Consider the following 72,089-nt stretch of genomic DNA (forward strand, 5'->3'; position numbering starts at 1 on the left):
ATTGCTCAGTATGGTAGATTTCGATGTTATTTTGGGTATGGACTGGTTGTTGCCCAATCACGCTATCCTTGATTGTCACGCCAAGATGGTAACGTTGGCTATGCCAAGTCTACCGTGGCTAGAGTGGAGAGGTACCTTGGATCATGTTCCTAGCAGGGTTGTTTCATTTCTTAAGGCTCAACGAATGGTTGAGAAGGTGTGTTGGTATTGTAGAGATTGTAAAATGAATTAGTTGATAAGATTTGTGGTTGGGAGTGAATTGTTGGGCATGCATGTGCTAAGGGAAGTTGTGGATGACCTAGAGGCGATTGTGAGATCAATCATTTGTGTGGAAGGTAATTGTTAGGTGAAGAGATTCCATTAAAGGAGGTTGTAGAAAAATATGTACATTAGATGTTTGATAAAATGTCTGAATGACTTAAAGTATAGAAATGTTGCTAATATTGGCGCAATTGTGTTGCATTGTTGTAGACTGAAATTTGTTTAGTGTGGTGGACCATCGTAGTATTATGAGGGAGTGAATTTCAGATTTGGGCAGTTCGGAGGTGGCTTCACTCGCGAAGATCATTTAAAGTATCGGTTTAGTTTCGTCGAGGTAAGTATCTTTCCTAACCTTGAGTGAAAAAATTACCCCTTAAGCATTGAGTTGTATGTGCCATTTGTGTAGTATGAAAGTCGTGTACGCGAGGTGACGAGTACGTACATGGATTATATATGCAATTATTATTGGTTGAAATTTGTAGACGCCCTTATGTATTAAATTGAAAAATTGTTGGAACTTAGTAAATCCTTGAATTGTCATGCCATATTCCTTGTTTTTCAAGTTTATATTTTATATGATAATTTGGTGTTATTGTCACTTGCATTTTTATGTGAATTGCGTGTGTAGTTGATTTGATAATTTTCTTGGAATTAAATTCATTATGAAATTCTTATCTGCAAATAATTATTAAATAAGCTTAAAAAGAGGCGTTAATATATTTATCAAAATTTTGGATTAAAGAAGGCGTTGTCCTATGTTGAGTTACTTTTCCATCTATATTGTTGTTTTGAGATTTTATATACGTTGTGCGGATCCTTGTGCTATTTGTTGAGAAATTTATTGATTTTGCTATATCTTTGGAATTGGTTGTGGTCATTGGGTAAATTGTGATATGAATTGTTGTATTATGTTGTCTCTTAAACACTCTCCTTGATGTTATTTATGCTTCCTACCTTGATTGTTAATGATATATATGTGCTTGGTAAGGAAGAGTGTAAAGCATGAAGGGTGATGCCATGCCATTTGATTTATATTATCATGTGAGGGAGAGTGTAAAGCACGAAGGGTGATGCCGTGCCATTGAGAGTGTAAATCACGAAGGGTGATGTCGTGTCATTGAGAGTGTAAAGCACGAAGGGTGATGCCGTGCCATTGAGAGTGTAAAAGCACGAAAGGTGATGTCGTGCCATTTCATTTATATTATCAGGTGAGGATAAGAGTAAAAGCACGAAGAGTGATGCCACGTCATTATTTTTATATTATTATATGTTCATGGCACGAAGGGTGTTTCCGTGCAGGCGAGGATAAGAGACATACATTATATTGTGATATCTTTTCGTTGTGTATTTATTCAGGCCTTTATCTTGAGATGTTATTGTGCACCTAGGTTTACTATGTGACTTGTAGTCGTTGTTGTTTACTGTGTGCCTTCCACTTTATTTCTTTTATTGTTATTTACTTTTTTCCCACCTAGTTGGTATTATTATATGTATGTACAGTGAGAAAGAGATAAATGCACAAAGGGTGTTGCTATGCCAATTGATTTGATCTACATATATACATTGGGTGAGAATGAGACAAGTGCATGAAGGTATTACCGTGACATTTGATGTGATATAGATAGAATATATTTCTCACACCAAGAAGGTTAAATGAGGTGTCACGTGGTGATATTTATTTGAAAGAATTATATTTGAAAGAGATTTATTTGAAAAAATTATATTTGAAAGAGATTTATTTGAAAGAATTATATTTGAAAGAGATTTTTTTGAAAGAATTATATTTGAAAGAGATTTATTTGAAAGAATTATATTTAAAAGATATTTATTTTAAGGAATTATATTTGAAAGAGATTTATTGGAAAGTATTATATCTTGAAGATTATTATTTGAAAAGCATATAGGCAAAAGATTTATATTTGAAGGACTTGATTAATTGGTTGTACTTGTATTCGTTATTTGTTGAGCAATATTAATGGTGTTCTTATTGCGCTGTTGTGTATATCACTGGTTGATTAGTGTTGACATCATTGTTATTTGTTTTCTATTATTTTTGTATACTATATTGCAAAGGTTATTAGACTAGTGAGTGTCTTGACTGTACCTCGTCATTACTCCACTGAGGTTAGTCTTGATACTTATTGGGTACCGACTGTGGTGTACTCATATTATACTTCTGTACATTTTTGTGCAAAGCCAGGTATTGGAGATATCAGACTCGGGCAAAATTAGAGTGTGATCGCAAGGATTCAAAGTAGAGTTGTTTGGTCGTCGCAGTCCCTTGGAGTCTTTCCATTTTATGGTACTGTTAATTATTAATCAAACAATATTGAGTATTCGATCCTTGAGATCATTTCATGTATTCAGTTAGAGTTCGTGACTCAGTATTACCAGTCTTGGGAGGTTGTTTGTTGAATATTTCCGCTGTTAGTGTTGACACTTGTATTGAATAAAAAAATTGCTTGAATTGTTATTTAAATTGGCTTACTTAGCCTTAGAGACTAAGTTCCATCACGACGCCTGTGGTGGGATTTTAGGCCGTGACAAGTAGATCGTCATCAGCTACTGAGATCCGGAGTTTTCTTGGCTTTGCGGGGTATTATCGCCGATTTGTAGAGGGTTTCTCTTCTATTGCTTCACCTATGACCAAATTGGCCCAGAAGGGTACTTCGTTCAGGTGGACCGAGAAATGTGAGGAGAGCTTTCAAAAGCTCAAGACAACTTTGACTACAACCCCAGTATTAGTATTACCTACAGGTTTAGGGTCTTATACTATGTATTGTGATGCGTCGCGTATTGGTCTCGGCGCAGTGTTGATGCAAGACGGTAGGGTGATTGCCTATGTGTCTAGACAGTTAAAGGTACATGAGAAGAATTATCCGGTCCACAACCTTGAGTTAGCAGTTATTGTTCATGCCTTAAAGATTTGGCGGCATTATTTATACGGTGTCCATTGTGAGGTCTACACCGATCATAGGAGTCTACAACATCTGTTTAAACAGAAGGATTTTAACTTGCGGCAGTGGAGGTGGTTGGAGTTGCTTAAGGATTATGATATCACCATTCTCTATCATCCCGGAAAGGCTAATGTGGTGGCCGATGCCTTGAGTCGTAAGGCGGAGAGTTTGGGTAGCTTAGCATACTTACTGGTAGCAGATAGGCCTTTAGCCTTAGATGTTCACGACTTGGCCAACCAGTTTGTTAGATTGGATGTTTCCGAGCCGAGCTGAGTTTTAGCTTGTGTGGTTTCTCAGTCTTCTCTTTATGATCGTATCAGAGAACGTCAGTAAGATGACTCCCATATACTTGTCCTTAAGGACACAGTTCAACACGGTGATTCCAAGAAAGTCACTATTGGAGATGACAATGTATTACGGATGCAGGGTAGGCTATGTGTGCCTAATGTGAATAGTTTGCATGAGTTGATTCTCCAGGAGGCTCACAGTTCGCGGTACTCCATTCATCCAGGTGTCGCGAAGATGTATAAGGATTTGAGGCAGCACTATTGGTGGAGGCGAATGAAGAAATATATAGTTGGGTTTGTAGCTCGGTGTTTAAATTGTCAACAGGTGAAGTATGAGCATCAGAGACCGGGCGGATTACTTCGGAGACTTAAAATTCTGGAATGGAAGTGGAGCGTATCACCATGGACTTCGTAGTTGGGCTTCCATGGACTTTGAGGAAGTTTGATGCCATTTGGGTGATTGTAGATCAGTTAACCAAGTCTGCGCATTTATTCCAGTTGGTACTACTTATTCTTCATAGCAGTTGGTTGAAATTTATATCTGCGACATTGTTCGCCTACATGGTGTGCCAGTGTCCATCATTTCGGATCGGGGCACGCAGTTTACATCACAATTTTGGAGAGCAGCGCAGCGAGAATTAAGTACACAAGTTCAGTTGAGTACAATATTTTACCCTTAGACGGACGGACAGTCCGAGTGCACTATTCAGATATTAGAAGATATGCTACACGCTTGTGTCACTGATTTTGGGGGGTTCTTGGAATCAGTTTCTGCCACTTGCAAAATTTACTTACAATAACAGCTACCAATCGAGCATTCAGATGGCTCCGTATGAGGCTTTATATGGGAGACAGTGTCGGTCTCTAGTGGGTTGGTTCAAGCCGGGCGAGACTAGGCTATTGGGTACAGACCTGGTTCAGGATGCTTTGGAAAAGGTTAAATTTATACAGGATCGACTTCGTACAGCCCAATCTAGACAGAAGAGTTATGCGGATCGGAAGGTTCGTGATGTTGCATTCATGGTTGGTGAGCAGGTCTTGCTCCGGGTTTCACCCATGAAGGGTGTTATGAGATTTAGGAAGAAGGGCAAGTTGAGTCCTAGGTATATTGGAACTTTTGAAATACTTAAGAAGACCGGAGAAGTGGCTTATAAACTTGCATTGCCGCCTAATCTATCGGGTGTTCATCCAGTGTTTCATGTATCTATGCTCCAGAAGTATGTCAGGGATCTGTCTCATATTTTGGATTTCAGCACAATGCAATTGGATGGTAAATTGACTTATGATGTGGAGCCGGTAGCCATTTTAGACCGGCAAGTTCGAAAGTTGAGATCAAAGAACATAGCTTCAGTGAAAGTATAGTGGAGAGGCTAGCCAGTCGGAGAATCTACTTGGGATATTGAGCGGGAGATATGGAGCAAATATCCACACATATTTGAGGCTCCAGGTATGATTCTAAACCCGTTCGAGGACGAATGTTTGTTTAAGAGGGGGAGAATGTAACGACCCGGACGGTCATTTTGAGTATTACAACCTCGTTCCCCTATATACTGCTCAATTTGTGCTTTATAGTTGTTATGAGACTTGTCGAGATTATTTGGTTTGGGTGCGGTGAGGTTTTAAAATGAATTGAGACACTTAGTGTAACGACCCAACTGTCGTTTTGAGAATCTATACTTCGCTCGGTATTTTGAGAGCTCGAGAATCTCCGCATGATGTATTATGACTTGTGTAAATCGTCGGTGTTGGTTTTCAAGTTATCCGAAATTGATTTGGAAGGATGAACTTCAAGATTCAAGCTCTAAGTTGGAAGAATTAACTGAGGTTGGATTTTTGGGTAAACGATCTCGGAATCGGGATTTGAAGGTTCTAGCAGGTTCGTATGATGATTTCGGACTTGGACGTATGTTCATATCGGGTTTTGGATAACCCGGGAGCATTTCGGCGCCTATTGTGGAAGTTAGCATTTTGGAAGAATTTCATCATATTTGGGTTGAAGTGCATTTCAATGTTATCAATATCTGTTTGGGATTTCAAGTCTGGTAGTAGCTCTGTGTGGTGATTCTGATATTGGGAGCGCGTCCGAAAATGGATTTAGAGGTCCGTAGGTCATTTTGGAGTCGTTTGGCAAAAGTTAGAAAATTGAAGGTTTTTGAGAAGTTTGACCGGAAGTGGACTTTTTGATATCGGGGTCAGAATCCGATTCCGGAATTCAAAGCAGGTCCGTAATGTCAAATGTGACTTGTGTGCAAAATTGAGGTCAATCGGACGTGATTTGATAGGTTTCGGCATCAGTTGTGGAAGTTTGAAGTTTCAAGTTCATTGAATTCGAATTGATGTGTGATTCGTCGTTCCGATATTATTTTATGTGTTTTGAGGCCTCGAGTAGGTCCGTTTTATATTATGGGACTTGTTGGTATGTTGGACGGGGTCCCGAGGGCCTCGGGTGTGTTCCGGGTGAGTTACGTGTCATTTTCCTCCTATTTTGAACTGCCGAATCTGTCATCTGGTTTTCCTTCATCGCATTCGCGTCCTTGCACTAGCGTTCGCGTAGTGTTATTTTGGAGGGTGGAATATTTCCTCTTCGCGTTCGCAGCTACCCTCTCGCGTTCGCGAAGTTCTGCCACCTCCTTCTTCGCGTTCGCGTGTCTCTTACGCGTTCGCGTAAGTCCTGTCCCTTGTTCATCGCGTTCGCGTCCTGTTTCTCGCGTTCGTGAAGGGTATTCTGGGCAGCTTTTGTTTTCTTCTTCGCGAACGCGATAGTTCTTCCGCGTTCGCGATGCATAAAAGACCTGGGCAGTGTTCTTTTAAAAATCACGATTTTGACTTCATTTTAACATTTCCAAGCTCAGATTAAGGTGATTCTTGGAAAAAATTTCATCTTGTGGACTAGGGTAAGTGTTCTCTACTCATTTTTGATCTTATATCACGAATCTACCCTCGTTTTTGGTAATTGGATTATGAATTTTATAGAGAAAATTGGAGGTTTTGGCCTAAAGTTCATAATATGAATTTTTGAGTTTTGAACATCGAATTGGAGTCGAATTTGAGTGAAACTAGTATGGTTGGACTCGTACTTGAATGCGTGGCCGTATTTTATGAAATTTATCGGGTTCCGAGGTGCGGGCCCGGGGGTCGATTTTTAGACTTTGTTAAAGATTGAGGCTTTACAATCCGGAATAGTCTCTTACGAGTTTTATTTGTGCTTTAAAGTTATTTTGATTAGATTTGAGCCGCCCGGAGATCATATCACCCGAGGAGTTCATTTTTGAGTATCGGTTTGCCTTCTTTGAGGTAAATGTTTTGCCTAACTTTGTTGAGAAAATTTTTCCTACTATTTGACATTGTTTGCTACATGCGGGGGTGATACATATATGAGGTGACGAGCATATATGCATATGCCAGGGTAACCATGCTCGGGGGTAAATTATGTTATAAATTGCGCCTTGTAGAATCACGTGATCTTCTTGCCTCATGCCTTACTTGGCTCCTAGATACTAAGAATATAGTATTAAATATTAGAAACTAAGACTTAGCTTATTATAACTTGATCAAATTTGATGGAAATTCTGAGAATACATTGGTGTGTTTAATTCGGTCTTCAATATGCATAATCATTAATACATTGCTACGACCGATATTCTTGAGATACTAGATTCTATACTTGTGTTGCAGATCATTTGTGAAATCTATTGGAATACTTGAATAATAAGGTTCTTGTGGGTTTATTGAACTATTGTTGGCTTGGAAAGTTGTGATTGGGATTCATTTGAAATATTCGTCTAAACACTCTCTTTGACGTTATTTATGCTTCCTGCCTTGTTTGTCATTGATATACATATGCTTGGTAAGGAAGAGTGTAAAGCACGAAGGGTGATGTCGTGCCTTTGTTTATACATTATCATGTAAGGGAGAGTGTAAAGCACGAAGGGTGATGTCGTGTTATATTATTTGAGAGTTAAAGCACGAAGGGTGATGCCCTACCATATTATTGAGAGTAAAAGCACGAAGGGTGATGTCGTGATGCCGTGCCATATTATTGTGAGTAAAAGCACGAAGGGTGATGACGTGCCATGTTATGTGAGTAAAAGCACGAAGGGTGATGCCGTGCTATTGTATTTATATTATTATGCTTTCATGTTATGGTGAGTTCATGGCACGAAGGGTGTTTCCGTGCAAGTGAGGACGAGAGACATGCATTATGTTGTGATATTTCTTTCTTGCAGATACATTCATGTCTTTACCTGGAATTGTTATTGTCGTGTTCATGGTTCTTATGTGATATGTCGTTATTGTTCTGTCTTTATCCTCTATCACCTTTGTTGTCGTACTATCATTCCTTCTATTTGTTTAAACTTGCTAATATCATGCCTATTTCCTGCTGTTATGATTTCATCCATGTCATCTGTTTTGTTGCACTTAAGTGTAGGTCTTCTTCCATACTAGTCGTTCATGTCCCTACTTGCTAACTTATAAAGATCATGTGACCGCTTTCTTATTTGTCATATTTGTCTTCGTGCCTTCACCTTGCTAGTTAGTCGAAGTTACATTCCTTTTTCCTAATCATTGTCATTATCTCTATGCTTTCTGTTCAGTCTGTTACGGATGTTCTGATGTACATTCTCATCCTCCATAGCTATTTGCGTATTTTCCACTCTGTCATTTCTATTATCGGTATTTCTGTCATTTGGTTGGTACTGTTTTACGCATAATTGGTGAGGATGAGATAAATGCACGAAGGGTGTTGTCGTGCCGTTGGATTTGATGTATTGAGTATATTTCTCACATTATAAAATCTTTGATGTAATTGTGGTGATTTATTGGGTTTCGCTCTCTGGAAAGGATTAGGTGAGATATTGATACCTGTTGAATTGTATTTTCTTTTAGTACTCCATTATTGCTTTGTATAATCGTTTCGTGTGCTCTACTCTGTTGTACTGTAGTATAGTTCTATTGTTAGTTTACATTACAGGTTTTATCAATGAGCATCTTTTAACCAAAGCCTCGTCACTACTTCGACGAGGTTAGACAAGATACTTACTCAATACATGGGGTCAGTTATACTGATACTACACTTCTATACATTGCGTGCAGATGTTGGCTATTGTTATTGCTGTGCTCGATGGTTGCCGGGATTGAAGATGTACCTGTGTTCCTGTTGTAGCTGCCTCTTATTCATGGTAGCCTTAGATTTATAAAAACTTTGTTTATGTACTTTTCAAACAAAAGATGTATTTACTTCATATCAGCTTATAAATTCTATTCTTAGAAGCTCATGATTTGTACTACGAGTCCTTGGGGATGTATAAGACTCAGATAATTCCTTTGTTTAATTATTTTATTAAGTTAATTGAAAATGAAAAATCATTAATTGGCTTACCTAGCGGGTTAGGTTAGGTGCCATCACGACTAGTGAATTTCGGGTCATGACACTTAGTCTCCAAAATGAGAACTTAAGTTGAAAAGGTTGACCAGATGTTGGCTTATGTGTAAAAGACCCTGGAATGAAATTTTTATGGTTTCAATAGCTCCGTATGATGATTTTGGACTTAGAAGCGTACCCGAAAAATTATTTAGAAGTCCGTAGTTAAATTAAGCTTGAAATGGCTAAAATAAAAATTTAAGTTTGGAAGTTTAACCGGGGATTTGACTTTTTGATATCGGGGCCGGAATCCGATTCTAAAAATTTAAATACCTCGGTGATGTCATTTATGACTTGTGTGCAAAATTTGAGGTCAATCGGACTTGATTTGATAGGTTTAGGCATCGAATGTAGAAGTTAAAAATTCTTAAGTTCATTAAGCTTGAATTGAGGTGTGATTTGTAATTTTAGTATTGTTTTGATGTGATTTGAGGCTTCGACTAAGTTCGTATGATATTTTATGACTAGTTGGTGTATTTGATTGAGGTCCCGGGGGCCTCGGATGAGTTTCGGATGGTTAACGGATCAAATTTGGACTTAGAACAATTGAAACTTGTTGCTGCCTACTGATGCAATCGCACATGCAAAATTTGGCTCGCAGGTGCGAGCTCGCAGAAGCGGATGAAGCGTCGCAGAAGCGCGACCGCAGAAGCGACGCAATGGTCGCAGATGCGGCCTGGGCTAAGGAGGCCTTGGACCGCAAAAGTGGACGCTTCATCGCAGAAGCGAACTCCTTGTCCACAGAAGCGAAGGCCGTCGCAGAAGCGGGAGATTTACCGCAAAAGTGAAACCGCAGATGCGGTTAAAAATTCGGCAGAAGCGGAACCTCTAGTCAGTGTACAAAAACAGAGGGTTCCGAATTTTTGTCATTTTTGGACATTTCCAACACGGTTTGGGGGCGATTTTCAGAGAGAATTTACGGAAAAACTTGAGGTAAGTTACTTGTGATCATTGTTAGTTAATAATATTGGATTATCATTGAGTATTTCGACTAGATTACATGTTTTTGAGGTAAAATTAGAGGATTTGGGCCTAGGGATTTCAAAATAAGAATCTGGGATTTGGAGGTCGAGTTGATGTCGGAATTTGGTAAATTTGGTATGGTTGGACTCGTAGTTGAATAGGCGTTCATATTTTGTAACTTTTGTCGGGTTCCGAGACGTGGGCCCCACGGACGATTTTTGAGTTAAATTTCAGATTTTTATTGAAAAATATGTATTTTCATATAGAATTAATTCCTATAATTTGTATTGACTGAATCGAATTAATTGTGACTACATTCGAGTCGATCGAAGTCTGAAAATTGAGGGAAATGCATTCTTATTGACTAATTGAGCTTGGCTTGAGGTAAGTGACTTATCTAACCTTATGTGGCGGAAATCTCCTTAGGATTAGAAACTGTTGTAAAATTTTGTGATATGTGGGCACCATGTACGCGAGGTGACGCGTGCGTACACGGGCTAAATTTTGAAATATCGGTTCTTCCTGATTTGTCTTCTTTTAAAATACATTAACTGAGTTGCCTTAGCATAAGTAATGATCATGTATAGCCTAGTATCACATGTCTACGTACCTTAACTCTTACGTGCAATATGTGCAACATGCTTAACTGAATTACGTGCTTTCCTTGATTTGATTTAAATCTTTAGCTGTGAGATTCTTGCTGTAAATTCATTGTTTCCTTCGGATATCTGTTGTATATTTACTTTTAGAACTACGAGGCAGTTCATCGAGAGATCCCTTATACTATATATTTACTTTTGGGACTACGAGGCAGTTCCTCGGGAGATCCCCCTGTACTGCATATTTACTTTTGAGACTACGAGGTGATACCTCGGGAGCGCCCCTACTATTTACCTCTATTTGTTGTATTGTTCACTTCTCAGTCATTTCGTTATATTATTATATCCTCTGTCTTACTTTTCTATTATTTCCAGTAGGGTCTGACCTGACCTCGTCACTACTCTACTGATGTTAGGCTTGGCAGTTACTGGTACCGTAATGGTGTACTCATACTATGCTTCTGCACATCTTTTTATGCAGATCCAGGTATTTCTTACCAGCCCAGATATCAGTGAGCTACCTGTGTGTGGAGATTTCAAGGTACATCTGCCAGCGTACGTAGACCTTGTCGTCCCCCATCTATCCTTATCATGTTGTTTTCCTTATTTTAGCAGACTCTGATGTATAGAGACATTAGTATTCCTCTTAGAAGCTTGTGACTTGTTTTTATCGAGTTTTAGGAAATTGTAGTTCTTTGACTTGCAGTTTTCATTTATTATAACTAGTGAGCTACATATGTCAAACTAGCTTATAGCAAGCCTTCGCAATTGGCACATAAATATTCTTGTCCTTTGGATATCATTTTAAAGAGAAAAAAAGCTATGTTTATATTATGGCTCCATCTTGTGCATATATTGGCAGATTTATTATTTTAGTACTCTTATTAAGTAACTCAAGCCGAGAGTCTTTCGGAAATGGCCTCTCTGTCCCTCGGGGTAGGGGTAAGGTTTGCGTATACACTACCCTCCCCATACCTCACTAGTGAGATTTTACTAGGTCGTTGTTGTTATAATAAGTAACCCGTGTTAAGTACATGATATTAAATATGAAGTATTAGGCTGCCTTTCACTCTTCATCTTGTTCATAGTTTACAAAATAGAAGAAATTTTATCGAAGCCTATCATTCTCATCAGTTAGCTATTTTCAGCAATTACTATTTGTTATTTTTTTAAGGTTTTTTTTCTTTCCTATATACTATATGAAACTTTATTACTAAAATTGTCCCAATTTTAAAAATTACCCGCCCTAAATAAGATTTGCTTACAATTTATATACAATTCATTATTAGTGCATAAATTAGGGGGATTAAATTACACCGTTTTTCTTTTTTATCTCATTTTTTCTTTTTCTATTTTCTGGCGCCTCTCTCCATGTACTATCCATTATTAGTGCCTTAAAATAAGGGATTTAATTATATTATTTTCTAGTTTTCTCTCCTCTCCTCTTTCTATAAGCATAAAAGGTTAACAAAAATAAAACGTTGCCATATATACAAATACAAGAGAGATTGAAAACCTCTAGGTTTTGAATAGCAGATTCATTCTTGGCCAATTTACTTGATTCGCCCAACAAATCACTTTAAATCCTCCAGCATAGAGATGACAAGAGGGGGAGGTATAAAGGGATGAGGAAATGATTGATTTTCCTTATTCAATTTATAATATAAAATGATACTCATTTAAAACTCACTTGTATATAATTGGTAAATTGTATATGATCATGTAATTAAGTTAAAACTTGATTAGGAAGGATAATAAAATTTCATATGTAGTATGAGAAGGTAAATTTTTTTTTTTAATATTTAAAATAATTGAGGGTATATTAGTGAACTTATCAGTTAATCTAATACATTATAAAATGTAGGGTAACAATGATCGTGACATACATACACGGCCATTAAATAAATTATTAACAAAGAGAAATAAAACATTTTGGTGGGGTGAGAGAGGCTCGAACTCTCGACCTCAGGATAACTCAAGAAGCTATGAGACCTACGCGCTAGCCAACTGCGCCACCACCCCTGTTGTATTTGAGAATCTTTTATTTCTTATATATGTGATTTCCCTTTTTCTGGAGAAGTCAAAAAGCCGGAATACTGTGTCCAAAAACGCCATTGTTCTAGCTCTTCTTACAAACACAGTCTAGTTAGGGTTTTCAGATCTTTCTCTCTTTCATCACCAAAACCCAATTTCAGGTACATCTTTTTTATCCTTTTTTTATACCATTCTTGTTTTTTTACCTGTTTTTTCAAAGTATTATCCTCTTGTTTACCTCAGTTTTGTGCTCATTTTATTTGTTTTCCTTCCTTTAATTCAATCTGACCCTTTTTCACCTCATAAAAGAAAAAGGAAAAAAAGAGAGAAAAAGATTGAAAACAGAGAAGACAAAAAATGCAATCTTTTTCTCTTTTTTTTTTTAACTGTAAAAAAATTGCAAACTTTCACTTACCCAAATAATGAACTGAGAGTTTCTTTAGTTATTTGGGTTTTATATGCTATGCATGTGAAAATCAGTCTCCTTTTTTTCAGCTTATGTCGCCTTTCTTTAATTTCAATTTGCATTCACCCTTTAAAAGAAAATAAGTGAGGAAAAAAGATAAAAATGCAATCTTTTTTCTTTTTTCACTGTAAAGGTGCAGACTTTAATGAATACTGAGCTGAGTTTGTTTAGTTATTTGGGTTGGATATGCTATGCATGTGAAAAAAAAATTATCCTTTTTTTTGAGGGGATTAAAAATTGGATCTTGATTAAAAATGCTCTACGATTCTAATCAAGGGTCTTAATTGTACTTTATGTTTAACAGCTTGTACCTTGTATTTCCCATTATGTGTGATATAGTTTGCTCATTTAGGTTATTATTACATGCTTTTAGCACTCCTACAAATTTCATTATTTGCTCACCAATTTAATTTAATTTTTTTTATATTCACTTACTTTATTTGCCAAATCTAGCAGTTGACTTAACATTTTGCGTAAGTTGAACTTACTACTCTTATTTATTGTGATAATAAACTGAAAGAAATAATGACATGTGCATATAATGCTTCTGATATGGTAATCAGTATCAGCATGCGATATTTTCAAAAATTAGTGGACTAAATGTATAAAGAATGTATAATTCTCACAGTTGTCTGCTCCTTTCACTTTGCTGTCTAGTGTCAAATTGGAAAAAGTTATGCTAATTTATGCTAGTATAAGATAGTACAATTTACTGGATAACAAATTGTCCTAATTACTGAAATTAGGATAAAGAATGAGTAACTAGTTCGAAGGGGAGCCTTGGAGCAACGTTAAAGTTGTCTGCGTGTGACCTATAGGTCACAGGTTCAAGCCGTAGAATCAGCCACTGATGCTTGCATTAGGGTAGGCTGCCTACATCATACCCTCTCGGGGTGCAGCCCTTCACCGGACCCTGCGGGAACGCGGGATGCTTCGTGCACCAGGCTGCCCTTTTTACTAAGGGTCTATCGGAAACAATGTCTCTACCTTCATAAGGTAGGGGTAAGGTCTGCGTACACACTATCCTCCCCAGACCCCACTTGTGGGATTACACTGGTTTTTTTGTTGTTGTTGTAATAAGTAACTAGTTATTGTAAAGGAAAAATGTTATTTTGCAGCAAAGACATATAATTCCTTTCCACTCAACCCCAGCATTTGGATAACTGGACAGGAAGTAGTTAGAAGTTTTGGAGAAGTTAGCATCAAGTTGTCAAGCAGCAATTAATCAAGCTCTGTGTTTTCATACTTTATAAGTGTAGAAAATTCTAGGTCCTTAATGTGCTGCACGAGTTTCTTTACTCTTTGAGTTTCTCTTGTTAGGTAGTCCGCTTCATGCTTTTCCTTCTTCAAAGATTGGCTGTTTTAATTGCGCAGATGCTCTGTGGTGCTTTCAACTAGAAAATTTGCTGCTGAAAGATAAGTAGTTGAAGAAAATTGAGTTCATTAGCGAGTATCATGTTTGATTTGTGAGGTCATAGAATATCTTTAGTATCAGTGGCTTGGTCTTTGTTAGGTGTTGGTTGCTGAGGTGTTTCTCCTTCGTCCTCCATGTTAGGTCATAGAATGTCATAAGCTGTAGCATTGTTATGATTTGTTTTTGTTTTGTCTTGAATAAAATATCTAGGAAATAAAGAACAATGTTTATGGTAATGATGGAATTTTTTTTTTTTTTTTTCAATTTCAATATGAGATGAATCATGAGCGTGCTGATTATCCTAATATTACTGTGGGAAAGCGTTTGATTACGTTTTATGAGTAACATCATGGGAGTAAACTACAAGAATGTACAACTCGCGCAAGTCCTTATTAGCCTTAGAGATGAAGTGTTTTTCCGTCATCTATTATTTTATTTGGTCTTTCCTGAATATGAAAATTTAAGAGAGATGCTTGTCAAATCATCTAGACAAATGCTTAAGCATCTCAAAAGAAACTGCAATTGATATAAACTTGGCAGTCAGGAAGCAGCAACTTCTGTGAAATGGGAAATTTTGAAGACTTTTTTTTAAAACTATGATAGGCAACTGTATCTTGTTTGGTGGTGAATTTGGATTTTTGAATCATTACATTTGGATGTTTTTAATAATTGAGCTTCCATGTCTAATTCAATGTGTCAACATTTAGTTATTATCAGTATTTGTGATGGTTGAAATTTTATGTACAGGACGTATCTGATGTATATTAGTTCTCTGTAGACGCTGCTTGAATGTTGAATTGCACACTACGTTAACATTGGCCTCATTGCTGCATTACACAGGAGGTTATTATTTTGTAATATTTTGCCAATTGGGTTCTTTTACTGGGACGTTCTCTTTAGCCGTCATTTAAGTATGTTTTGCAAGATGAACGGCTTAATCAATATGGATGTGTGCCTGGGGAATTGATAATTTTCAGTTGATTATAAACAAGATTTATTCTTTTGAGGGGATATATCCAGGTTTTCTATCGTTTTATGCTAAATATCAATAATTAAGGTGCGGTAGGAAGCATTGGTGTGTGGCAGAAGTATAGCTGTTTACCCCGCAGAAGCTATGAGCTATAGTGACTGAAGGTGCTTTTGTTCAGCTTCTTTTGACGCTCTCGAGATTCAGCCATTCAGGGAAGTTCTGATGAGGCTCTGTTTTCCTTAACATATTATATGACACTCTGATCTATGGTGTCACGTTTATGGCATTAAGTTCTCAGAAATGATTGCCAAATACAGGCTTTTTGTGCAGACCCTGAACCCCTAAAGACTTGTACTCTTCTCAGAGTAGATTTTCAGGTTTTCCATCTTTCCTGAGTTAGATTGACGTCACCATAAGCATTTGATGTTTGATTCACTTTCCGAGCTAATGGTTAAAACATCATATTTTGGAACTGCCCCATGAGGTGGTTCCTTGGAATAAGCAACTATTTGTTTGTGTGGAGGTTACTGCAGATTTTGCTAAAGTCAAGAAGATTCTTGTTCTTGTCTCTTGTTAGTTTGAACCGATTATTGCACTTCAAGTATGGATGTTCCCGTGAAGAAGCCTCAGGATAATGGGCAGAAAACCTCAATCAATGATGACGTTCTGGCTCGGAGGCTAAAAAACCGAGAGCGTCAACGCAGATATAGAGAAAGGAAACGTCTTAAAGCTGATACAATGAGGGTGTTGGGCTCAAACCAATTAGCTTCAGTGCCAGTGGAGGTGCCTGTGATTGCTGCTCCTCAGTATAGTGTACTGCCGGTGAATGTTACTCCTCTCGATTCTTCAATGCCAGTGAATGTTGCTTCGCTGGACTCTTCAGTGCCAGTAAATGTCGCTCCCCGGGAATATGTAATGCCAATGAATGTTGCTCCTCTGGACTCTTCAGTGCCAGTAAATGTCGCTCCCCGGGAATATGTAATGCCAGTGAATGTTACTCCTCTGGACTCTTCAGTGCCAGTCAATGTCGCTCCCCGGGAATATGTAATGCCAGTGAATGTTGCTACTGGAAAATGTGTGATGCCAGTGAGCAGTGCTTCCCGGGAGTCTGTCACCCGTGTTTACTCTGGGCGGAAATGGAAATGTGATGCCCGAAAGGCCCATGCAATGAGGCAGAAAGAAGTTAGTTCTAATGGTTCGGTTACACCAGATTTAGCATCAACTGGTGGAAGTCAAATAGCATCTTTACCCCAGGTTGAACCGTCAAATATGGCATTGAGTAATGTTATTTCTTCACCGGTGACTGCACTGGAAAATAGTGGTACACCCAAATCTATTCCCAGTAGGAGACACTGGAAAACGGAAGCTAGAAATAAGAAGAGCTGAAATTGTTGACAAAGTTAGGTTGAGCACACGTCGCATAATATTATCAATTGTTTACAGCCTTGTTGTAATCTCATCATGTACAACATTGGAAGGACCGAGGAACTGCAGATAATATTGTGAGTGTTTTCCACTCTTTCTTTCCCCCTTTAAATTTTTTTGTAATCGTTTTAAGGAAAAAGGTCAAAAATACTTCTCTAATGGAGAAAATCTTAGTTTTACCCCCCTATATTTCTGGGCCATTCATACTCTTGCTAGCAAAGCGTCTCGTATTTGCCCTTGACCGTAATGGAGCTCCAGCCTAAAGTATAACGGAGGATATTCTTAAACCATATTCAAAACTAGAAGGGTAAATCTGGACCTTTGTCCCGAAGTTTTTTTATACTTGGAATCCACTCAATCTACGTTGGAGCTCCGTTAATGTCAAGGACAAGTACGAAACGATTAGCTTACGATAAGGGTATGAATGGCCCCAAACTATAACAGAGGGTAAATTTAAGTTATTTTCTTTAGTAGATGGGTAAATTTGAACCTTTTGTCATCCTTTCTTTTTTTTTGGGGTTTGTGGGGGTGTGTGGGGGGGGGGGGCTGGGGTTGATATGTTGAGGCTCTTCATGTTTGTTGTTTATTTCCATGCACTCTCTAACTGATGCAATGCATGCTATTGCAGTTATCGGATGAACGACTTGTAGGGGTCTAAGCTTTTGTCTCTGTTCAACTAAGTGAGAAGATCCTGAGCAGTGCTTTCGGACAATTTTGTTGCTCAGGTCCTGGTTTTGTCAGGTAAGAAGTTATGTCGAGAGTAACTTTACGATACAATTCTGCTGCTAGAACTTAGGTTGCTTCGACTTACTTCCTTCCGATGAAACAAATCTTGATATGTATCATGACACTCTGACATGTACTTTTGTACATATCTGTTGTATGTGGATTGATCATTCCTAGTCCAACTTGTCACTAAAGAAACTATCCTTCAATATTTGTTGCTTTCTTTGATGGTTCAAAGCGCCATCACGCGGATAATTGAAATGTCTCATCTGCTGTTGAATTCAAATTCTAGGAACGCCTCTTCAAAGATTTGGATAATTACACAATGGCATAGTTATTGAGTTTGAAGTTTTATATGGTTCAGTGTTTGCTTAGGGGAGTATTTATTGATTATGCTTACACAAAGGCATTGGCATTGTGTCCAATGGCACATGATATGCTAATGTCTGTTAGGAGATACTAATTTGGATTGTCAATGATCTCTCAATATCTACAGAGCTCAGTTGCTCGGACTTGGGTGCAGGTATACAATTCGGGTACGGATCCGAGAGTCGGATTCAACAAAATCTTAATTTTAAGTTTCGGGGGTGCGGATCCAAGTATGGATACGAGCGTTGGGATTCGGCTAAGAAAATTCAAAATTATAAAAATAGAGCTGTAAAGATATTCTAAATTTTGAGTGATAATTTTGCCATGTATATTGTAGCAGCGAATATGAGACAAAAGGACTATAATGCTGAAGGTATGCCATTTTCCATATCTTAAATATGTTTTATCTTTTATTTTGAGAAATCAAAATCTCAATTTCCCCTCATATTTGTCCATTGACTTCGGTCAAAGTATCCGAAGTTGGTTGATCGAATCCCAAATGTATCTCACACCCGCATCCGTCCCAGTGTCGTGTTGAGCAAGTTTGGCATAAAAAATGAAGAGTCTGTGCAACTTAGCTATAGAGAGAAATTAACCTAACGAGTTGGTCACCCAACCGCTTAAACTGAAAATAGCAGGCTGAATGTATAATATGTATATAATCGCGTATAATCAATGTATAATTTATGTAGCTATTTGTGTAAAGATTCTATCTATAAATTCCCATGATTCTAATTTAATTGGTAGGTTTATTATATGTACTTAATAACGATAGTATACCTCAATTATTCTACCGGTTTCTTGTTATTTCCCATCATCACAGAGGTGTCTGAATAACTTTGTCTAACCAAGGTTTAAACAGATAAGAAAGAATTCTATTATCTTTTTCTGTCTGCTTTGGCCTACTTTATCCCAGTACAAGATGAATTAACTACACTTCTGAAAATTTGGATTTGGAAGATTGGGTTTTAAATCATTTTCCAAGAAGAAAAAAACGATCTTCCAAAATTAGCGCAAGGTCTCAGGCTCAAGTCCTAGTGGAGATAAAAATATTAGTTTGTTATTTTTATTCATTTGTCTAAGCTTTGGTGGACAGAGTTACTCAGCACCTGTGCAGGTGGAAGATAGCAGATACCTGATAAAATTAGCTGAGGTACGTACAAGCTGGCTGGTCCGGATACTATCATTTCCCAAGATTAAGATAAAAGATATCCAAACAAATTGCTAGTAAATGATATGAAGAGACTAAAATAAGGTTCTCCTAACCATCAAAGGTTGTGGTGGAGTGGTTACTACTCATTCATCCTTAACCAAAGGTCTCGAGTTCGAGTCCTGGGTACAGAGTCGCCTTTATTAAGGAACGCTTTACCCTTAATGTGGGACTTTTTGGCGCGAATTCGGATTTAGTTTGGGCCCAAATGCGGATACCGCATACCGGATGGGAAGTTCTCCTATTTCACCACCTAGGATCTAACAGATTTGCAAACAATATCTGCATTGATCTTTGTAAATATACAAACAACGAAATGCAGAGAGAAGATCAAAGCATAACATATATATTTATAATATAAGATTATTACATAGTTTCATCAGGTACATTTACATGATCATTTTTTACATACTATCAACCCTTAATAACATATTAATCAACGCTTAATTATCTGCCTCAAATCCTCAAAACTCCATTCCCTTCTCATCCCAGAGCTCCTCACCAATTTCGGCGTATCGGTCAAGAACTCCATTGGACCACTGTTATGAATCCTATGAGAACCTTTTTTCGCCTTATTTTCCTTTCCCAGAAGCGATTGACCCCTCGTTTTCTCAAACCTAGGCTTTGGTACCAAGTTTCCTGACCAGTTTCTCTCAATCTTCCCCGAAAAAAGGCGAAAATTCGACTTTCCTTGGCTATTTTGATGAACATTATTGAATCTTTCCCTTAGTTCATCTTCTGAATCTGTTCTTTTTAGAACTTGGCATGTCAAGCAATTGAGAGTCATTGTTGTATAAAAGAAGAAGAAGAAGAAGAAAAGAAGAAGAATAAAAGGTTTATAAGGTAATGAATAATGCATAGGATATGTGTTATTTCATATGTACTAAATATGTTTTAGGAGGTTGAGTTGAGGCCTTGAGGGTAAGGGTTGGTTTTTTGGAATTTTGTTTTCTCTCATTTTATTGGAGATGTTAAGGTCTTGTGTTAATAATGGCCATTCTTTTTTGTTTTCATTTCCTCCCACAAGATTTGTACCCTAAAATAAAGCTCAATCAATCTTTAGGTAGTGGATATTATTACAATGTCTAACACAAAGGAAAACATTATTATTACTATTAATCTTTTCTTTGTAACCGAGAAATCCTCTAGAGTCATTAATGCCGATTTCAAAATTCGATAAATAATTAGCTCGTCTTTCTATCCTTATCCACTTAGATATCATACTTGGAACAAGGCTGAAAATCGTAACGTGTGTCTAATTCACGTATGATCACCTGCTACGCTCTTACCAATTAGTTGCCATCTTTAATAGGTTAGTTAAATTATTAAAATTTCCAAAAAGCCAAAATCATAAAGTTCAACTTTCAATTATGATTGTTAAAGAGACCTTTAGAAAACTAATAAAGAACATAGAAATAGTCTTAGCTGTATGATGGACCTAACTCATGATATTTTATGTTTAAATTTGTTTTTACAAAAGCCAATCCACCTACCCTACCCTACACTGACCCCAACCCTCTCATTCACGAAATTAATAAATGTAATTTTGTTATTAAATACTATCCATAATAAGTTACTTTTGTTTTTAGCACACCTCTTAAGAAAATACAAATTCTTAGAAAAAAAAAATATTTTGACTGAATTACTCTTAATTAAATTAGCATATTATTAACCTGACATATTGAGATTTGTAAATAAGGGCTACGTTTGCAAAAATAAAGTTAATTCCTTCTTGATTATGTAAAATGTCACTTATTTTTTATCAAAATAAAAAAGTAAAAAAGTCACTTATTATGGACATACGAAATATGTTATTTATATACATATAGATTTGCTTAAAGAGACAAAATAAATATTAAGTTAGTATACAAAAAGAAAATGTGAACACAAAAAGGGACCCAATACAATGGCGTCTGAACACAATAATAAAAGACTAGAATATAAAATCAACTTCACATGTAAAACGTGATCATTATTGTTATTATTATTGTTATTATTATTATTATTATTATTATTATATTAACAATTTATTTTTGGTGGTCAAGTCTATTCTCCGAACAAATTATATCAGGGTCAATTAATTCGCTTTAGATTCCAAGGTGGTTCTTATCCACACACACAAAAAAAATCTTTCTTTTCTATTACAAACATTCTAAGGAACCAATATTTTTATGAAAGGGATTCGAAATATTTAAAAGTAAAAATACGAACATATCAAAAGGATACAACTGTTATTTGCGCATAAAAATAATAATTTTGATCTTATATATAAAGTGTTAACTTTCGGATGAATCCCTTTTTGCCACTAGAGGCAGATGTGGTGTGCTAATGATGGGGTCAATTGAATCATAACTTTTGATACAGAGTAAAAATTAATGTAAAAATATGTTAAAATTATAAAAATAATAAATACAAATTCATAACTTATAAAATATAATGAGTTCAATACTAAAACCTTACTAAACTAGAGAGCGTTGCGTAGAAAATTTTACAGATGTTCAGTTTTTGTCTCTATCCTTTCTCTGCCACTCCCATTAATTTCAATTAATTTCTTTTTTAATGATATATGGACCATCCACATATGTAGATTTTGTAGGTTGGAATTAAAATTTGGGATCTTTACTCAAATAACCGGTTATATTCATTGTTTACTTTTTTAGTCATATACAAAGATTATACATTAATTATATATAATTATACACATATAATACATAAATTATACATATATTATATATTCACCGGTTATTTTTAATTTAAGTGGTTGGATTGGCGACTATTTGGGTTAATTCTTTTTAAAATTTGGGCTTTTTTTACTTTTAACCCGCGCAAGAAACTATTTATACTTGGTAGCCAAAAAAGTGTATAAAATTTATATAATTTTTGTATATAACATACAAAATGTATATATATATATATAAAATATTTTTTTGACTATTATTTTGAGAGCCAGTGTGCAATGTCCTTTTCACTTAAAATTTCGGATTATAAATCTTGGATGTACCTAAGTTTACGCTCGAAGAGTTGGAGTGACAATTTAAAGAATCATGGTTAAATCGCAACTAATTCTTCTCATCTGATTAAATTTTGATAATCAAAGTTATGTGATACTTACAATTGAAAAGTCGCGAATACATGTAAATTAATTAAGATGCACACAAATTGAATCGATGATATCGTCTTTATCCGAGAAAGAAATATCTGGGTCATATGAGTTGTTAAAAATTGCACGCGGCGCTTATTTGGTCACACTCATTTAATCTATACCAACTTTTTAAAAAAATTTTAATTTGTACCCGCTTTTTAAACAACTTCAGGCATATTTCTCCTCATCATTCTCCGCCTTCATTTTCCTCCTCTTCTGCTTCTTCTTCTCCTTCTCCTTCTCCTTCTCCTTCTCCTCCTTCTTCTTCTTCTTCTTCTTCTTCTTCGGGTGACAATGATTTTATATGATGGTTGTCAATATATTTTAATGTAGTTTATGATATTTTACAATGGTGAGCTGTTATAATGCTTTATTTTTTGCTATTGCTTAGTGTTTCTTCTTCTTTTTCGTAATTGCAAAATGAGTTCATTAGATTTATTGTTGTTTTGATAAATTGATGATTGGGGTTTGATCCTGATGATATTTGGAGGTTATGTTTCAAATTTTAGCTCATTTGGAGTAGATTTAGGTATTAAATCGTAAATTGGATTGTTATAATTCGAAGAACAAATTTCTGTTTCTGGGCAATTTGCACTTCATGCCTATTTGGCCTTAAGTGCATAAAAATGTGGGTTGCACTTCTTACCTTTTGGCCTTAAGTGCATCTAAAGTGCAAGTTTTCACTTCAGACTTATTGGCCTTAAGTGCATCTGAAGTGCAATTTTTTACTTTAGACTTATTAGTTATTGGTTGCACTTCAAAGCTGAAGTTTGTGTGCAGACTTAGAACTTCAGCTCTAAGAATGTTGAAGTTCAGCAAGGATAAACAAAAATTTCAGCTCGTAGAATGCTGAAGTTCAGCAATTACAAAATAAATTTCAGCTCCTAGAATGCTGAAGTTCAGCAATTACAAAATAAACTTTAGCTCCTAGAATGCTGAAGTTCGGCAATTACAAAACAAAAACTTCAGCCAAAACATGCTGTAGTTTTATTGAGTTGAAGTTTGACATTGCACTATGAACTGAAGTTTGCGTGATTGCCTTTCAAGTCATGCCAAACTTCAGGCAAAAATATCTGAAGTTTTGCTATATTTCAGGCAAAACATTCTGAAGTTCAAACTTCAGACATAATTTTTTGCTACTTCAGGCCCGTATGTCTGAAGTTACCCGAAAAATGGGTACGCTTGTAATTTTTTTTGCAAAGCGGGTATAAATTAAAAGTTCACCCAAAAACTGGGTAGATACAAAAGTCCCTTGACAAAAGATTGAGGGTACAAGAAAAATATATATTCGATCAAAATATGGATTTAAGATAGAAAAGAGTTTAATCTGTTCGTTAAAAAAAACTCTTATAGTGGTCAATAAAATATGTTGAGAATCATGAAGTCTTAAGTTTAAATTCCAGCCGAGTAAAAAATATGACGTGATTTCTTTCTCATTTATCCCAGCTTTAACAGACAGAGTTTGTTACTCGAAACTTATGCTGGTGGGAGGTAGTAAATATCTCGTATCTAGTTGATGTGCGGATAAGTTGGCTCAAACACCGTAATTATATAAAAAAAATACTCTTAGAATACACTTAAATAAATTTACATTGTAATCTCGACGTATTTTTTTCTTATTGTAGCATAGCTTTTCGTCGGGCTTTCGTCCCTTCGCTTATAGACGGCGGCTTGAAGCTTAACTACAAATACCTTTTTGTAATAATTAAGCATGATTTTTGTCATATCCATCAATTCGTTTCCATTTGGTTTACACTTTTTACTGTTTTTTACCCAATTCATATAACGAAAACAATATAGTAATAAAAGCTTGTACCTAAATTAACTGCACTTGAAAATATTGTGTCACTTCAACTCAAATGATTCTTCATGTCATGACATTATAATAGTATATATATTCTTTTAAATATTTCTTGGTCCAATGAATACAACAATAAAGAGTGGACCAAGTTCAATGAATTCTCTAAATGAAACTGCAGCCTACCCCTTGTTGATGTGCTTTCTTCTAGACTAAAACAAGCAAACTATTTATCCATCATAAATAGTTAGAAACTAAATGAAAAAAATAATAGAAAACAGCCCGTGACAAAAAATAAAAAAAACAAAGATTATTTTATTTATTCGGTGTTTGTATCAAAATCAGATTATTTAGTCGTAATATAGGTTAAGTAATAAAAAGTTTAGGTGCAAACTACATGCATTTAATAACTTCGGTGCAAACACTAACTTTTTCTGACTCCTTTTTATTTTCGATGTCTAATTTTTTTTAACCTATCCTTTTATTTTAACTAAGAAATCTTCAAAAGCTCCGTGTATAACTTTTAACTTGCCTAACCTAACGATATTTTAACTAAGAAATCTTGGACAGCTAATGACGCAAGGTTAGAAACTCCACGTATAAGGGAGCCGCCGCATATTTATGCCTAACCTACACATCACGTGTAAAACTCTTATCAAAAAGACAAAGCCGTGGACTACCCCTGCCCTATATTGTTGTTTCAACTCTTATAACTTAAGTTTATAACCAATTGCTTTCTTCATTTCTATTCTGGATAAAGAATACAAAGGGATGGAGCAGACCATAACAGAAAAAGATGAAGCTGCATATTTATTTCTAATTACAGAACTAAAAACCAGATCTTGAGATCTAGTATTGGTTTCACATTATATGTACAGAAAATGTGGAAAACAAACTAGATATAAAAGTTGAAAAATACCCAAAAAACTAAGAGGAAAGCTCAATCAACTTTCCACTTTTAAGTAGCCTTAATCTCAAGATCTAACTATAGGAGAAATTCTCTTAAAATAGCTCAATGAAAGATAACATTATTCAGAGCTCACTAATAATTTCCATTTACTGTATTTCTCTTCATCGCGATTCAGCAATTCTGGATGTCAATGATATCCGAAGCTGCTCTTGCGTGTAAAGCCGGCTCCCCATTTTCACTGTCGCTTGTTGGATCATCAACTCGTTGACAACTGAAACACTAGCATGGTGCACATCTAAGTCCAATTCCATGAGAGCGGCCATTAACCTCGCGGCTGGATGGTTCTTTTTATTAGATTGTATACGAATCATAGCATCCCATCCGATGACTTTAACGTCGATATCCATATCTACAATCTTGAGATCTTGATTTGGCGGTGGAGGACCGGTATAGTTTGATCCCTTGTTGGCTAATTCATTCCTTAAAGATTCAATTTGGTTCCTCAACTCATCTTTATCTGAGTCAGAATTCTGAACCTTTGATTTCAACTCATTGATAAATGCAATTGCATCACCAAGAAGTGATGCTTTATCCATTTTTGACACATTTGGTACAACAGCTCTAAGTGCATAGAATCTTTGATTCAATTTCTCCCTCCTTTGCCTCTCTGCCTCCACATGATTCAATGGCTCCTCTCTCCCGTTAGCCGGTTTCCTTCCTCGTTTCCTCGGCCTCTTCTCGGGGTCTACAACTCTACTACTATCCGCCTCCTTCACCACCGAAGCCTCGAGATCTGAATGATCCGAATCGCCACCTCCACCGGACTTCCCCGTGTTTGAACTTGGCAAGATCACACCCGAAACAAATGAAAGCATTCCTTCTTCATTGCTTCCTCTTGATGCAGGTGACCTTTTCTTGTTCTTGTTCTTGTTCTCCTCCGCAGGCCCGGGACCGAACTGCGATTGGCCCGAAAACAAGCTCCCATTTGCACTTGAAGCATTTCTCTTAGTACTATCACCAAAATTCAAGATTTCGCCAGACTCAGGCTTGCAAGAACGCGAAGAATTCACATTCCCATTTCCACTCCTAGTATTACTTCCATCAAATCCATATTCGGAAAAATTCAACTCCCTAGTGAAAAATCCTTGTGTTTGCTGAGAATTTTGATTAACATTTTCAGAATTCTCATTTCCAAACACAAGTTGCTTACTACTATTACTTGAAGGAACTGTATTCGACGAATCCTTGACTTCCACAACTGAGGAAGGTGGATCCGTAAGCCAAAGGGTTGAAGGATCGGGCTCAGCCTGAATAGCACATGAGCCCGAACCTGAGCCCGTAGTCGCGCCCATATCAATATTAAAATCAAACAAGATTTTAACCTTGTTCATTAAATCAGCGCTCTGGAATATCAACTCAGTTGACCCGAGCTCAACAACACCATTAGCTGAAGGAATACAAACCATAGTCTGAAGCCCGAAACCTTGGGCCTGTCGGGCCCGTTCACAGTGAGAAGCAGCTAATCTTTCTCTTCCAGTAACCCAAATCGGGCTTGAGCTGTACATAGCCAGGCCCGGAAGCCCGCTTCCGTTAACAAACGATTGAGTCATTGAAATCAGAAAAAACCATTCAGTATCCGTTACTTCTTCATCTACAGCATCATTTTCACCACCAGTTTGTGTGCCGGAAATTAAAGAATTCAGCTCCCGGAGAACTTTTTTCCGGTGTTCTTGCTCCGTAATAAAATCAGGCGAAAACGCCGCCGTTTTACGCTTATTCTTGTCTTCTTCTCCTTTATAATATCCATCTCCCCACCCCAACACCGAGGGGCTCACGAAATCCACAACAGACGATTGCCAGAATATGGCGTAAGTCCACGCTTCGCGAGCCCCGTCGATTAACGTCTGGAGTCGCTGTTGCAGCGACTCTTGGTTGAAATACGGCATCGACTTTAATGGGTCTCCGGCAATCCCCGTCACCGGCGCCGGCGCCGGAGAAACTGAACTCCGTGGAGTTGGTGTATTTGTTCCGGCCCAAAACGACGACGGATCAGAAGATAAAAAAGCTTCCATCATGTTATCGTCGGATGTTGTATTGCTCCATATATTAGTCATCGTTGGTATTCTATAGTCCGTCATTCCATATAACAAAAACAAGAAGAAAAAAAACTCCCAAATCAATTCAGATCTGTTTGATTCTTGATACAGAGAGAAAAAATAGAGAGGAAAGTTTTTTGGAGTGAGTGAAAATGGAGAGGGTTTGTTACGGTAGAGAGTTTGTTCGAGTGTGTATATATTATGGAGGTGAAATTAAATGAGGAAAGTGAGTGGAAAAAAGGAAAGAGGGTTCGACGAAAGAGTTTGAGGGCCGATTTAATCGGGAAAAATTGCGTAGGAGAAGGAAAGTCGGCGCGATTATTATGGATTTACTATCACCTGGTTACTAAAATCTAGTAGTGAGTTATAGACTCTTAGTTGATATAGGTAAAGTAATTTTTTAAACTTTTTTTACTGCTTTAGTGTGTTGACACGTGTTCTATTCGATACTCTTTCCGATTCACAATAAGTGATTTTTTGGCATTTATTTATGATCCAAAATAAGTGATTTTTCTAGATTTCAAGAATGAATTAATTATTTTTTTTCTGCATTGCCCTTGAAGTAAATAATGTTGGAGTATGTGTTAGGGATATTTATGTGAAAAAATAGTAAAAGTTAATATGATCAATTTTATTACTAATTAATGTTAAAAAATAAATTTTTTAATTTTTGTGAAAACATCCAAAAATAAAAATAAAAAATCAATTAGACATGAGGAAGTAATGAAAAACTTGGTCTGGTCATTGTTCACTCGGATATATAGTCAAACTTAGGGTAGTACTAAGAAAATATCTTACGTTATCGGTTCAAGTAGTTTTAAACGATTTAATTTTCCTTTTATTAATCGGGATTTACAATTAGAAAGCTTTAACTATGGGGTAAATCCCTCTCTACTAAAACGATTACGTTTTTAGAGTTCAAATTCGTTAAAAACAGTCTTTCTACGTTTACGAGATAGAGATAAATTCTGCGTAAATATTATTTACCTCATCCCTCAAACCTCAGAAATATATTGAATATATTATTGTTATTTATTGTAGTTCAAATTCGAGAACTCTAATAAGAAAATAGAGAAATACTTACCGTCACATTAATCTTTGGTGATTAATGATTTATGTTATATATATTATTATTACTTCATTTGTTTCATTTTATGTGTTGTTTTTTTTAGACTATATAAAAGGGATGATATATTTATATTCGAAAACAGTTTAAAACTTTAAATTTAAAAATTCTCATTTTGCCAATAGTTTTCTCTTATAGCTACGTAAATATCTTATTTAAAATTAATCAAAAGCTTCAAAGTTTTTCTTTTTTTCTTCTTTAATGATGTGTTGAATAAAATATCCAATGTAAATTAAAACAGATGGAATAATAGTTTAAGGATATTATGTCAATTTAAGTATTTTCACTCTTTAAATGTATAATTATAGTAAGCAAGTATGAAGTAACTTCTCTTCTTTAATTATGAAGTTAGTAGACTTCTTTTCTTTGTTTAATATTGAAATATTAAGTAGGTATGAAATTTATTTGGTATTATGAATTATGTTATATGCCTAAAATAAGGAAGAAAAATAAATCAGAGAACAAAATCAGTGGTTTTCCATAAACTTTGCCAAGATCAATGAATATTCAACGAGTTGAATTTGGAACTTGTTAAATAAAAAGATTTTCTTTGATAGCCATATTAATTAAAGTGCTAATATTAATATGTAACAGTTCAATGTTTCAACTTAGAAAGAGAAACAAGTTAAAATTTCCAACGAATTATATTATAATAGAAAGAAAATAAATAAAAATGTAGATCATGTTATGAAAATATTATATTGTGGATGTCCATTCATTACTTCGATATAGATAATATTCCTGAAGAATATTATTCATTTAGTACTCTGTTGAAATTTATCTACAAGCAGCTAATGTAGGCAGGTTGCAAGTAACTAAATTAAATGATTTATAGCAGCTTCTTATTAAACAGGCAAGTTGCAAGCAACTCATGCAGACAGCTTACAAGCAGCTAAAGAAAAGCCTTGCAGCTGCTTCCTGAAAAGCCTTACAGTTGCTTCCTGAAAAGCCTCACAGCTGCTTCCTGAAAAGCCTCACAGCTGCTTCATTTCTTCTATAAATAGAGGAGTTTTCAGTTCATTATAAACATAAATTTGTAATTTGAATAATATATCAGTTTCTCTCTATACTTGTCTTCACTTTATAGTCTTTATTTTATAACACATTATCAGCACGAGTCTCTAATTTCATTATCACTACCTTTATAAACCCAAAAGAGGGTCAAATCATTCGAGCCCAATTTCTTCATAATTAGCCGATTACTTAATAGGAGCAAATGCAGAAGGAGGAAAGGGTGAAGGAAAGGATGGGAATATTTGACTTAGAGAAGCAGTTCGCTTTTTATGGAGGATACCACAGCAACCCAGTGAATATCTTGATTCACAAGGTGTTTGTTTGGCCAATTTTTTTCGATTTTATGCCGCCACTTTTCAATTTGCCTCCGATTCAGCTCTGTGAACACATCTCCTTAGTCAAACCAAGTTCGTTCAGAGCATTTTGAGGAAAATTATATTCTTGGAGTGATAAACAATACGTTGGTTTTGTTAATTTTCAACTCTATGAAGAGATGAAATCCTTCTGATGTCATTTCTCAAAGATAAGGCTTATTAATTTATAATTTTAATTTGATTTCTTTCATTAGCTTAAAAAATTATGCTTATTATCTGTCACGACCCAAACTAACCCCTGTCGTGATGGCGCCTATCGTGGAACTAGGCAAGCCGACTCATTTCCAAAACAAATCGATATTTTCATTTCAAAGATAATTTCAATGTTATTTAACATAAAAACCTTCATAAAGGAATTCCAATCACAATAAAAGTGCGGAAGGAAAAACCCGACATCGGGATGTCACTAGTCATGAGCATCTACTACAATCTGTCTAACAATACCAAGGCTAACTCAGCTTGGAAAATAGCTAAATACAACTAAAGGAAGATAAAAGAGAGAAGAGCAGAGGCTGCGATCGCCAAACAGCTACCTTGCTATCTCCAAGAAAATTTGCAACCAGAATAATCAATAACCGCTACCGTGTCCAGCTACACCTGAATCTGCACACAAGGTGCAGGGAGTAACGTGAGTATGCCAACTCAGTAAGTAACAACAATAAATAAAGACTGAGCAGTAGTGACGAGCAATAAAGCATATAACGTTCATATCAAGAAATCTCAGTAAAATACCACATGCTTTTAAAATCAGGATTTGAATCAAAACATCTCGTTTAAACCCAGTTCCAGTAAAAATCATTTAAAGATATTTTTCAACAGTTTTTAGACAGAGAAAAAATGCAAAGGTGAGCAAAATGATGAAATCATAAACAACCCATCGGGAAAAACATTACTCATATACAGCCCATTGGGCAAGCCTCGCAGTCACTCGTGCCACTCGGACATACCTCACAATCACTCTTGCCACTCGGGCATACCTCACAATCACTCATGCCTCCCAGTCACTCGGCACTCGGCACTCGCACTCAGTAGGTATATGCGCTCACTGGGGGTGTGTACAGACTCCGGAGGGGTTCATTCAGCCCAAGCGTTATAATCTGCACGGACAACTCACGTGTTGCACGGACAACTCACGTTCAATGATAATAAAGTATGCTGCAGGCGGGCAGCCCCGATCCACACTCATCCTCACAATCAGTCCCTCGGCCTCACTCATTCATAAACCTCTCAAGTCACTCGGGCATTTCAGTAAAAACAGGGCATTCAGCCCAAAATATCATTTATATGCATCAAAAAAAAATATAGTCATAAAACTGAGTTATGTAGTAAATAAGTATAACCATGACTGAGTATAGATTTTCAATCGAAAATAAAGAGGATAGTAAGAAAAGGACCCTAAGGGTCCAAACAGCACTGACACAAGGCTCAAACATGGCATTCAGCCCAATTTACAGAAACTCTTTCTAAAACATGTAAGTATCATATAGTTTCAACAAAATATGCAACTTTACAATTGCTACAGGACGGACCAAGTCAAAAATCCCCAACGGTGCACACCCACACGCCCGCCACCTAGCATGTGCGTCACCTCAAAGTAGTAAAATGATACGAAATCTGGGGTTTCATACCCTCAGGACTAGATTTACAATCGTTACTTACCTCAAACCGGTCAAATCTCTACCCCGCAATGCTCTTGCCTCTGGACTCGGCCTCCAAATACTCCAAATCTATTCACAATCAGTACAATACCATCAATATATGCTAATGGAATGAATTCCATAAGAAAAGCTATAAAATTAGACCAAAATCCGAAATTGGCTCAAACCCGGCCCTCAGGCCCACGTTTCGAAATCCAGCAAAATTTACAAAACTAGAAAGCTCATTCACTCACGAACCTAACCATACCAAATTCATCAAAATCCGACATCGTTTGGCCATTCAAATCCTTAAATTATTCTCCAAAATTTTCAAGCCCTAACCCCTCATTTTTACTAATTACAATGATTAAACAATGGAGAATCACCATATATACAAGTATTAGGGCTCAAGTAACTTACCTCAATGAAACCCCCTTGATTCTCTCTTCAAATCTCTCCCAAAAGCTCCAAAACCGAATAGAAATGGTGAAGAATGCACCAAAATTCGCGAAGTGTGCAATATGTACCCTCTGCCCAGGCTTCTCGCATCTGCGGCCATTTTCTCGCACCCGCACGACCGCACCTGCGGTCCAAGGAGCCGCACCTGCGCAACTCACTTACGCGCCCAGACTCCGCATGTGTGGCAAACCCGTCGTGCCTGCGAAGGCGCACCTGCGCGTTTCCTCCGCTTCTGCGAAGCCTACCCAACATTTCCCTTTTCCGCATCTGCGCCTCAGGTTTCGCACCTGCGGGCTCGCAGATGCGTCCTCCAACTTGCACCAGCGCATCTTGCCTAGCCCAGCATTGCCCGCACCTGCGCACTCCACACGCGCACCCGCGGCCTCGCACCTGCAACTCTTCCTTCCGCAAGTGCGGAAATAGCAGAAGTAGCAGCTCTAGCTGCAAATTTCAACTTCGACAAATCTGTTAACCACCCGGGATCACCCCAAGGCCTTCGGGACCTCAACCAAAAAATACCTACAAGTCATATATCAACATACCAACTTAGTAGAACCTTCGAATCACTCAAAACAACATCAAATCATCAAATTACCCTCGGATTCAAGCATAAGAACTTCTAAATTTTCAAATTCGGCAACCGATGACGAAACCAACCAAACCACTTCCGAATGACCTCACATCACAAATGACACTACGAACCTACTCCAACTTTCGGAATTGCATTCCGACCCCGATATCAAATTTTCTAGTGCCGACCGAAATCGCCAAATTTTTAATTTTGTCAATTCAAACCTAATTCTACTACGGACCTCCAAATCACATTCCGAACGCACTCCTAAGTCCAAAATCACCTAACGGAGCTAACGGAACTATCATAATTCAAATCTGAGATGGTTTACACATAGGTCAATATCCAGTTGACTTTTTCAACTTAAGTTTCTACTTAAGAGACTAAGTGTCTCAATTCACTCTGAAACCACTCTGGTCTCGAACCAACTAACCCGATATAACATAATATAGCTGAATAATATAAAAAAGAAGTATAAATAGGGAAATAGGGCTATAACTCTCGAAACGACCGACCGGGTCGTTACATCTATGTCCATCACGTGCTAATTCTAAGCAACTAGTGATGCAAGACTTGCATGTATATTGTGAATTGAAATACAAATATTTAAAGGCTATGAAGACAATGGATATTGAATCAACTTGCTATGTTACGTGCGTATCAGCATATTACAACTATTTATATATATACTTGTTTTCATCATGTTGTTATCTCCATAAAAGATTACAAAGTAGATAACATTGTTAGGTCCACTTAAACTTCAGCAGAGTCTGTAAGAAATATATATATATTCACCAGTAGTGGTAATATTTCCTAATTCTTGTTATGGCTTAATTTTTATGGTTTACTTGAACTCTAGCAGAGTACGACCACTAGAAGTAGCAATGTTAACCACCAGAAGTGATAATTTAGGCTTTATATGGTTATAATTAAAGATAAGTTAGAGAAATATTCTCTATATTACATGCACGCCTCGATTTGCTCATGAAGTAGTAAATATTTTAAAAGAGGCTGAAGCATCACAATTTGATGTGATTAATGCGTGTTCAGATAATTATGTTCGATTTTCTGAAGGATGAGAATTTCATTATAAATATTAATCCATTCCCTGAAGTGAATGCGATAATATTAATAAAGCCGAAAATATAAACGCGCTCTTGATGTAGATATATTACAATTCACCTCCAGAAGAGGTAATACGATTGAGAGAACATATCCTAAATCTTTCGTACTTCAAATTTGCCATAAAGTAGTAAACAATTGAAATTTTCTCTTGAAGCAAAAAAATATTAAAAAGCGGTGTAAATACCACAACTCACCTCCTTAAGAGGTAGAATAATAATGGATATAAAATATTCTGATGTTAATGTTGTTTCTCCCTGAATGAGACATTTGTCACAAAGTTGGTGCTAGAAATACTGAAATTTTTAACTTTTGTCATTTATAAATTTATTATTGTCTTTCTATTGTTCATTTGATTATGATTTTTATTTTTATTTTTTCTCATGACACCAGAAGTGTCTGAGCGATATTTGATAGTACAAAATTTTATCAAAAGCTCCTGAAGAGCTAACTGTTTGTCTAGAAGACACATGACACAAGTAGAGCTTGAATAATATTTGATTGTGGACAATAAATTGAAGGCTCCTGAAGAGCTTATATGCAAATTTGTCATTCATATTATATGGTTGTGGTCAAAACATATGTTGTAATAAACCAAAAGTTTACTAATACAAATGGTTATCATATTGAAACTACAAATGACTGGAAGATTGAAAATCTTCATGTTTCCACAATCATAGGGGGTAAAATAATATGTATGTGAGAAGTTACCCGCCTTATTCTTCAATTTGTAATATATCATGTATCACAGTAAACCAAAAGTTTACTAAAGCAAAATTTTATGCCATAGTAAACCAGAAGTTTTACTGAGGTAAAAGTAGCTACAGTAAATCAAAAATTCGCCGATACAAAAGTAGCCATAGTAAATTAGAAGTTTACTAATGCAAAAGTTTATGCCATAGTAAACCAGAAGTTCACTAAGAGATAACACATGTCATGATGAACTTGAAGTTTTCATTTGCCATTTTTAAATGAGCTATTTGAGAATTCAGATAAGCATATACTGATGAACTAGAAGATTCTTCAAGAATTCTCTTGTGTTGCTTGTTCTCATAATAAATTTATTATACCAGCTACAGTTGGGACTAAAATTCCTGAATTCTGAAATATATAAAAGGTGAATATGGGCCCATTCACTTATCATGTGAACCACTTATAGATACATATATGAGATGGTTACATGTGTGTTTATTGTCAATCTGCAGTTTGGCATTTGAAATTGCCTTTCTCAATTAAGAGCATAATTTTCAGATTATGAGATCAAGATAGTTTATCTTGATGATGCTGGTTTATATCCAAGCTAGTTTAGAATTGAATACCTTCTATTAATGGCTAAACTATTGCTTATGAGAACAAAGACTCATGTGTTGGTATAAGATTTTCTAAATTGCATACAACAACATTTGTATGCATCAGACCAACAAAATATGATAAGTCCTCCCCTCACAATTGGTTTGGGATCAGAAACCAAATATTTTTACTATCTAATAACTTTTGATGTGTGGTATATGATTAATTTCTCTACCACAATGCACAAAGATAGGTTTTCCGGAGAAGATTAGAGATATGAGTTAGTTTTTCTAACATTTGAGGGATGGAATAAACAACTGAAAAATATGCTATATGAATCGAATTATCATTAATATGATCCTCAATTAGAACATAATTCAAGTCCAATGCTAGAAGCATTTGCTGATCCAAAATTAAATATCATATTTCAGCTGTAAATGCTCCTATTAAAGTTCCTGGAGGATAAAGTTTACTGCACGCATGAAGCGTAGTAAACCGATTGGTTCCAAAGGTAACAATCCTTGAAATGATAGGAGCAAATGATCAAAATGATCATAATGGGGATGAAATGAGTTCTAGAAGAGCTCACGACATAACATTTCATAAAAACTCCTGAAGAAGTTCAGGTACCTGAAAATAAAGAAAGTGATGAGGTCTCAACAAGTTATGTCACTTGCGAACTGATACAAAATGATCGTCAACGATATATTTGATACAATATAGTGCACAATATCATAAAAAGATTGTGAGGATTAGACCTGTAGTCCAGACACCTGAAGATGTCATGTCATTTAGATGCAAGTCATAACCTATATGACTCATTTGATCAAATTTATATAAAGATCCATCAAGGATTTAAAATGCTTGAAGCATATAATTCAAAGTCTCGAGAAATGTACTCAATCAGATTAGAAAAATCTTTGTATGATTTAAAACAAGCAGCGCGAATGTGATATAATCGCCTCACGGAATTGATGAATGGAGGTTATATAAATGATGGCATTTGTCCATACGTTTTTACAAAGAAAACAATACCATAATTTGTTATACTTGTTGTTTATGTTAATGACATAAATCTCATAGGAACTCCAGAAGAGCTCCAAAAGGAAAAACTTTGTCTAAGTCTGCAAATTGAATATTGAGCAGATGGGATCTTTATCCATCAATCTGTCTATACAGAAAAGATCTTAAAACTCTCTTACATGGATAAAGCACACCTATTAAGTACACCAAATGGGTGTTCGATCACTTGAAGTGAATAAGGATCCGTTCTGACCTCCAGAAGAGGATGAAGAACTCCTTGGTCCTGAAATACTCTATCTCAGTGCAATTGGTGCACTTATGTATCTTGCTAATGCTAACAAAGGTGGTGCGGATCATATTGGTTATGCAGATGCAAGTTATTTATCCGATCCCCATAAAGCTCGATCTCAAATCGGGTATATGTTTATATGTGGAGGTACTGTCATATCATGGCGCTTCACAAAATAATTTATTGCTGCTACTTCTTCAAATCATACTGAGATAATAGTTATTTATGAAGCAAGTAGGGAATGCGTATGGTTAAGATCAATAATTCATTTTATTCGAGAAAAATATGGTTTGGAATGTGAGAAAAGACCCACAATTTTATACGAAGACAATGTTGCATGCATAGCCCAATTAAATGGAGGATTTATAAAAGGAGATAGAACGAAGCACATTTCATCAAAATTACTCTACACACATGAACTTCAGAAAAATGGTGCATCGATGTGCAACAAATCCGTTCAAGTGACAATCCAACAGATTTGTTCACTAAATCTTTGCCAACTTCAACTTTTGAGAAGACGGTATACAAGATTGGAATGCGAAGACTCAAATATTTGAAACAAGGTTTTCATCAGGGGGAGTGAAATACGCGATGTACTCTTTTTTTCTTACTAAGCTTTTTCCCATAGGGTTTTTCTTGTAAGATTTTTAATGAGGCATCTAAAAATGCGTATTACTAAATATGTGTACCCTTTTTCCTTCACTAGAATTTTTTCCACTGAATTTTTTCTAGTAAGGTTTTAATGAGGCACATTGTCTTTTAATGAACATCCAAGAGGGAGTGTTATGAAAATATTATATTGTGGATGTCCATTTATTACTCCGCTATAGATAATCCTCCTGAAGAAGATTATCCATTTAGTACTCTGTTTAAGTTTATCTACAAGCAACCGATGCAGGCAGGTTGCAAGCAACTCAATAAAATGATTTGCAGCAGCTTCTTATTAAACATGCATGTAGCAAGCAGCTCATGCAGACAGCTTACAAGCAGCTAAAGAAAAGCCTTGCAGCTGCTTCCTGAAAAGCCTCGCAGCTGCTTCCTTTTTTCTATAAATAGATGAGTTTTCAGTTCATTATAAAAATAAGTTTAAAGTTTGAATAATATATCAGTTTCTCTCTATATTTGTCTTCACTTTACAATATTTATTTTATAACAAATCAAATATTCATCCCCTTTTAGCAATTAAAACTATGAGCTTGCTGAGCTCCACGTTGCTATCCATTTATGGAAAGCAGTCCACCAATTTTTTGAACATTTTAAAAAGTGATAATGCATTAATTCTCTTGAACTTGTCTTTAATTTACTTTTTGATAAACTAAAATTTTTGAAGATTAATGACACGGTTCGAAACTCGATGGACAGTGAGTAGTGTGATTCTTCATCCTTTTTTCTCTAAATATCATTTTTTGCTCTCGCTGTATTTCAAAATCCGCCCATCTACTCTTCTTAGCTTAAATCAAACTTTTATATGTAGTAGTATTTGACTTTATATGTACGCCTAATTCGTACGTCACGTGATGCACTAAGTTTGAAACTCGGCGGATAACGAGTGTGATCCTCTATATTTTTTCACTTAAATACCAAACTTTTATTCGTGATCAATTTCGAATCTGCTCCTCTATCCTTGTTCAATTAAATATTAAATTTTTATCTATGATAGAATTTAAACTCATGGCATGTGTCTAATCTATATATATTGCATTATTATCACTAATCCAAAAATCTGGGGCAAATATAAAATTCCATTTATGGTAAACATCTAAACTTTGTGAAGACCAAATATAATAATCTCTTTATAGTAATTAAAAAAAATGGTACGGTAGAGGTGAGCTTCCTCTATTAATCGTCGGCCGCGTTCGCAAATACTCGGCAAAAAAAGATTTATTTAACCAAATTACTTTACCTTAAACTTTACTTAAGTTAATGCTCACATGTCACCTTTATACTCTCTAAGATTCTAAACTCTTTTTTCTTTTTCTTTTCCTAACTACTCCTCTGTGTATTTGCATTATTCTATTAAGTAATATCCATATAAAGTCAAGAGTGTGTTGTTTTAGTTGTGAGCACCCTCCACTTTCAACCAAGAGGTTGTGAGTTCGAGTCACCCCAATAGCAAGGTGGGGAGTTCTGGAAGGGAGGGAGCCGGGTGTCTATCAGAAACAGCCACTCTACCCTAGGATAGGGGTAAGGTCTGGGTATAAACTATCCTCCCCAGATCCCATTAGTGAAATTATACTGGGTTGTTGTTGTAGTAATATCCGTATAAAAAATTCAACCCCAGATAGGGCCAAAATATAATTTAAATTCTATAATATGTATTTATTTTGCATGCACTACCAAATAAATTAAGATATCTATAATGATATGTAAATATTAAGTATGAGGTGATAATTTAGAAAAATATAAAATAATTCATAAAATACACAAATAACGCGAGAAAAAAAATTATTTTTGCAATTATTTCCTTTTTCTTTTCTGTAATATTTTATCTTAACTTTTGTACTCCTGTATTTTTTACAGCTGTTTTGAAAACGCTTTTCTTGAGTTAAGAGTATATTGAAAATAATTTTTATATTATTTCATATAAGATAGGAGTAAGGTCTGCGTATAACTCACTCGTCTCATACATCATTTGTGGGATTACAGTGAATATGTTATTATTGTTGTAAAGTGAAAAAAAATTACATATCAACGCATAAGTTAAATAAAAGAATTAATATAAAGAAAAATCTTATTGGTACGCGTTGGCGTCACGTTGTGGAATCATTGACGGGTCCTACTTCATTGTTTTGTTTAGATATTATACAGTTTTATACAGTAATTTGTAGATATATTATTTGGACATATTAAATTATTAAGGCACGTTTTGGTGGATGCCTAGCGTGAAAATAACGTTGATTTTTTCTGTAATATAATTGCAACTTGGCATGTGAACCACCATTACAATGCCAGACAATATATATTATATTATATTATATTATATAATATAAATAAAATAAACTCCTCCAACCATTTTTTAACATATCTTTTGTCATGCTCTTTGTTTGCTTGTGTATTTAGGTTTTTCATTATTTTTTGGGACAAAAAGTTACTTAAGCTTTTTCGTTGAGGACAAAAGCGAATTGTAATATTTTAATTAGTGGTGGACTATATTTATTGGCTATTGAAGTTTCAAAAATTGAAAGCTAGTAGTAGTTAATTGAAAGAGAAGTTGTTTTCATTTGTGCTAATATAACAAAATGTAGGGGGCGATCTTGTAATCTACATGTGGATTCATTTGAATTTTGAACTTCAACAATTAATCTAGATCTGAATTTATTTGTATATAATCTATCGAAATTATTGAAAATATTGAACTTTGAATTCAGAACTCAAACGTTGATGGATTCGGTGGTTAGCATCAAGACCTAAACCCATAAAATTAAAATTTTAAATCCGTCCCTAACAAAATGAAAAACATTAATGTCATAACAATATTTTGAATAACTTTTCTCTAGTAAAACAGCTATGCTTACTATAGATTAATGTCGAAAGAGGCTTGAAATAATGATTACTATAGATTATTGTTAAGTGAGGTCTTAATCGTACATCTACCAAGTGGCACTCATAAACATGTTCCACACCACCACTACTAGAAATTCGATAAAAATAGACCGCAGACAATCGACCGATTTCGATCGGTTTTGACAGTCAATTTTTTACCCTATTTTTATTGCATTTTTAAATTATGAAGTTAAAATTTATTACCACTGATTATTACCTATAATTGTAGGTTATGATGTAACAATATGTAAAAGTTAATAAAGTCTTCTAATAAAAGTTTTGTAAATTATTTAATTGCATGTCACAAATTCAATATACGTAAAAAAAAAACCATATACCACGAAAGTGTACAATAACATTACATTATGGGAACCAAAAATCCACTACGTGCTCTATATAAGGCAATAAGCTAGACCTTGATCACCTCCTTTATTTTTGCTTTATATTTAATTTATAATATATAAAGGATTGGGTAATTGATAAGCAGTTCCAATTGCTTAATTAGGAAATATTATTTTACATGCGTGAATGAGTGCACAAAGTATTTTAATTAAATATTAAAAAAATGGATGGTGGTGATTAAAAAAGAACTATTTCGTTATTTTATTAGATCAGAATCTCTCGAATATCATACATAAATTGTTGAGCCTCTTGATTTAGCATCATGTTTGGTGACTCAAATGTGATTAAAAGAACTACATTTTATAATCGAAGCTAATTTATATGTAATGACAACGTAAAGATGTATTTACATAATATATAATGACTCAACCAGTCGTTTTGCTTTCTAGATTCTCGTTTCCCTAATTAAGACTCTCCGTATGTGATTTTACTGTTTTATAACTTGCGGGGATGGTTGGTTTAGGTTTGAAGGGGTTCAGGTTGAAATCGGAACACTCAGTTCCTTAATAATGGCATATGATGGCCAAGTTTGACTTGAGTCAATATTTTGAACAAACGACCTCAGAATCGGAATTTGATGGTTTCATAGGTTTGTATGATAATTTTGGACTTGGGCGTGTGTTTGGATCGGGTTTCGGGTGATCCGGAAGCATTTCGGCGCTTAATGTTGAAAGTTGGTTCATTGACGATTTTCTAGTTCTTTAAATTTGGTTTGAGGTACACTTTGGAGTTATCAAGGTCCGTTTAGGATTCTGAGATTTCGAGACTGGGAATATTTTCGTATAGTGATTTATGACTTGTACGCAAAATTTGGAGTGATTCCGAGTAGTATAAGTATGATTCAGCGCGTTCGGAGCTAGTTGAGAAGTTTGAATTTCATAAGTTGTTTCGATTTGGTTTTGGGGTGCGGTTCTTAGTTTCGAAGTTATTTTATGCGTTCCGGGGGTTTGAGCATGTCTGTATTATATTTATGGACTTATTGGTGCAGTTGGATGGGGTCCCGGGTATGTCAAGTGTGTTTCGACCGTCCGGAGCTTAGTCCAAAACTGTTGCACTTGCTGGTTTTGATTTGCTTCTTCGCGAACGCGGAGATTGACTCGCGTTCGTGATGAAGGAATGAGATTGAAGGAGATTTTATTTTATGCATTCACGAAGAGGAGCTTGCGATCGCGATGCTTTGGGCCATTGTTCATCGCGTTCGCATGACTGTGCCCGCATTCGTGTAGAAGAAATTGGATCCGGGGGGTCGCTGGCCAATTGCTCTTCGTGTTCGCGAAGGTAGGGCCGCGTTCGCGAAGCTTTGGTCATGCAAGCCTTCACGATCACATTTTCATCTTCGCGTTCGCGGAGTACATTTTCTGGGGGCCTAGGCAGTTTGCTTTCGTGATTGTGAGGCCTCTTCCGCGATCGCGAAGAAGGATCGTTGGGCGGTGGACTTTAATAAAAATGGGACTTTTGGCCTATTTTGTTGAGTTCTCTCATCTTGTGGCCGATTTTAGAGCTTCCTAGAGAGGAGTTTTCACCTAGCTATTAAAGGTAAGTGATTTCTATACAATGTAAGTTAAATACATAAATTATTGGTAGATTTTAACATGTAAAATATGAAAATTTTAGGTGTTTATTGAAAAATCTAGATTTTGATAAAAATGAGATTAGACCACGAAAATGATTTTATGAAATTGGGCAAAAAATTATATATTTGTGTTCGTGGGATTGTGGGTAACAATTATTTATAAAAACAAAAATCGAAATTCGTGCACGTGGGCCCGGGGTGAATTTTAGAAACCTTCCAAATTGGGTTGGGTAATCACTCTAATAGTTAAATTATAAACTTTTGAGCAAGTATAGATTAGTTTGTACAATCTTTGGCTAGTTTCTTATTTTCGGCACCGACTTGAGGCTTTTAGAGTCATTTGTGGACCGGAAAGTGGACTTGAAAATGAGATAAGTCTCTTGCCTAACCTTATAAGATGCAATTAATCTCATAAGTACTTAAATTATTGTTTGCTACTAATTATGGGTGCTACATACCTGCGAAGTGACTAGAGTCCATGCATAGCTAAAATTCAGGTTATATTATGGGTGTTTAACGGGCGGGCTGGGATGGGCTGGACACAAAAAAACTAGCCCGTCCGTTTAACGTTGCGGGTTGTTAGCGGGCTGAGTTAGCGGGCTATACTTTTTCGGATTTTTTTATTCGTCCGGGTTTGGTCTTAGCGGGCTGGACCGGGTCGTGCAATTTTTTTTATTTTTTTAAAGTAAAATTTATTTTTCTTATTCAATATTATTGATACTTAAGTGTTTGCAAACTTTTAAGGCTTAGAATTAAACTTTGAAGTTTAAAGTTTTAAATTTGAAATTTGAATTTTACAATTTTAAAATTGAGATTTGAAAGTAAGTGGCTACAAAAAATTATTTAATAAGACCAATAGGCAATATGTAAGGATCAAGCTCCGAAGACTTTCATTTGATATTTTTATTGAATAATATATAATACTTCAAATTAAGTTGCAAGTTCTTTTTTGATTTTGTTATTTTTGAACTTGCAAATTAAAAGTTTACAACAATTATAAAAAAAGAAATAGCACATCACATGCTTTGCATCATTTTTGTAAGTTCATCCATGTCAACATGAGGTTCTTGGTTTTCGGCATTGGTTGAATCAGAACCATAAACCATTATATCTCCAATTTCTTGGTCCTCCGCTTCATCTACCTCGTCACGCCCTTGATTTCGCCGTTCTGATCTTATCCAATCTCTGAAGCACACTAGAATTTCCAAAGCGTTGCTGCCCAATGAATGACGGGTATCTCCTAGTTGCTGCCTTGCTTGCTAAATGCGCTCTCTGATGCGACTGTTGAAATCGGCATATTTAGCACGTCTCGAGCCATGGCCGAAAGAACAGGAAATTGATTTGAGTTGCTCCTCCACCAACCCAGTGGTAGAAATTCCTTTGTGTGGGTCTCTGCTAACTTTTGCAAGTAGAATTGAAGTTCATCAATATTCACGCTACTCGTTTGTTGATGCTCCCCTAGTGTAGACCAAATCAAACAATCTTCAACACCATCATTATCATCCAAAGCACTGGTCCTAGATGTTGAAACTGAACTTGAAGGAATATTTGCATCTACATCAGAAGAAGCATCAACAATGTTAGCATAATAATTATTTAATGTTTCTAAAAGTTTTTGTAGGTAAGAAATACAAGTGTCAATATCAGGAGTTTCAGTTGGTCCAATATCCATATAAGAATATAAAGCAGTGATTAATTGGCGACAAGTGGCCATTTTGATATAAGGGTTTAAAATAACACCAATTAGGTAAATAGGAGGAATTTAGTTGAAATATTTTTTAAACTTATTTAGCATAGATTCAACAACATAAGTATATCCTTCTTTCTTCTTCAAATTATGTAGTAAAAGAGAAATTTCAGCAATATGAACTAAACCATTTGCAATAGTAGGATAATTTACAATATTTGAATTTAACCGTTGGCAACGGTCCCAAAAAAAAGGGTTAAAAATGGGTTGAACCGGGCTGTAGCCCGTTAAAAACCCGTTTAACGGGTTAATGGGCTTAGCGGGTTCTGGTGCACCGGTATCAAAAAACTGTTCGTTTGAAACCCGCTCTCTGCCCAACCCGTCCCATCCCGCCTCCTACGCTACAGTATCGGGCTGAACCGGGTTGTAAACGGGTCAGTCCGACCCGATTAACATGTATATGTTATATCCAGGTAAATAATTTGAACTCAACTTACTAGTTTAGTTGCTTGTATTAATTAGTAAAATTTGGTTAAATATTATGTTAAACCGAGCTTCATTACTTAGAGATTTGGTATAATGTTTAATTATTGATGGAAATGTATATTCTTTTACGGGCTTACCTTAGAGTTGTAATTACATAATTCGCAATCCGAAGAGTTTCCCTATTCCTGTGGATGGGGCTGCACGCCTCGGCAATATTTATATATATAATGGGATGCATTCATAGATCGGGTCGTACGATCTCGGTAGTGTATGTACACGATAATTATGGATCGGGCCATACGATCTCGACATAACTTGCGCGTGTTGTCATTAGGAGTTCGATTATACTTAATATATCTCCCATTACCTGAAAAATTATAAATACATATTAGCCCTTAGTTGTTGTTATTTTATTAAAGGGTCATTTAATTATTGGCTCTTATTCCATTATTTATATTGTATTTCATGCCCATTTAATATTCTTGTATATTATGTATATTTCCCACTAGTATGTGTCGATGTTGACTCTTCGTCACTACTTATTTGAGGTTAGACTAGATAATTACTGGGTACACGTTGTTTACGTACTCACGCTACACTTCTACACATATTGTGCAGGTTCTTAGGTAGGTGCATCTAGAGTTCGTCCAGGCGCGCATCCCCATTACCCGGATGCTTAGTGGTGAGCTGCTTCTTATGCTCTGTTCTGCAGCACCCAAAGTCTTCTCTTGTTATGTTTATTATTTCTGTCTATTCTGTTTTAGACAGTAGTTCTTAGGGAGTTTTATATATATTCTACTAGATGCTCATGCACTTGTGACACCGGATTTTGGGAAAGTTCTAGTAAATACTCATGATTTTGATTACTAAATTCACCATCTTACTCTCATGTTTAGTTTATGCTTTATATCACTATGATTACTTACCATTTGTTTTTGTATTAGATAAAAATTAAAGATTTTAAAAATATTAAAAATGAGCAATTAAATGGGTAACTCACAGTTGACTTGCCTAGCGGCGATGTTGGGGGCCATCACAACCTATAGTGCAAATTGGGTCGTGACATAATAAATGCATTTACCTATTATAAAAGGTTAACAAATATTTTTATCAAGTTAGCCATTATTTATCATAGAATTTTTATGTTATTACCTAGGTTATAAGTAACATGGTCGTGTAAATATAGGAAACTTACACAAATATCCCAAATAAGTCTCAACTTACCAATTTCTAGCCATTAGTTATAGATTTACTAAAATTAGCCAAGCACATAAAAAAATTAAAAATCAAATAAATAAAGTTATTTCTCTCAAAGAATCACATGCAAAAATCTCCTTCTATATTTTTAAACGTGATTAGCAATATTAGATGTAAGACGGAAAGGAATTTTCATGGATGATGTAGCAAAATAAAATAAAATACAATATTCCAAAAATCTAAGCAAAAAAAAAAGAAATCAACGGTATACTTGAAATTTATTGAAAATATATAGATAAGTCAATATACAAAATTTGAGGAAGATTGGAGGTGATTTGGACTAGTTTTGTATCAAAATTCGTAATTAAATCGAGTTAAAAAAATTCTTCTGCGACACATGTATCAAACATGTATCACGCATGTATCTCACACACATGTATACATGTGATACACAATTGATATAAATATGATACATATGTGATACATATGTGATACGCATATCATTTTTTTCATGTTCAGTTTTTACTTCGAATTTTCAATTCAAACCACCTCAAAACTTCACCAAATCATCCCAAAACTGAGATTCTAGTTCCTTAAGATGTACCCAATCTATTCTAATAACACTCACTCAAAAGAAAGCAAAAAAATAACCTTTTTGTTACAAATAGCTAATTGGCTAATATTAGTAATATTTAGCTAACGTAATATTTTATGAATTGACCAATTTTAATAATTAGCTACTTATAAATGGACATAGCTGGTAGTTTCCCATAAATATATTCTATAAATTGTTGATTCAAGGCAAATTGGTCATGAGCCATGTGCTTTGTGCGGTGATTAGTGATTTGGTGGTTATTATGTTCTTAATCTATATGATTAAGCTAGGGCAGCTTATAAGGTCAAGTTTTGTAGTACTTTAAACCAATGTGTTGACAACGCAAGTGGGATTATTACCAACTCTACAAACTACTACTAAAATTAATGTGTTTAATCAAGGAGATAGATTGTGATCATTAGTTTCAACATTCAACATTAAGCTACTTTAGATGAAGTCTAACAGCAAATATAGGAAGTGTGCGTGTATATATATATATTTAGAAAAAATTAATTGTAATATATTAATTGTTATATGGTAAACAACATGAATTATTGTAAAGATATTGCTTGCTTCAAAGTAATATGAGGAGCTAAACCTATCCTAGTATAAGAGGAATTGTTTGGGCTCACCAATGATGTACCGGTTGTTAGGCCAACAACAGATAACTAATAACTTGTTTGGATGGTTGTTACCATTGTATCATATTGTATTGTTATTTTAAAATAATATTTTTTTTGAATGTTTATTTAAAATTAATTGTATTGTATCGTTAAAGCATTGCTACAAAACAAGGAAAAATATCAGTTCACGAAGCAATTGATTTGGTGTGGTGTGATTGTTTTTTATTTTTCTTTTCAATTATGACCTTACTTATTTCTCCATAATTATATTTTATCCTCTTTTAAAAAAAAAAATTAATTCTGAATCTCCAACCTGTTGACCAACTTTGTCTTCATCCTTCTTTTTTCAGAATTATTTTGTGTCGTTCTTTTTATCCAGATCCCCAAATCTTTGTTTGTACCCCCTAAACTATGGATCAAATCCCTGTTACACACTCTTTGTGGACGAAAATCATATTATACACTCAGACCTTTCCAAAGTGTATCTAATACACACTACTTTTTTCTTCACCAGTTTTTCAGAATATGTGTAATATCACGCACCAATCAAACAATGACACGTGTCATTATTATTTATTTATTTTATTTTAAAAAATAAAATAATTAAAATTATAACTATACCCCCATCTTCCCCATCTAAAGTTATAAACCACCATAGTTGTCGTCCATCTCCTCTCTTCACCATCAACAACCGTAGCCTCTTTTCCCACCTTTTACTTAATGACAAAGCCATCATTAACTAAACAAAATCACCAGAAAACACACCCAAAAATCCATCTTTTCCTTTGAAAATGAATCAGAAATTTTGAGCCCAAATCCAACTCATTTTTCATTTCTCTTCTGTAAAAGTTCAACCACCATTAACCGCCATTACCGTATTTCAATTTTTTGTTTTGTGCCATTCTGACTCCCATAACTGAAGCAACGAATTTGTAATAATAAGGAGAAAAGTATATTTTTTAGAAAAGAAGACTAAGAACTTTACAATTCAGTTATTTAAGAATTCATCCATTAATAAAATTAAAGAATGTGCTTATGTGCAACAGCCTGAGCTAAGCTTTAATGGTTGGAAGTTTTATTCAAAAAATTGGACTTCGCCACGCAAAAGCTCAAGCTAAGATTCTCCGCCAAAAAAAAATCTTCTATGCAAAAGCTTGAGGCAAGCTTTAATGGTTGGGGGAGGGTGGGTGGGGGGGTGGGGGAGTGGGGAAGGCTATAAAAAGCTTTAATTAATGAATCTAATCACAATTTCTCACCAAAAGATTTACAAAAAAACTAAAAACTAATCAACGATAAGAGATATGAGAAATCATGGTGGGTTTATTTGATAAGGAGAAGATCGGATGGTGGAGAGAAGTGGGACTAAGTGTCAAGGTCTCAAGGAGCAGCCGTGGCAGAGTTTTTTAATCAAGGAAGAAGTTGACTTAATTTAAAAAATTTAAAAACTAAAAAAATTGACATCTAACACAAAAATTATTTGTTCACGCGACTCATTTGTTGGAAAAACATGCACTGTCCACGTGGGCAAACTAGTGTGTATTAGATACACTTTGAAAATGTTGAGTGTATAATGTGATTTTCGTTCGGAAAAAGTGTGTAACAGAGATTTGGTCCATAATTTAGGGGTAACTTATGTATTTTGCCTTTCTTTGTCTCTTTCTATCGTTCTAATTTTTTTTTTTTTGCTAATGATTGTTCTACTTTTTTCTCTTGATTCCAAGCTACATAAATTATGATAAATTAGTTGAAAGAGTTTTTCTTAAATTATTTTTAAATGTAATTTTGATAAATTTAATATTTAATTGAGATATTTTAATAAATTTATCAGTTACGTTATATTAGTCGGTACCTTAATTGACATAATACCAAATCTCAAGTACGATGATGAGGAAAATAAAGAATAGTGAAAGTTACTATAATTCTACAAGGCTTTGAGTCAGTAATTTAGAAACATTTAATCATGTACATAAGATTTACAAAGATCTTTTTAAAATTAAGTAAATTAAATTTCGATAAAGTCAAAACTCGTGCGCCTTAGCAGTCCGTGTTTTCGATCAAGTCAAAATTCACGTCAATTTCAGCAAAATTTATGCGCTTCACTTTCACTGTCCCAAAAAAAATAAATTAAATCTGTATCTGCATTTAATAGGAAAATATAATTATTAAAAATTAAAAATAAATATAGAAAATTATTATAATTAAGTGATAAATATATTTATAGAAACTATGTATTATTTTTTATTTATTAATTTGATATGAACATCGGATAAGTTTTATTAAAGAAAATTATTTATTATATTTTTGATTAATTTTATAATAATTTCCAATATTTTAATTATAAAAACTTTTCAACAATAGTTTTACTCTGAAAATTTCGTATTAATTTATAGCAAGAGATGCACGTGAAACACGTTATCATGTAGCTAAAAAACTTACACGGTCTCTTGGACTACGAGTTCGAACTTTGGACTAAAATATTCAGTTTGACAAATTGGGGAGTGAAATTAGCTGAAAGTAGATATCCCTTTTGCTTTAATTAGAATATAAAAGTAATTTAAATATAGAAATTCCATTCTTAGTTTAATTAGAATAAAATATATAATATATAAATAATTCTAATCTAAATGCCCCTTTTATATACCTATTCTAGCTAATCTATTAAACCTAACTCATTAAAATTTTACGGCTCATTTAATAGGAATAACAAGCACTAACCCCGGTCCACTTTAAGTGATTTTTTTGGCTCTCTTCACATATATTAAGGAATTTATTTTTTAGCATTAGTTAATAATAAAATTGACCATATTAACCTTAATTTGCTCTTGAAAATATAACAAACTACTCCTACGCTCTTTACTGCAAGGACAACTTTAAAAAAAAAAGTTAATTTTTTCTTAATATTCGAAAAAAATAAAGTATTGTGAACCACAAAAAAAGGCCTAAAAATCACTTAAAATGAATAGGAGGGAGTAAGTAATATTCTCACAAACGTTAGTTAAATCTAAACCTAATAAATGATACAGAGAACACTCTATCATAGTACTGACCAAAAGAAAAACTACAACATAGTACAGACTACAACTTAATTCCATCTGTTGCTAGCTTATGTTATGTATAGATATGGGATCCCTAGCCAGTATTAGACTATAACAAAAGTCCTATTAGAAATCTTGTATGATTCTAGTTGGTTTTGGGTTGGTACCCCTTCATTATTGAGAAAATAACACTATATAACCGCTCTTAAAATAATAGCCGAAAAATTTTTTTTTTTTATATATATATATATATATATATATATATATATATATATATATATATATATATATATATATATATACATTATGAATATTATATACAAAAATTATACAGTTTCTATATACTTTTTTGGCTATCGAATATAAATAATTTTTTGCGCGGACTAAAAGTAAGAAAATCTCTTCGTTATTGGGCCTTAAAAGAAATTGTTTGTTAAGTCAAACAAGCAACCTAACCACTAGTACTAGGTTGTTTTCTTGAAAAAGAAAAGGGAAAACACTCTGCCATGCAAAATGGCGAATTCAAGATTTGAAATTTAAGTGCTCCTACAACGATCTCGAATTATATATACAATAATAACTAAGTTTACAGTCAAATATTATTAGATATTTAGTAAATTTCTTAATACAATTATAAGATTTTGAAAAACTACTGAGTTCAGGGGAATCCATAGGCTAGCTAGATTCGCCCCGACAATACGTGCTACATGAAATACAACCTTCTTCGGTTTAGTTAATCCGATAACCAATGATTACTCACCCAATATAATTCAGATTCACTCTCGATAAACCAACAGAAAGAGTAAACTAAAACATATTCGATCGAAAAATTCTTCCTTCTCGAAGCTTAAAATAAAGACTTCTAGTTAAGAGTTAAGCGATCACGATATATGTACCTATACTTCTGAACTAAACCTAACTTATAGCATTTTCATGGCACATAATAAGATTTTCACAAACGCTAAAGGGTTACCTAAAATAATAGATACAACACTTTATCACACAACACAGTACAGACTACAAATTTGAGCATGTCCATTTGTAGAGATATGGGATCCCTAGCTAGTATTAGAGTATACAAAATTCCTATCTGTATTCATGTATGATTAGGGTTGTTGTTGTTGTTTGATCCCCTTCCATTTGGCTTTAAAGATTGTTTGTTAAGTCAAATAACCCACCTAGCTAGTACATGCTATATGAAATTTGCCCTTTTGTTCAACCTAACTATTCGATATTTGAAGTCTACTATAACGACTAGACAGATCGTTTTGAGTATTACAATCCTGTTCCCCTATTTACTACTAATTTTATGCTTTACAATTTTTATGTGACTTGCCGGGGTAGTTAGTTTAGCTCCGGTGAGGTTTCAGAATGAATTGAGACACTTAGTCTCAAGAATGGAAAATTAAGTTGAAAAGGGTGACTGTATGTTGACTTATGTGTAAACGATCTCTTAATAGAGTTTTGATGATTTTAATAGATCCGTATGGTAATTTTGGACTTAGGAGTGTGTCCGAAAAATTATTTGGAAGTCCGTAGTTAAATTAGGCTTGAAATAGCAAAAATAGAAAATTGAAAGTTTGGAAGTTTGACAGGAAGTTGACCTTTTGATATCGGGGTCGGAATTCAGTTCTGAAAATTTTCATAGTTCTGTTATGTCATTTATGACTTGTGTGCAAAATCTGAGGTTAATCAGACTTGATTTGATAGATTTCGGCATCGAATGTAGAAGTTAGAATTTGTTAGTTTTCATTAGGCTTGAATTGGGGTACGATTCATGGTTTTAACATTGTTTGATGTGATTTGAGGTCTTGACTAAGTTTATATGATGGACTTGTTAGTATTTTGGTTAAGGTCTCGAGGGCCTTAAGTGAGTTTCGGATGGTTAACAGATCAATTTTTGGACTTGGGGATGTGCTGAATTTTCTGATGTCTATATCTGGTTTCCTTGTACGTGATCGCATGAATGGGTCCGCGATTGCGTAGGCTTATTAGGGGCAGTGGTGATTTTTTCCCTATGCGTTCGCGAGTGATGATATACGATCGCGTAGATTTGGCTAGGCAGTGCATCGCGAACGCGTGGGCCTTGTCGCGTTCGCGAAGAGGAATTGTAGCAAAAGTTGGGTCACACGTTTGTTCTTCGCGATCGCGTGAAGAGGGTCGCGATCACGTAGGTCTGTGGAGCCAATGCTTCATGATCGCGTGCAGTTATCCGTGATCGCGTAAGGTTAAATTTGGCAGTGGGAAATTTGTGCTTCCCGATCGCGTGACTCTGTCCGCGATCGCGTAGAGTAAATGACTGGGCAACATAACTTAGGTTCTGAAAATGAGACTTTATCTCATTTTCCATTTTTGACGATTTGGAGCTCGAGGAGAGGCGGGTTTTGGGAAATTTTTAAGGAAAATATCGGGGTAAGAGTTCTTAACTCAATTTTGGTCAAGTTACCCGAATCTATTGTTATTTTTAACATTTAATTAGTATTTTAAGTTGAAAAAATTGTGAAAACCCTTAAGGTTAAATTGAAGATTTGAGGGTTGAGTTGATGTCAGAATTTGGTAAATTTGGTATGGTTAGACTAGTAATTGAATGGACGTTCATATTTTGTAACTTTTATCGGGTTCCGAGACATGGGCCCCACTGACAATATTTGAGTTGAATTTAGAATTTTGTCGGAAAATATAGTATTTTATATGGAATTGATTCCTATAATTTGTGTTGATTGTATCGAATTAATTGTGACTAGATTCGAGGCTTTCGGAGGCCGATTCGCGAGGCAAAGGCATATTGAAATAAAGAACTTGCACGATTTGAGGTAAGTAACACTTCTAAAGTTGGTTATGAGGGTATGGATCCCTGAATTATGTGTTATATGAATTGTTAGGAGGTAACACACATGCTAGGTGACGGGCGTGTGGGCGTGCACCATAGAAATTGTGACTTAAATAAATTCCGTAGAGTTGCATAATCAAAGAATCATGTCATTATCCACATGTTCCCCACGTATTAGAGAAATTGAGATGAGACTCGTATTAAAGATCATGTTTAGGCTATGTGCCGATATTTTGGGACCCACATGGGTCATATTGTTGTTGAATTAATTGTTTTAAAAATAAAAATTTCATACTCAATCATGTTCATCTAGTTTTGAGGATATTTATGGGATCGAGCTGCACTCCGCAACAGACCATATTGGTTTTATACACACACACACACACACACACACACACACACACATATATATATATATATATGGATCACAAATTAAAGAAACGAAAGAAGTTATTAGCATTAAGTAAATTAGTTAATATTATATATGATCGGGACTAGATAACAATTCATAACTTTAATATGGTAACTAGTAAATAATGCTATGATTCTTCATAAATTATATAAACATGTATAACTTGAGTCATTTTAATTTTGACTCACCATTTGAAGCAATGAGGAATAAGCTAAGAAGTAGGGTTGTAACGACTCGGCCGGTCGTTTTGAGTATTACAGCCCCGTTCTCCCATTTACTGCTCAATTTATGCTTTAAAGTTGTTATATGACTTGCCAGGGTAATTGGTTCGGGTCCGGTGAGTTTTCAGAATGAATTGAGACACTTAGTCTCAAGGATGAAAACTTAAGTTGAAAAGGTTGATCGGATGTTGACTTTTGTGAAAACGACCTCGGAATAAAGCTTTAATGATTCCAATAGCTCCGTATAGTTATTTTGGACTTAGGAGCATGTCCGAAAAATTATTTGGAAATCCGTAGTTGAATTAGGCTTGAAATGGCTAAAATAGAAATTTAAGTTGGAAGTTTAACCGGGGAGTTGACTTTTTGATATCGGGGTCGGAATTCAATTATGGATATTGGAATAGGCGTGTTATGTCATTTATGACTTGTGTGCAAAATTTGAGGTCAATTGGACATGATTTGATAGGTTTTGGCATCGAATATTGAAGTTGGAAATTCTTAGTTTCATTAAGCTTGAATTGGGATATGATTTGTGATTTTAGCGTTGTTTGATGTGATTTGAGGCCCCGACTAAGTTCGTATGATTTTTTAGGACTCGTTGGTATGTTTGGTTGAGGTCCCGGGGGCCTCGGGTTGATTTCAGATGGTTAACAGATTGAAAATGTGTCTTAGTGCATTGATGAAACTAGAGTTCTTCTGGTGTGATCGCACCTATGAGGTGTTGGCAGCAGATGTGGCTGGAATTACGCAGAAACGGATCTGGGATGGCCTAGGCAGGGCATATATGCGAGGGGTAAACCGCATCTGCGAGCCTGCAGCTGCGAGCAAGGCTCCGCAGATGCGGAGTAGAGGGAGATGCATGTTTCCGCAGAAGCAGATAGAAGGTCGCAGAAGCACCTCCGCATGTGCGGAACCTGGAGCGCAGATGCGGGCCTGGGGGATTTTAAGTGATTTCCGCAGAAGCGTAGAATATACCGCAAAAGCGGTTCCGCAGGTGTAGATATTTGGCCGCAGGTGTAGAATATAATCATTGTTAGTCAATAATATTGAATTATCATTGAGTGTTTCGACTAGATTATGTGTTTTTGAGGTGAAATTCGAGGATTTGGGCCTAGGGATTTGAAAATGATATTTGGAAATTTGAAGGTCGAGTTGTTATCGGAATTTGATAATTTTGGTATGGGTGGACTCGTAGTTGAATGTGCGTTCATATTTTATAAATTTTATCGGTTTCCGAGACATGGGCCCCACGAGCGATTTTTGAGTGAATTAATTCCTATAATTTGTATTAACCAAATCGAATTAATTGTGACTAGATTCGAGGCGTTCAAAGGCCGATTCGTGAGGCAAAAGCATTGCAGAATAAAGAATTACACAGTTTGAGCTAAGTAACAGTTTTAAATTTGGTTCTGAGGCTATGGAACCCCAGATTATGTGTTATGTGATTGGTTTTGAGGTGATGCACATGATAGGTGATGGACGTGTTGGCGTGTACCGTAGGAATTATGACTTGGTAAATTTTATGGAATTGTGTAGTTGAATAATCTATTGTTATCCATACATTCTTCACGTATTAGAGAAATTAAACTACAAATCATGTTAGAAATCATGTTTATACCATATGTTGACACTGTAGGAACCCACAGAGGTCGTGTACATGCTGAATTATCTGCTAAATTGTTATTTTGTACTCAATCACAGTTTTACTTGCATATTACATCTCAATATCTATCGTTCATTATTGATGCATTATATCGTTTCTACCAGGGCTGATTTTCATGATTTCTGGGAGCCCGAGAGACTGGAGACATTCATGACTGAGTGAGGCCGAGGGCCTGATTGTGAGATATCGATACTATAATACATGAGTTTTCCGTGCAGAACGTGAATTGTTAGTGCGAATCCAGATATTATACTAGCACATGCGTTGTCCGTGCAGATCCAGATATTATACTAGCACGTGAGTTGTCCATGAAGCACGTGAGTTGTCTGTGAGGATTATAGCGCATGGGCTGAAGGAGTCACTCCGGAGTCTGCACACACCCCCAGTGAGCGCGGGTACCTACTAAGTGCGAGTGCCGAGTTTAGAGTGATTGTATGGTTAGAGTGAATGGGAGGACTAAGTGACTGTTTCTTTGAGAGGATGCATTGATTTCATTATGGGAATTCTGCGTTGAGTTTTGGGTTTCTAACTCTGTTTATGGGAATTTTGGTTATTTAAACTGCTTTAATTTATTTTCTGTTAAACGTGTTGGGATTATTTCATAATGTGGGGTTTTCTAATACCATGATAGGCGCCATCATGACATGTTAGGATTTTAGGTCGTGATAAGTTGGTATCAGAGCCAGGTTACATGGGTCTCACGAGTCATGAGCATGTTTAGTAAAGTCTTGCGGATCGGTACGGAGACGTATGTACTTATCTTCGAGAGGCTGCCGAACCCTTAGGAAAATTTCACTTTCTTGTATTCTTCCATGCGAATTTGTTGATTCCCGAAACTAAATTTCTGTTATTCTATTCTCTTGCAGATGGTGAAGACATATACTACAGGATCAGACGGTCAGCCATCCGTGCCACCAGTTAGGGTCCCGAGAGGCCGGAGCCGTGGTAGAGGCTGAGGCCAAGGTAGAGGTCGAGATGTAGCTCGTACATCAGTTGGAGCAGCACCTATAGTACCACCAGTTGCTCCAGCTCAGGAGCAAATTCGAGATATAGTTGATCCGGCGGAACCAGCTCAGGCACCAGCTTTGCCTATTGTGATTCCAGACCTTTTTGAGGCTCTAGCACAAATATTGACTGTTTGCACTGGCCTTGCTCAACTGGTTTCAGCCCAGGATGCACCAGCCACTTCTCAGGCCGGGGAGGTACTCATACCCATGTTGCCCGTACTCCAGAGCAGGTAATGTAGAGACTTCAGATACCGGGAGTACTACCAGCCCAACCGGTTGTAGCTGTCTAGGCCCGACCCTGGTAGTCCCCGTTATGGCCGATGATAAGCAGAGGAGACTTAAGAGGTTTGGGAGGCTTCAGACTCTATCATTTAGCAGTGCTGAGTCAGAGGATGCTCAGGGTTTTCTGGATTAGTGCCAGCGGAAGCTTCAGACAACCAGTATTCTGGAGACCAGAGGGGTCTCGTTCACTCTTTTTTAGTTTTCTGGGGCTGTCTTCAGATCGTGAGAGGCGCAGGCAGGTCGGTGCAGTACCACTTACATGGCAGGAGTTCTCCATTCCCTTCTTGGAGAAGTTCGTGCTGTAGTCTCACAAGGAGGAGCTGCGCAGACATTTTGAGCAGCTTAGGCAAGATAGCATGTCTGTGACCCAGTACGAGATGAGGTTTTCTGAGTTGGCTCGTCACGCAGTTCGGTTGTTTTCCACTGATAGGGAGAGGATCATAAGGTTCATTGATAGCCTCATGTATCAACTACGATTGCTTATGACTAGGGAGAGGGTATCTGCTGCCATTTTTGACAAGGTGGTTGAGATTGCTTGGCAGATACAGATGGTCCGTAGCGAGGAGCGTGGTGAGAGGGAGGCCAAAAGGCCTCAAGGTTCAGGCGGTTTTAGTGGGGTACCTTCTGGGGGTAGTCCTACCACAACATGGGTCGCCCTTATAGGCCCGCCCACACGATTCGTCCAGCTCATCGTGGTGCATCAGCTAGCCACGATTCTTACAATGCTCACTTAAGCCAGTCTTCATTCAATGCACTACCAGTGCAGAGTTCTCACCATGCCTCGTCCGCTCTTGTTTCTACAAGTAGTTTCCCGGGTTACCAGGAGCAGCAGTTCCGTCAGAGGATTGGTTGTTTTGAGTGCTGAGACTTTGGTCATATCAAGAGAGATTGCCCTAGGTTGTTGAGTGGGGCTCCACAGTAGAGTTCTTGGCCGATGTCACAAGCACCAAGAGTTACACCACCCGCACAGCCAACTCGGGGTGGGGCTCAGTTAGCTAGGGGTCGCCCCAAGAGGGGGAGGCCGATCATGTGGCGGTCAGGCCCGATTTTATGCTTTTTCTGCCAGGCCAGATGTCGTTGCTTCAGATGTAGTGATCACAGATATTGTCTCAGTGTCCCATAGAGAAGCTTATATATTATTTGACCCTGGTTCCACTTATTCGTATGTATCATTGTACTTTACTCATTATCTGGATATGCTCCGTGAGTCCTTAGTTTTACCTGTTCGTGTATCTATGCCGGTGGGCGACACTATTATTGTGGACCATGTATATTGGTCGTGTGTGGTAACTATTGGGGGATTGGAGACTAGAGATGATCTCTTATTGCTTAGTATGGTTGATTTCAATGTAATCTTGGGTATGGATTGGTTGTCTCCATGTCATGCTATTCTGGACTGTCACGCAAAAACCGTGACGCTTGCGATACCGGGATTGCCGAAGGTCGAATGGAGAGGTTCTCTAGATTATGTTCCCAGCATGGTAATTTCTTATTTGAAGGCCCAACGTATGGTTGGGAAGGGGTATTTGTCATATTTGGCCTTTGTGAGAGATGTTGATACAAACACTTCTACTATTGATTCTGTATCAGTAGTGCAAGACATTTCGGATGTATTTCCTACAAACTTGCCGGTATGCCACCCGACAAGGATATTGATTTCGGTATTGACTTGGTGCTAGACACTCAGCCCATTTCTATTCCTCTGTATCGTATGGCATCAACTGAGTTGAAAGAATTAAAAAAGCAACTTAGGAATTCCTTGATATGGGGCTTATTAGGCCTAGTATGTCATCTTGGGGTGCACCAGTTCTATTCGTGAAAAATAAAGACGGTACTATGCGGATGTGTATCGACTACATGCAGTTAAACAAAGTTACAATCAAGAATAAGTATCCTTTACCACGTATTGATGATTTATTTGATCAGCTTCAGGGAGCGAGGGTATTCTCCAAAATTGATTTGAGATCCGGGTATCACCAGTTAAAAATTCGGGACTCGGATATTCTAAAGACGACATTCAGGACCCGTTATGGTCATTATGAATTTCTCGTGATGTCTTTTGGGCTGACCAACGCCCCAGCAATATTTATGCACTTGATAAATTATGTATTCCAGCCATATCTTGATTCATTTATCGTAGTATTTATTGATGATATCCTGGTGTACTCGCGTAGCCAGGAGGATCATGCACAATACTTGAGTATTATATTACAGAGCTAAAAGAGGAGAAACTTTATGCCAAATTCTCTAAGTGTGAGTTCTGGCTTAGTTCAATGGCATTCTTGGGACACATAGTGTGTAGTGAAGGAATTAAAGTGGATCCAAAGAAAATAGAAGCAGTTCAGAGTTGGCCCAGGCCATATTCAGCTACTGAGATTCAGAGTTTTCACAGCTTGGCCGGTTATTATCGTCGCTTTATGGAGGGTTTCTCGTCTATTGCCTTGACTTTGACTAAATTGACCCGGAAAGGTGCTCCATTCAGGTGGTCGGATGAGTGTGAAGAGAGCTTTCAAAGGCTCAAGACTGCATTGACCACATCTTTAGCTCTAGTTTTACCTTCATCTTCAGGCTCTTATACATTGTATTATGGTGCTTCTCGGATTGGTATTGGGTGTGTCTTAATGCAGGAGGGTAGAGTGATTACTTATGCTTCGCGCCAGTTGAAGCCACATGAAAATAACTACCATGTTCATGATTTAGATTGGCAGCCATCATTCATGATTGAAGATTTGGAGGCACTATCTCTATGGTGTGTCTTGTGAGGTATTTACAGCTCATCTAAGTCTTCAACACTTATTCAAACAAAAGGATCTAAATTTGAGGCAATGAAAATGGTTGGAGCTGCTAAAGAACTATGATATTACTATTATGTATCATCCCGGGAAGGCCAATATGGTGGCCGATGCCTTGAGTAGAAAGACGATGAGTATGGGCTGCCTTGCATTCATTTCTGTTGGTGAAAGACCTCTTGCAGTTGATGTTCATGCCTTAGCCAACCAGTTCGTGAGATTAGATGTTTCGGAGCCCAGTCTAGTTCTAGCTTGTGTGGTTTATCGGTCTTCTTTATATGATCACATCAGAGAGCGCCAGTATGATGATCCCCATTTGCTTGTCCTCAAGGACACAGTTCAGCACAAAGATGCCAAATATGTTACTATTGGAGATGATGGGATATTGAGGATGCGGGGTCGTATTGTGTGCCAAATGTAGATGGTCTACGTGAATTGATTCTTAAAGAAGCCCACAGTTCGCAGTATTACATTCATCGGGGTGCCGCTAAGATGTACCAGGACTTGAGGCAGCATTATTGGTGGAGAAAAATGAAGAAAGATATAGTTGAGCTTGTAGCTCGGTGTTTAAATTGTCAACATGTGAAGTACGAGCATCTGAGACCAGACAGATTGCTTCAGAGACCGGGCGGATTGCTTCATAGACTTAAAATTCCGGAGTGGAAAAGGGAGCGTATTACCATGGACTTTGTAGTTGGACTCCCATAGACTTTGAGGAACTTTGATGTTGTTTGGGTGATTATAGATCGGTTGACCAAGTTCGCACATTTTATTCCAGTCGGTATCTTCGGAGCAGTTGGCTGAGATTAATATCCGCGAGTTTGTTCGCGTACACGATGTTCCAGTGTCCATCATTTCATATCGGGGCACGCAATTTACATCACATTTTTGGTGAGCAATACAGCGAGAATTAGGTACACAAGTTCAGTTGAGTACAACATTTCACTCTTAGATGGTCGGACAGTCCGAGCGCACTATTCAGATATTGGAAGATATGCTACGCGCTTGTGTTATAGATTTTGGAGGTTCTTGGGATCCGTTTCTGCCACTTGCAGAGTTTGCCTACAATAACAACTAACAATCGATCATTCAGATGGCTCCGTATGCAGCTTTATATGGGAGACGGTGTCGTTCTCCGGTGGGTTAGTTTGAGCCGGGTGAGGCTAGACTATTGGGTATTGATTTGGTTTAGGATGCTTTGGAGAAGGTTAAATTGATTCAGAATCGACTTCACATGGCGCAATCTAGACAAAAGAGTTATGCCAACTGGAAGGTTCGCGATGTTGTTTACATGGTAGGAGAGAAGGTACTACTCTGAGTTTCCCCTATGTAGGGTATTATGAGGTTTGGGAAGAAGGGCAAGTTGAGTCCTAGGTATATTGGGCCTTTTGAAATACTTAAGAAGATTGGAGACGTGGCTTATTAACTTGCATTGCCGCCTAGTCTATCGGGTGTTCATCCAGTATTTCATGTATCTATGCTCCGGAAGTACGTCGGTGATCCGTCTCATGTTTTGTATTTCATCACAGTTTAGTTGGATGGTGATCTGACTTATGATGTGGAGCCGGTGGCTATTTTGGATTAGGAGGTTCGAAAGTTGAGATCAAAGAACATAACTTCAGTGAAAGTATAGTGGAGAGGCCAGCCAGTCGGAGAAGCTACCTAGGAGATTGAGCGGGAGATGTAGAGAAAATATTCACACCTATTTGAGGCTCCAGGTATGATTCTAAACCGGTTAGAGGACGAACGTTTGTTTAAGAGGGAGAGAATGTAACGACCGACCGGTCATTTTGAGTATTACAGCCCCATTCCCTAATTTACATCCCAATTTATGCTTTATAATTGTTATGTGACTTCCCGGGGTAATTGGTTCGGGTCCTATAAGGTTTCTGAATGAATTGAGACACTTAGTAGGACTTGATTTGATAGGTTTCGGCATCGAATATAGAAGTTGGAAATTCTTAGTTTCATTAAGCTTGAATTTGGGTATGATTCGTGGTTTTGGCGTTGTTTGATGTAATTTGAGGCCTTAACTAAGTTCATATGATATTTTAGGACTCGTTGATATGTTTGGTTGAGGTCCGGGGGGGCTCGGGTTGATTTCGGATGGTTAACGGATCGAAAATGTACCTTAGTGCATTGCTGAAGCTGGAGTTCTTCTGGTGTGATCGCACCTGCGAGATGTTGGCCGCAGATGCGACTGGAATTACGCAAAAGCGTAGCTGGCCTGGCCTGGTCAAGGCGCAGGTGCGAGGGGTTAACCGCATCTTCTAGCCCGCAGGTGCGAGCGAGGCTCCGCAGATGCAGAGTGGAGGGAGAGGCCTGTTTTCGCAGAAGCGGATAGAAGATCGTAGAAGTGCCTCCGCAGGTGCGGAACCTGGAGTGCAGATGCGGGTCTGGGGGATTTAAGTGATTTCCACAGGTGCGGAGAATGTACCGCAAAAGCAGTTCCGCAGGTGCGAATATTTGGCCGCAGGTGCGAAAAGCCTAAGCAGAATGTTTAAAAAAGAAGGGTTCGCGATTTTGGCTTCATTTTAACATTTTGACCTCGGATTTTGGCGATTCTTGAGAGTATTTTCGAGGGAAAACTAGAGGTAAGTCACTTATGATCATTTTTAGTCAATAATATTGAATTATCATTGAGTATTTCGACTAGATTACGTGTTTTTGAGGTGAAATTCGAGGATTTGGGCCTAGGGATTTGAAAATGATATTTGGGGATTTGAAGGTCGAGTTGTTGTCGGAATTTGGTAAATTTGGTATGGGTGGACTCGTGGTTGAATGTGAGTTCATATTTTGTAATTTTTGTCGGGTTCCGAGACGTGAGCCCCACGGGTGATTTTTGAGTGCAATTTCGGATTTTATTGGAAAATTTGTATTTTCATATGAAATTAATTCCTATAATTTATATTGAATGAATCAAATTAATTGTGACTAGATTCGATTCGTTCAGAGGACGATTCGCGAGGCAAAGGCATTGCAGAATAAAGAATTACATAGTTTGAAGTAAGTAATAGTTTTAAATTAGGTTTTGAGGGTATGAGATCCCGGATAATGTGTTATGTGATTAGTTTTGAGGCGACGCACATGCTACGTGACAGGCGTGTGGGTGTGTACCATAAGAATTATGACTTGGTAAATTCCATGGAACTGTGTAGTTAAATAATCTGTTGTTATCCGTACATTTTTCATGTATTAGAGAAATCGAACTACAAATCATGTTATATATCATATTTACACCATGTGTTGACACTGTAGAAACCCACAAAGGTCGTGTACATGCTGAATTATTTGCTAAATTGTTGTTTTGTAGTCGATCACAGTTTTACTTACATATTACATCTCAATCTATATTGTTCATTATTGATGCATTATATCGTTTCTGCTGGGGCTGATTTTTATGCTTTCTGAGAGTCCAAGAGACTAGAGAGATTTATGACTGAGTGAGGCCGAGGTCCTGATTGTGAGATATTGATACTATAGCATGTGAGTTGTCCGTGCAACAAGTAAGTTGTCCGTGCGGATCCAGATATTATACTAGCACGTGAGTTATCCGTGCAACACGTGAGTTGTCCGTGCAACACGTGAGTTGTCCGTGCGGATCCAGATATTATACTAGCACATGATTTGTCCATATACCACGTGAGTTGTCTGTGCAGCACGTGAGTTGTCCGTGCGGATTTTAGCGCTTGGGCTGAAGGAGCCCCTCCGGAGTCTGCACACACTCCCAGTGAGCGCAGGTACCTAGTGAGTGCGAGTGTCGAGTGTAGAGTGATTGTGAGGTTGGAGTGAATGAGAGGACTGAGTGACTGTTGCTCTGAGAGGATGCATTGATTTCATTATTGTTGTACTTCAACTATCATATATCACTATTTTGGAATTTTGTTAGAGATATTATCTTGTGTTTCAGTTGAACTTGATATGAAATTACTGTTTGGGCCTTAATTGTTGAACTTGCAAGCATGCCTACTTTCTTATGTTGGAAATTACTATAATTGGACATAGCTGTGTAGCTCGTCACTACTTTCCGTTCTTTATTTAGTATTGTTACTTGCTGAGTTGGTTGTACTCATACTACACCCTGCACTTCGTGTGCAGATCAAGGTATTCCCGGACACAGTGGGTGTTGATTTCTTCGCGCAGTTGATTTTTCGGAGATTCCGAGGTAGCTGCTGGTGTTTCGCATACCTTGTCTCTCCTTCTCTATCTTCTTCTTTATTGTATTTAGTCTCAGACTATTATAGACCATGTTCTCTAGACTTGTGATATATAGATGCTCATGTACTCTGTGATACCCTGATAGTTGGGAATTCCGCGTTGAGTTTTGGGTTTCTAACCCTGTTTATGGGAATTTTGGTTATTTAAATTGCTTTAATTCATTTTCTGTTAAAAGTGTTGGTATTATTTCATAATGTCGGTTTGCCTAGTACCACGATAGGCGCCATCACAACAGGTTAGGTTTTTAGGTCGTGACAACTGAATGATTGAGTACTCTGAGAGTGTGAGTACACGAGGTTTCTACTGAGGTGCATCACATACAGCATATGCATTGGCATGTATATATAGAGATGTCATATTCCTCATATCATTTAATATTGATTTATTTTGCTTGTATTGAGTTTAACTGTTGAACTTGAAAGCGTACCTACATTTCTGTACTGTTATTTCTATACTAGACTATACATGTTGAGTTCGTCACTACTTTCAGCCCAAAGGTTAGTCTTGTTACTTATTGAGTACATGTGGTCGGTTATAATCATACTACACTCTGGATTTCGTGTGAAGATCCAAGTACTTCCGGATACGGTGACTGCTAGATTTCGGAGTTTTATCTGTTGAAGACTATCAAGGTAGTTGTTTGGCGTCCGTAGACCTTGTCTCTCTTTCCTTTAAGTTATTTGTAATGTTCTATATTTCCAGATAGTGTTTTATTAGTGAGACTATGTTATTATTTAGATGCTTATGTACTTAGTGATACCGAGTTTTGGGAGTGTATTTATATCAGTATTTGTGAGATTTTTATATTGAATTTAAATATTATATTTTCAAACTTAAAAGAAATTGTGGGTTATTGAGGTTGTCGGCTTGCCTAGTATTGAGATAGGCGTCATCACAACATGCGAATTTTGGGTCGTGACATCTACTGGCTCGATTTGATTTGAATTTACTTCCGTTAGACTCACTAAGAGGGGTAAAAACACTTTCTGCCGAAAGGTTTTCATTTACAGGGCTCAAACCTAGAAGCAAATTCAGAATTTAAACTCGTTGGATTTAATCTTTAATTCTTATAGTATTGTGGTGTATTTTTAAAATTATGGATCTAAAATTTAATATTTGTTGGATATTTTAATAATTTTCTACTGTATGCTTCGTATAGAAAATATTGCACTTTGTTCAACTCGGTAAATAAAGCGATATTCGTCTCCGCTCGAACTAAAGACATTTGGTTAAGAGTAAAAAGATCACACCCATTTTACCATATCCCTCGTATGGCTTAATATGCAATTGTTGTTTGTTGATCCAATTAATGCACTTTTATCTACCTATACTTATCAACTAAACCTTTCTAACGGGTGAAAATCATTTTGATTATCCAAGTTTATCTTAAAAATTAAATTCCTCCTCCAATATTAAACAATAAATATTTTGCTCCTCCTATCATATACATTGTCTACAATCATATACATTGTCTACAAATATGTACTAATATTTTAGAATTTTATTATAAAATCTAATTTTATTTTTATGGTACTCCGCCATGTTTTATTCGATTGATATTAACAAGATCTTTTACTCTAGTATTTTAATTCTGCCTATTTCTGTCATTATTCAAATTCAATAAATTATATATGATTGATTATTATTTTTTATTTTTTAAATTTTTTTAAAAAATAATTTTTTCTATATGTAAATTTATAACATAAGTTAAGGTAACTTAAAAAATAATTTTTCTATATGTAAATTTATAACATAAATTAAGATAATAGCGTGATATTAAAAAAGTAAAAAACAAATTCGACAAGGCTGATAAATTTGAGGACAAAAAAGGTATTTTAAAAATATAATTGAGTTTCAAGGAATAGATTATCTATTGTTTAATGTTGGAGAGGGAATATGATTTTTAAGATAAAGTTTAGGGGATCAAAATAATTTTCGCCCACTTTTGAATTATTACGTACAACACATTTATTAGGAATAACATATAGTAGTATTTAACAACATTAAATGTTTACCTGAAATGATATATAACACACTCTATCATACAACATCGTACACTCTATTCAAGGTGGTTTTTTGTTTGGTCCCCTTTGATTAATTGGCCTTAAACATTGTTTGTTAAATCAAATACCCCACTTAGCCACCCACTAGTATACTAGGTTATATTTATAAGAAAAAGAAAAAGGGAAAGCACTCCCATCATAAATCATGTTGTATGAAATATGTCTTTTACGATTTAAATATTTGGTATTTAAATTATAAGTCCATTAGAGAAGGTAAACACTCTTTATCAAAAGATCTTTGGTTCCTAAAGTCGAACTCCGAGATTTTTTTGGAAATATGACACTATATAATCCAAAATAATAGCTAAAAATATATATATATTTAGCCATATATACATTTTGTATGTTATATATAAAAATTATATAAATTTTATATATTTTTTTGGCTATCGAATATAAATAATTTCTGGCGGGCCAAAAGCGAAAAAACCCCGACGTATTTTGTTAAAAATGTCGATCATTTCGCCATATACTCCATGATTTTTTGCAGTGTAGTTTGATTGGCCATAAGTGATCGACACAAGTTAATCTATTTCTGATTGTGTAAAATTAACAAAAACAAATTACTACAAAATTGTAAATGTAGGTCATAAAATTATAATTTTAAAAAAATACTTTTTCTAGAATGTTCGCAAATTTTTGTTCTTATAAAAACAAATGATTATTTCCATCTAATGGTGGGGCAAAAATATGCAAATTGGCACATGGTTTATGAAAAATCCTGATGATTGACAATTGACCAATCAAAATTTTATAGTACTAGATTTGACAATTGACAATTGACCTTTTGGTCCTTTTGGATTTTTTTTGCCTTAAACAAGATATTGATGTGTAATTGTATCTAAAAAAGAGAGGCAATATATCTCATCTATGTTTCTCATAGAAATAGAAGCATTAATCCACCTTTTGAATCAAACATTCTTGTAAAAGTATGAAACCTTATATATGAATTATCCCTTTTGCACTAGACATTGTAGTATATAAATATCATTCATTTATATGTTTTTTTGAACGGTAGGATTGTAAGCATTTCACTCTGAAAAAGAAAATCGAGGGGCTTTACAGATTGTATTCTATCCAATCTTTTGCTTTAAAAGAAGAGAGAGAGGACTTAACATGTTGTATTCTATTTGATCTTTGAATTTAAAGAAGAAATAGAGGACTTTACACGTTGTATTCTCTCCCACCTTTCGTTTGAATTATAAGACAATAATTATTGTACGTCAATCTAAATAAAACTTTAATAAGAAAATCTAGGACAACTATAGATTTTTTTGCACCAATGTCATTTCAGTATCTCTTCTCTCATCCTTTCATTATCATGCTAAATCTATGTGACTTTGGTACAAAATCTTTCGCTTTAACAAAGAGAGAAAAAATTGTACAGGTTGTATTCTCTTCGACCTTTCGTTTTTATCATAACTATCACTTGAATTGTAGGACTATAATTATTGTACTTAAATCAAAATGCTGCAGTTTATTTCATGTTTCCCTTGGAAAATGATAGGTTTAGCACTTAGCATTATTCAAAAGGCCACTCTCCTTTGATACAAGCCAAGCCTTACAATAAAAAACGCAGTTTTATAAGGACCTATCATGTTACAACCCAGAATTTGGAGTTGTAATTTCGGCTAAGAACTGGCGAGAAAGGTCCTTCTGATGGTCTGACGTAGAGCAGTCTACTCGGGCAACTTGGGCTTTTTAATTTTAAGCATATATAAGGGGGTATAGGTGATGAAAGCTCCGACCTGCCTCCCCCATACGCGCTGCCACCGAGCCGTATAGAACGAGCTGCCTTGGGGGCGAACCCCAAGGGCCTGCCTAGATGACTCAAGGGAGTGTCAAAGGTATCCATGCGAGTTTGGGAACTCGTATGGGCTGCGCAACGCCTTAGAGCCTGCGTTGGGCATCAATCGGGCAGTGGAGGCTGCTATCGTGGAACGGCCAGCCCCGCGGGCTGCCGAGTGTTGGAAAGAGACCTCCACGCCGATTGGATACTTGACGCACCTGTCATAGGGGCATCATGTGTCGACTTGTGAGCATGGCTTTGGTTCAGCCATGCAAGCAAGGGTCCGTTGGCCTAAAGGTGCAGGTGTTGGCGACACTGCACTACTTCGGATGGAAGCGTGCTGCAATAGGGCTATGTATGGGCATGGCACGAAAGAGGCGCATGACAATGGCCAAGGACTAAAGGTTGCCTTACTCGGGCGAGGCACGAACTAGCCGCGGATGCGCTAGACGAGTGTAAGCTTGAGGATTGGGCTGTGCACGCGAGAGCGATGCTCAGTCTTGGGCTAAGGACAAGACATGTCCTAAGCCAAGTCCCCAGGGCGCGCAAGGATTGTGATCCTAAGATGGAGCGCCACGACATGTCTATGGCCAAGGCCCTAAGCATCTTACGGGCGGCACAAGTCGGGGCGAGGCCCCGACCTACAGGCACAGGATCGTGCTTGGAAAATCCTGGGACGGATAGATAGGCTGGCCCGCGGCCGGAACGGGGAGTCCGCAGGCGCCGCACGGGCGAGCAGGTGCCGCTACCCAATGTAAGAAAATGGGCCCGTGACACCTATCATACATTAATCTTACCTAATCTAGTAATTGCTGCATTAGTTATTGCTTAATTTTGGGGTCCTCTATTTGTACGATTTTAACTACTTTTAACTTTTATATACAAACAAAATAAAAGAATTTATGCTATTAGGTTAATCGCAATTGTCCAAATATACTCTTATACTATATGAAATTGAGCACATTTGTCCAACTTACCGTCACATAGTTGGTCCATATATGCCCTTAGAGTTACACAGTTGGCCCATATATGACCTTTTCGAAACGGAATCCACTCAAACTATCAAACAGTAAATAAAAAATAATACATGAATAACTAATCTCAGCATAATTAATTTCAACATAACTAATCTCTTCATGACATGTCTTAAACCAAATGACCCCTTAGCATATATAACTTAAATCCTTAATTTTGTGCTATACTTATAATTCACTCACCATGGCTATATATGCTCCTATCAGAACTCACCAATTTTCTTTTAAATTCAATCTTGACTTTACAGAGTTATAAGTATAAGCGAAACCAGAATTTCAAGCTTATTAATTTGGGGTTCTAATCGTTTTAAGTTAATAAGTTTTAAATTAATAATTAATACAAATCCAATGAATTTTTTATGACAAATACAAAATTCGAACTAAAGCAACTAAGTTTGGGCGAACCCGCTCCCAGCACTCTACCTTCGTCCATGGTTATAAGATCCATTTTTAAATGCGACGGGATTCTTGTAATTAAATATATATGAAAATATTTTTCTTTTCCTTAATTACTTTAAAACCCTATGCCTAATAATTGCTATGGCAAGGACAATTTTTCTTTGTTTGTTTTCATTGTGGGTTGTTGGGAAACAGGAGAAATTGTACTAAATCACGTGGAGAAAATACAACAGAAACTACATGAATAGCTAGCAACAGAGATAATGAAAGTGACTTGTCAAATATTTTCTAAATTTATTTTGGCAAATACCTGCTTGTTTATAAATTTTATTTATATTTTGACAAATTTTCAAATCCTAAAACTCAAAACCAGCTCAAGAACTATTTTTTGCCCAAAATATTACCGTCTGATTTTTAAAAAATATTCAAAAAATGCCCCAAAATTTTGTATTTTATAAAAAAGTCCACTTCATGTTATTATGACCCTGTTAATCCATATCTACCTACTTTTACTTCATTAAACTCATGTGGCTTTGCCTTTCTATATAAACAAAAAAAAAACTTAGCCAAAGTTGTGCCAATCTGTGGCAATCCACCGCAAAGACAAAATTTGAAGGTAATTTGCTAAAATCTGCTAATGTTTGTATAAATTTTCTTTAGATTTATTTCGCTTGTTTTGTATGAATTTTCTTCAAAGCTATTGGGTATTTTTTTTATAGTTTTTAAAACTTATTGGTATAAGTCACATTTCATGTTTTTTCAAAAAACAAAGTGAAGTATGTTTGGAAAAATTATGTCCAAACAGATTTTCATCTTCAAACCAAACTTCACCCAAATTAGATTTTATAAAATAAATTTGGGAATCTATGGCCAAACGTGTCACCACTCCAATTTCCCTCTGTAGGATGTCGTGACGGCACCTAGTATCTAAGACTAGGTAAGCCTAACACCTGCTAAATTAATGGAAGAATTCAACCATCAATGATAAATATGAAATAGAAATCTTTATACATAACTTACAATTCCCAAAACTGGTAGTACAAGTCATAAGCTCTACTGAATTTACTAGAAAATCCCTAAATACAATTGTTCAGAATAGAATTAAGGCCAAATACCTAGGCGGACCCTTAAAGTTGGCACCATTTTCTATTTTGATACCTCTACTAAGCTCAATACCTATTGAACACTTCAACTTCAATAAACATGTACCGATTAAACAAAAATTAATAATTCTACATTGTGTTTGGAGCGTGAATATTACTTGCTATCTACTTGATAAACTATACCGATGAGAAAATGACATGTCAGCAATACAAAAAAATTAAATTTGAAGAGAAAAAAAAAAAGAAAAGAAAAAGGCCATCCACAACCCCTTCGTTGCACCCCCTTACTTACCATCGTCCCCAACTCCTCACCGGCCTAATTTCCTAGCTACTGTAGTTCCTCGCTGAACCCCTTCCGCGTCTTCTCCAAATAACAAGTAGAACCACACACAATCACTAATCTGAGCAAGCAACAACCAATTGAAATAAACATATTCGTAAATCTGAACATAAATCAGTGGTTAAATTCAAAAAATAGGTATGAATTCAAGGAAGCCAAGTCGTCTTTCTCGCAATGAAGGCTCCGAAAAATTAGAACCAAAACCCAATTCGAACCAACTTAAAATGCACTCAAACATTAGATTCAAATTTACAAAATATTTTCAAAAAGAATCTATAACACCCAATTGATTTCTAGTCAAAGTTTTCACATTCTTTTTTTTTAATTTAAGCTCGAAGCTCTTTTAATGGAGCTCAAATTAATTCTCATGCAGCAAACGGTTTCAGCCAACAAATTTCAACTCAAATAAAATTAGAACTCCAAATTTATTCCCTAAATCTCAAAATCGAGATAGACAATAATAGTCTATGGTTGACCCCACAAAGTTAGAGTTCAAAATTATGACTAAACTTAGATTGAAATATTACTACAGTTGAGTAAGATTCTCAACAATGGAGAGGCTTATGAGTTTAGGTGGTTTGGCACTGATGGACCAGTAGGGATGAAATTTGGTGTCAAAGGTCGTGGCTATGGTGGAGTCGTGATGATGGTGGCAAAAAGATAAGATTAAGGAGAGAAGAGAAAAAATTAAAATTAAGGAGTATTTCCTTTGGTTTTTCTTTCCACGCTCTCAAAAGAACGTGTAATTACATATACTATGTAATGTCAGCATATGCATTCAAAAGGTACATTTTTATTGAAGTTAAAGTATTTAATAGGTATTGAGGTTAGTTAAAGTATCAAAATAAAAATTGGAGCCAACTTTAAGGGACCACTTAAGTATTTGGCCTAGAATTAAACAGTATAAGTAAAGTATCAAAAGATGACTCTGAGACCTGCGAACGCAACAACATGTTTACCTCGAGTCTCCAGAGCTCGACCATCCGGCTAATAATTAACAACAACCGTGGCACCTAGATCTGCACAAAAATGTGCAGAAGCGTAGTATGACTACACCACATCGGTACCCAATAAGTATCAAGACTAACCTCGGTGGAGTAGTGACGAGGGAAAATCATGACACCTACCGGACTAAACAACCTGAACAAGTATGTAGATAAACTAACAGAGAAAAAATATTAATATAAAGTTACGCAGGATAAGGAATACAAAACAATACTTAAAATGATACACTAGTAACAACAATATTCGACAGGAAGCAGTCCGGTAATAATGTTGTAGAGTAACTGATCACAGTCTAAGTCTGGGAAACCAAATAAAGGGAAAATCAGCAACAATACAATATGAACAACCGCTTTCATACCAGACCCGTTCAAGCATTTCCCCGACGTACCGAACCTCATAATCACAACTCAAGGGTCCCAATTCATGAACAGTAATCACTTGGAATCTTGTGCCTACACTACAACTCATAATTCTACAAAAGGCAATAGAACAATCCTCACACAAGAGGCAAGAATACAAGAGTACGTATATTGGTTAATGTCGTCAGGATTCACCTTTTAAAATCGATATGGGTGATTTAACTACGTGCATGCTTGTGCAAGTGTGCTACCATAATTCTAGTCAACAAATAAGAGTAGAGTCAATGAATGGCACATAAGTAACGATCATCACGAAATGTCCAGTGTAACAAAAGTAGCAATGAAGTTTGAAGCATGTAGCACAACAAGATTAGCTACATAGAACTGAGTAAATAGTGCAAACGCATAACAATCTTCTCAACAAAACACGTATTCCAAAAACATAACTCAAAAAAAGACTTTCACAATAAGTGCCAACATGCCACAACATTTTCTCAAAACAGTTTCAATATCACAACCACGTATAGTGTAACGACCCGATCAGTCATTTTGAGCATTTACGTTCCTTTCAACTATTTTAAGTCTTGAAACTTTATAAGAGGTATTATGACTTGTGTGAATTGTCGGTTTTGATTTTAAGGAATTTCAGAGTTAGCTTGGAAGAATGAATTTTCATGTTGGAAGCTTGAGTTGAAATAGTTGACCGGATATTGACTTATATGTAAATGACCTCCAAATTTAATTCTGATGATTCCAATAGCTCCGTATGGTAATTTTGGACTTAGGAGCGTGTCCGAAAAATTATTTGGAAGTTCATAGTGGAATTACACTTGAAATGCCGAAAATTGAATTTTGCGAAGTTTGACCGGGGGGTTGACTTTTTTATATCGGGGAGAAATCCAATTCTGAAAATTTTAATAGGTCTGTTATATTATTTATGACTTGTGTCCAATATTTAAGGTCAATCAGACGTGATTTGATAGGTTTCGGCGCTGTTTGTAGAAATGAAAAGTTTCAAAGTTCAATAGGCTTGAATTAGGGCGTAATTCATAGTTTTAGCGTTGTTTGAGGTGATTTGAGGGTTCGACTAAGTTCGTATGATATTTTAGAACTTGTTGGTATATTTTGTTGAGGTCCTGAGGGCCTCGAGTGAGTTTCGGATGGTTAACAGATCAAAAATTGAACAACAACAGTTGCTGCAATTTCCTTATGTTGGAAATTTCTTCTACGAGAATCGAGCCTAGAATCGATCCCAGAATCGAGGGCCACGATCGAGCCCAGGTTCGAAGGCCACGATCGAAGGTAGGGTCGAGGATGACGATCGAAGGCAGGGTCGAGGATCAGGATCGAAGCCACGATCGAGCCTAGGGTCGAGGGCCACGATCGAAGGCAGGGTCGAAGACCAGGGTCGAATACATGATCGAAGGCCAAGGTCGAGGGCTATGATCGAGGCACAGGATCGAGACCCAGGAATGAGGAC

The 72,089-nt window shown here is 36.2% G+C and overlaps 2 protein-coding genes and 1 non-coding gene across 7 annotated transcripts; 1 reads left to right on the forward strand and 2 right to left on the reverse strand.

The window, feature by feature from the left end:
• Positions 1-12,425: 12,425 nt before the first annotated feature.
• TRNAM-CAU (transfer RNA methionine (anticodon CAU)) lies at positions 12,426-12,511 on the reverse strand. Its single transcript is given in 2 exon segments — positions 12,426-12,461; positions 12,474-12,511. It is a non-coding gene; the product is annotated as a tRNA-Met (tRNA).
• Positions 12,512-12,544: 33 nt separating this feature from the next.
• On the forward strand, positions 12,545-18,281 carry LOC107767046 (uncharacterized). 5 transcript variants are annotated; one of them, XM_016585961.2, is made up of 4 exons: positions 12,545-12,684; positions 15,151-16,875; positions 17,427-17,539; positions 18,021-18,281. In XM_016585961.2, the coding sequence occupies exon 2, from the start codon at positions 15,977-15,979 to the stop codon at positions 16,757-16,759; it is 783 nt and encodes a 260-aa protein (XP_016441447.1). In that variant the 5' UTR covers positions 12,545-12,684; positions 15,151-15,976; the 3' UTR covers positions 16,760-16,875; positions 17,427-17,539; positions 18,021-18,281. The 5 variants fall into 5 exon arrangements, with proteins under 5 accessions (XP_016441447.1, XP_016441446.1, XP_016441445.1 ...); XM_016585960.2 differs by having other exon boundaries at positions 18,048-18,281; XM_075230537.1 differs by having other exon boundaries at positions 12,575-12,684; positions 15,244-16,875; positions 18,048-18,281.
• A 6,833-nt stretch (positions 18,282-25,114) lies between these two features.
• Positions 25,115-27,091, reverse strand: LOC107767049 (transcription factor MYC2-like). The gene has a single exon (NM_001324937.1). The coding sequence runs from the start codon at positions 27,089-27,091 to the stop codon at positions 25,115-25,117; it is 1,977 nt and encodes a 658-aa protein (NP_001311866.1).
• Positions 27,092-72,089: the final 44,998 nt, after the last annotated feature.

Source organism: Nicotiana tabacum, chromosome 15 (assembly GCF_000715075.1).
Source record: "Nicotiana tabacum cultivar K326 chromosome 15, ASM71507v2, whole genome shotgun sequence".
NCBI classification, from domain to species: domain Eukaryota; kingdom Viridiplantae; phylum Streptophyta; class Magnoliopsida; order Solanales; family Solanaceae; genus Nicotiana; species Nicotiana tabacum.

What these genes read in the sequence shown, in the direction of transcription:
- LOC107767046 (XM_016585961.2), top strand. Translation starts at nt 15,977, where the DNA reads ATGGATGTTCCCGTGAAGAAGCCTCAGGATAATGGGCAGAAAACCTCA.
- LOC107767049 (NM_001324937.1), bottom strand. Translation starts at nt 27,091, where the DNA reads ATGACGGACTATAGAATACCAACGATGACTAATATATGGAGCAATACA.